This window comes from Chrysemys picta, chromosome 1, assembly GCF_011386835.1.
Source record: "Chrysemys picta bellii isolate R12L10 chromosome 1, ASM1138683v2, whole genome shotgun sequence".
Taxonomy (NCBI): Eukaryota; Metazoa; Chordata; order Testudines; family Emydidae; genus Chrysemys; species Chrysemys picta.
In genome coordinates this window covers 171360574-171432662 of record NC_088791.1, presented here as the reverse complement: position 1 = coordinate 171432662, position 72089 = coordinate 171360574, and the positions used below count along the sequence as shown (strand labels likewise).

The 72089-nt window shown below is 42.5% G+C and overlaps 1 protein-coding gene and 1 long non-coding RNA gene across 6 annotated transcripts; one reads left to right on the top strand and one right to left on the bottom strand.

Moving 5' to 3' along the window:
• Nucleotides 1–14351: 14351 nt before the first annotated feature.
• VGLL3 (vestigial like family member 3) lies at nucleotides 14352–53370 on the bottom strand. Of its 5 annotated transcripts, none has more exons than XM_005304962.5 (4): nucleotides 52879–53370; nucleotides 37822–38077; nucleotides 29809–30309; nucleotides 14352–20627 (listed from the first exon to the last, which is right to left on the bottom strand). In XM_005304962.5, the coding sequence occupies exons 1-4, from the start codon at nucleotides 52993–52995 to the stop codon at nucleotides 20584–20586; spliced, it is 918 nt and encodes a 305-aa protein (XP_005305019.1). In that variant the 5' UTR covers nucleotides 52996–53370; the 3' UTR covers nucleotides 14352–20583. The 5 variants fall into 5 exon arrangements, with proteins under 5 accessions (XP_005305019.1, XP_005305021.1, XP_005305020.1 ...); XM_005304964.4 differs by having other exon boundaries at nucleotides 37822–37939; nucleotides 52879–53325; XM_005304963.5 differs by having other exon boundaries at nucleotides 37822–38074; nucleotides 52879–53323.
• On the top strand, nucleotides 53354–61823 carry LOC122172687 (uncharacterized). The gene is made up of 3 exons (XR_006173214.2): nucleotides 53354–53719; nucleotides 54321–54428; nucleotides 57578–61823. It is a non-coding gene; the product is annotated as an uncharacterized LOC122172687 (long non-coding RNA).
• Nucleotides 61824–72089: the final 10266 nt, after the last annotated feature.

Sequence of the window (72089 nt, the reverse complement as noted above, 5' to 3'; positions counted from 1 at the left end):
CTGAATCAGAATAGTAGCATGTTATACCCTCTTTGTGCAGGGGTAAATCACTACACACAGTGCAAGGCAATAGAGAATCAGCTTGCTACATTCTCTCGCTAAAATTGTGTATAGTGGGACTGGTTCCCCACTGCATATCAAGCAGAAGGATGGCAGATTCTTATTTGCTAAAATTTTACACTTATTTTGTACATTAGTAAATATCTGCTCAAAGGAGTCAGGCAGTGGAGACTTAGGCCTACCAGATTCAGGGCTAAATCCTGCTATTCTTGTTTATGTAGGTAAATCCACTGAGGCCTCATGTGGCTAATGTGAACAGGATTTGAGCTCTATCCTGTAATGATTTAAGTTTCTCAGTCTCCTCAAAGCAGCTGTTATCAGCGTCTTTCTGTTTGGTTCAACCGTCTCTGCCTTTTTGTCATTATTTTTCTTGTTTAACTCCAAAATGCAAGTCTGAAACAGAATGCAGAAAACCGCACAGCAATGGGATTCCTGATTTCCCCTGGTTCAAGCTCAGTGCAGCTCTTTTGACTTAAATGAAAAATAATACTTTTTATTAGTGGGCTATTTCTCAAATTGTTTTTAAGTTGAAGTGTTGCACAACACATTCAGTAACAATATAACACATTGTAATGCACAAACTGTTCATTGCAGGGGTCCAGATGACTTCATAACAGATAATAGTGCATAATTCATAGAATATCAGGGTTGGAAGGGACCTCAGGAGATCATCTAGTCCAACACCCTGCTCAAAGCAGGACCAATCCCCAGCTATTTTTTTTTTTTGCCCCAGATCCCTAAATAGCCCCCTCAAGGATTGAGCTCACAAGCTTGGGCTTAGTAGGCCAATGCTCAAACCACTGAGCTATTCATGAGTGCCAAAGTCTGCCCATTTTCTCTGATAGATGAGTTCAAGCACACCATGCTCTCACTATGAAGAGTCAAATGGATTAGCAAGAAAAACACAAAATGAATAGCAATAAACTTGATAACAATGGCGCTGGCAGACTAAAAGGATCTTTCTGACCACTTACACAACACAGTTTGTAATGTTTTCTTGGGATTATCAGTTCAGAGACTCATGAGCAGAAGGACAAAAACTTTAGCGCCAACTCTAACAAGCTTCAAGAACAGCAGAAACTTAACCCTGAAGTTGTTAAAAATATTAAAATAAAAAAGAGAAGTGCTACATATCAGGAAAAAGAAGAGATGTCATTACAAGAATGCCCACATTGCAATTGAAAGAGAACATTAGAGATTTCTGTTTCCAAATGGAAAGGGGCTGACAACCTACTACCAATAGCTAGACTAATATGCCTCACTTCATATGTTATAACTATACCTGAGTATCAGTCTGACCTGAGAAACTGAGGATAATAGAGGAGGAGAAGACCACCAAGACCAATTGGGATGCTGGCTCTGTGTTTCTCGAAGCCATCCAGAATGCTGCAGGCAGAAGTAACATACACCCACCCAGGCACTGCCAACAAAAACTACCGGAAACAGCCAATACAGGCTCCAGGTGGTAGAGCTGCCCCTCCAACCAAATAGGTTTCTGCAGAAAGGACTGTTGAGAGCACATGAAGTGGTGGCATGATCAGGGAGAGAGATAGTTGTAATTGACGGAGGCAGAATAATTCTTATTTTGATACATTAATGCTTATAGTGATTCAAACGGATGCATGCAATCAGGGTCTGGACTCAGTTGTACTCCAAGAGGGACACCTGATTATATTTGCATCCTGTATACCCACCCCAATGGAAGCAAAGTTCTCCCAAGTTGCTCTAGAGTTCTTGAAGATGATTTTTTGCTATTGTATGCTTCCAGAGATACATAGTGGGAAGACGTATCGCCTTAGAGTCTAATCATTTGCCTATTCTAGGCCTTTCTATCATAAGGCTACTGTGTGTGAGGTTGCAACTGTGGATTAGTCAGTGGCAGCAGTATGACTTTGATTTGGTATATATCACAGGCAGATTTACTTGCTGATACTCTTTCGAGAAATTCTGGGTTGGCACCCTTATATGCAGAAATGGCAGCATCCGCAATATGCTTTTCACTGAAAGATATGGTAGTTGATACCACACGGTAAGATGCTGAACTGTGCCAAGTACTATGTCTTGTATAAGCGGGTTGGATGGCCACAGTCCTTAAGAAAATTTTGTCTACATTTCACAAAATTAGTTCTGATCTCACACTGAAGATAGCTGCTACTCGACGTATCTTATGCAGAGAAGCCCAGGTGACTGTTCCAGCAGCATTGAGCCAAGCACACTTCATGTGGGTCATGAATGACATTTTGGAGTTATGAAGCAGAATTAACTTCTGTGTAGCTATGCTTGGTGGCCAGAGCTGTGCTCAAACATTGAGTGTCATGTGAAGGCACGTTCTGTCTGCACAACATCTAGAACTGCTGTTCCACTGGCCCCTTTTGAAACAGGCAGTCGTAGACAGACCAGGCAGAAAATTGCAGTAGATATTATTGGGCCTGCAAATGCACTGCATGGTTACACACTGTTGACTGTTATAGACTATTACCCTCTTTGCATTCATAATTTCACAAAGCCCCTCAAAGGAGCTCATTTCTTGCCTAACCATTTTATTTGCTATGTTTGGCCTATCAGAAAGCCTTGTTTCACATATTGGAACACCTTTTGTATCAAGAGAGTTGAAGGCTTTCTGACAAATATTGGCACAGTACTTTATAAATCTGTTGTGAACCATTCCCAAGGACATGGGCTAGTGGAGAGACTGCATGGTGTGTAGCTCTCACACTGGAGGAAAAACAGATACACCTTGCCCTATTGCATTGACATGCTTTATATGATATTGAGAGTACATTGCAAGAAAGTATTGGAGAAACCCTGTTCCATGGACTCTTCAACCAATTGATAGAGCAAGTTATCTATACTGACGGAAAAAGTTCATCCCACCCCTTTGCTATCCTCGAAGCTGACTGATGTGACTAGGAAATATGCACATTTCAACAAACGTAGCTATACAAGATTCCAGGCATTCTAACCTGAACAAGCAGTGTATTTTAGGGGAAGGTCTGGAAGTGTTTTTGATACTTGCGACATGATTTTGTAGGTTGCAAGGTACGGATTGTGGTGAGTGTGTTTACCACAGAGAGAACGTGTTGTTAGCCAATGCAATATACTGCCTACTGGAAGAGGAACAGATAGAGAAGAGGACAATTTTTCTGCATATGATGTCATCTGGCCAGTTGAGGAAGTTGTGAATGAGAGGTACATCCTAAGGCCTCAGGATCACCTGCTGCCGCCAGCCAGATACTGCTAAACTTTTGGGGTGAAGGAAAGGAATTTGCCTTCTTGCTTCCTGCGCCCTGTTCCTGTTTTCTTTCATGGGTCCTGCTCCCTACACTCAGTGTTCCGCTTCCTATTTAAGGCTCTGTGTGTGTGTATGTGCATACACGCATGTGCATAGCATTGAGTGTGTGCAGCTACTCATGATCTGCTGCTACATATCTTCTGTTCAGCCTGTTCTCATGTTTTGTTTAGACTGTTGCTGACCTAACCGGTTCATGTTCATTACAAGTTTTAATTGATAACCTACCTATATGTCTTGTTTTGTGGGTTATTTTTTGGTGGCTTGGGATTGCAGTACTGGGGTGCATGAGAGTGTAAAATGGAATCAATGACTGGTGCCCCCTGCCCACCATGTGGTGTGAAAGTTACAAAACAATGCACTTCTTTTTCACCTCAGGTACTTAGAAAGGCTCCCACACTGACAGGGGTCTCATGTAGGCCCAGCAAAAGCAGAACAGATCTGTGAAGAATCCCCATTGGAAAGCCTGTGAGAATTACTCAGTAATAATTTTGTTCACCTCATTTAGCCCCAAATTTTCCAAGTAAGAGCTGGCTATAAGGAGTTCTGCTCCTGTTACACCCAGCCGGGACAGTGTGTCCTGTCTTTGTTTTCAGCCATCAGGCCTGTCTCAAACACACCCTGACAGCTGCAAAAGTTTTCAGTGAAAACAATAATTCTACTTTTCCTTTCCATCTGCCTGCAGATGGTTTAAATCTGACCCATCAAAAGGGGTGGGGGGGGGGAATGAAAAAAGATATTCCAGCTGAGAGGAAATTATAGTGATTGCTGATTTCATATAAAGAAAATGACAGGTTTGTGATTTGCAGAAGAGAACTTGTAATTATGGATTAAGTTGAGCATGGGGGAACTGGAGGTTTTGACACTGCATTGGGCTGGGCTGCCAATATTGCCTTTCAACCATCTTCAAACTGTCAATCAGCTATCTACAAAGTAATCAGAAGTGTTTGGCTTGAACTGCTGTAGGAATGTCATGGATTATGGCTACTAACCCTCTTCTCCTTTCTCCTTTGCTAACAGGCACTGAAATACAGCCCAAACCGTAAGAATGGAGTAATTTATCAGCCATAAGGGTTTAGTTATTAGCTATATGGTACAACTACTGTATTCCTTTCAACTTTCCCACATTTTAGACATATTTATAGCTTCATCCTTCACAAATGTAGTGCTGTTTCCTCTTTATCATCAGTCATTCATGTTACAAATGCTAGTTTGCAAGGGGACACTTAGGGCTTATCAGGGCTGCCCAGAGGATTCTGGGGGGCTGGGGCAAAGCAATTTCGTGGGGCCCCTTCCATAAAAAAAAGTTGCAATACTATAGTAACATGTATTTGGAAATGTAAAAAATAACTAGTGAAATACATTCAAAAATTAATTTGTAATAATTTGAAAATACACTAAATACATTATTTAAAAACATTAAATGCTTTAATGGTATGTATACATTTGCAATTACATAATGGGCTGTTGCTGGGTGATGGTGATGGTTGGTGCCAATGGGCTGTCGCTGCCTGGTGGGGAGCTGGGTTCTGGGTTGGGGGGTGCCCGGTTCACAGGGGCTGGACTCTGGGCTGTGGGGAGATGGGGTCAGGGGGGTGTCCAGCTCAGAGGGGCTGGGCTCGGAGATGGGGGTCAGGGCCGTGCGGGGATGGGGTCAGGGGGGGTCCGGCTCAGAGGGGCTAGGCTTGGAGCTAGGGGTCAGGGCTGTGAGGGGGATGGGGTCAGGGGTGCCCAGCTCAGAGGGGCTGGGCTCAGAGCTGGGGGTCAGGGCTGTGGGGGGATGGGGTCAGGGAGGTGTCCGGCTCAAAGGGGCTGGGCTTGGAGCTGGGGGTCAGGGCTCCCCCCGCCTACATCTTCCCCCATCCCCCAGCGTCTCAGCTGGTAAGGGGGCGGGGCTGCGAGCTGCGGCCAAGCGGCGGGAGTTCAGGCCCCGCTGGAAACACCACGCCACTGCAGGCACGCTGAGGCTCTGGGAGAGGGGGTAAGCTGCATGGTAAGGGGCAGGGGCCAGACACCCCCACGACCCCATCCCCCCACAGCCCTGACCCCCAGCTCCGAGCCCAGCCCCTCTGAGCCAGACACCCCCCCGACCCCATCCCCCCACAGCCCTGACCCCCAGCTCTGAGCCCAGCCCCTCTGAGCCGGACACCCCCCCCCGACCCCATCCCCCACAGCCCTGACCCCCCAGCTCTGAGCCCAGCCCCTCTGAGCCGGGCACCCCCTGACCCCATCCCCCAACTCCCTGAACCCCAGCTCCGAGTCCAGCCCCTCTGAGCCGGGCACTCCCCTGACCCCATCCCCTCCATAGCCCAGCCCCCCAGCTCCAAGCCCAGCCCCTCTGAGCCGGACACCCCTCTGACCCCATCCCCCACAGCCCTGACCCCCAGCTCCGAACCCAGCCCCTGTGAGCCAGACTCCCCCCGACCCCAGCCCCCCCACAGCCCTGACCCCCAGCTCCGAGTCCAGCCCCTCTGAGCTGGACACCCCTCTGACCCCATCTCCCCACAGCCCTGAGTCCAGCCCCTGTGAGCCGGGCACCGCCCAACCCAGAGCCAGCTCCCCACCCAGCCCTGGGCAACAGCAGCACCACTCCCCAGCGACAGCCCATTGGCACCAACCATCACCATCACCCAGCAACAGCCCATTATGTAATTGCAAATGTATACATACCTGTAGTAGGTCCTAGCCGGGGCTCGACCCTTCCGGGCAGGAGGGGAGCCACACCGACTCCCTACTGTGGGAACAAGCAGTCAGTTAGTCCCGAAGCTCCGGCTCTTTGGTGCAGAGTCAGAGCAACCACAGTTAAAGCTCAGGCCCTTGACTGCAGGGGCTGAGCGAGCAAGCAGTTCAGAACCCAGGCCCTGGGTCAGGGCGGGGCAAACACAGTTAGCTCAGGCCCTTGGTTGCAGGGGCTGAGCAAGCAAGCAGTTCAGAGCCCAGGCCCTGGATCAGGGCGGGGCAAACACAGTAGGCTCAGGCCCTTGTTGCAGGGGCTGAGCGAGCAAATAGTTCAAATAAGGTACGCCTAGGCTTTCGGTAGCCGAGCGTTGGGTGAGGGGGAAGCCTGCCACCCGTGCGGAGGGTGGCAGGGGGGAACGCAGGCCCACCCACTCCACTGCGTTCCAGCCCGGGGCCCTAACAGCGGTTGCTGCCGCTGCTGGTCAGTGGGGTATCCAGACCGCAACACACTGACATAGGCTCACACTCAGATGCAGCCGGACCGGGGTCGGCTACCCCCGGGCTACTTCCGTGATCCCCCTCAAAGCCTACCTCGTTCGTAGCGCCGGGATCGGGCCAGTCCACCTGCATGGGCTCCTCTCTGCCCGGGCTCGGCGGCAAGTCTGGTAGCTCTGCTGGGAAGTCCGGCCAATGGTCCTCAGGCGGCTCCTCTGGATAGCAGCAGGGGCGAAGGGGTTCGGGTCCAGTCTCACCCTCAGGGTTAGTGGGGTGCGGTTCCCAGGGATTCTCCCAGTAGCGGGCGTGAACGGGCTCCGGCGGCTCCTCCTCGTAGCGGGCTCGGGCCAGCTAGGGTCCAGGCCTCGGTCTTCTACGGTCTCCTGGCCGGGAGCTCCCGGCCACACGTCTGCTCCCTGTGGTGGCTGGCTGCCGACTGAGCTCTGGCGGCCGGCCTTTATACTTCCTGTCCCGCCCCTTGACTTCCGGGGGGCGGGGACAGGCGGTGGTGGTCCCACCCACTCTGGTGCCTGCACGTGGGCTCCCTCTTCCGGGCAGGAGGGGAGCCACACCGACTCACTACAATACCATTAAAGCATTTAATGTTTTTAAATAATGTATTTAGTGTATTTTCAAATTATTACAAATTAATTTTTGAATGTATTTCACTAGTTATTTTTTACATTTCCAAATACATGTTACTATAGTATTGCAACTTTTTTTTATGGAAGGGGCCCCACGAAATTGCTTTGCCCCAACCCCCCAGAATCCTCTGGGCGGCCCTGATCTGGACCTAAGGTAAATGACACCTTTGCTGGCGGTCTGTGATGAGAGCCCAAAGGTCAAATAGGAGTGAAGATGGAAGTACCCTCTCACCTCTAGATCTTGTCCCTCAAGCTCAGGGTGAAAGCACTTGCAGAGCAGTGTAGAGAAGCTTGGTCACCTAGGACTAATCCTCAAAGGTATTTAGGCACCTAACTTCCATTGATCCTAATACCAATGCCTAAATATCATTGAGGCCTGGGCCCTCCTGCCTGTGCCATATCTGTCCAATACACCTTTCATGCCCTCTTGAGGGCCCTCTGTCTCTAAAGAGCCCTCAAATAGGCTAGCATCTTTTGTAAGCACTAAATTCACACACAGAAAGAAACTATTTCCCTGGCACAGGTAAAGTAAAAAGTTCACCAAGCTGTGTGGGGGCATAACAGTGTCCAAATTCTTCCATAGACTTGGCAGTGGTGTGAAACACCCTTCTGATATATCCAGCCTGGTTGTGGGTGGGGTATTTGTGACATGGGGGAGGAGAGGGTTGGGGGTGTTGTACCTGCTTTTTCTTTTTAATTTTGGGAATATGGTTTAACACCATACTTACATATTAAGGCCCAGATCCTCAAAGGTATTTAGATGCCTAATTTCAATGTGAGTTAGGAGTCTAAATTCCTGAGGATCTGTGCCTAAGGGTTATTCCCATGGTGCAGCTATGTACATTAGGTCATGTGTAAGGACTTCAGGCTGCCATAAGCCCTAGACATGGGAATCTCATATTTATTTATTTACTTATTTCAGATTTTGCTGATTGCAGCAGCTTCATGAGACAAACATGGTTTTCTTTTCTTTTCAGGAAGGACCCAAGGAGATCACAACCTTCAACAGACTTACACCAGCATCCTGCAGTGCCATACAAACCATGTGATGCAAGCCCCTCAATCTAAGATAGCAGCCAATTAAACTCAGCTATCATCAATTTAGGGATCTGCCCTGCACTCACTGTGCTGGCTCTTGGAAGGCAAAATGTCCATACATCTCCTATAGCATGGCCAAGACTTTTCCTGATGTGTAGATGGTGGAAGTGGGGTAATTTTACCTGCTCCATGAAATGGAGATGTAGAGCTGCTCTGGAAGTGGGGAAATGCCCTTCTCCCCAGCCCACCAGGAAGTGGGTAGAGAAGGAGGTGGAAGGGGACTGGGAGCAAGAAGAACCATGCCTCTACCCTCCCTAGCCCCATGTAATGGCCCATGGAACTGACTGGGGCAGGGGACAGCTGCACATTTTTTTCAGGACAGCAGTAATTTACTTCCCTCACCAGAGCAAGAGTCAACTCTCTGAGTGAGTCATTTTGTCTCCCAGGGCCACCTCCTGGCTGGTGCACATTGCCACTTACTTAGGGCTTCTAATGCCCTTACTGCTTCTGAGCAGTACCATATGGAGCGAATAGGCCCAATAAAAAATAACGTGCGTAAGGGTGGCTGACAGCCTGTGCTTGGTCTGCTCTCCTTAGCCCAGTGGTTACTGGGTGAAATCCTGATCTTATGGAAATCAATGGCAAAACTCCCATATCATTCATTGTCATCAATGGGACTATTGAGTGTGGATAAATAAAGAGCTGCAGGCTGCAAGGGCATCAATCCATCCCCTTTCATTAACAGTGAATTCACTTTAGGAAATTAATTGCATACCAGTGGTTAATGCTTTGGTGTCACTTGTTAGTAGGAAACTGAAAACTGCTACAGAAAACATGTGATGTTCTGCCTTCTGTTACTGCTCTTGAAAGGCCAGATTCAATTAAAACCACACTCCTGCTACTTCCGGGGAAAAGTTTGTATTGAACATGGAATTCAAAGTGTCTGCATGTTACATGGAAAGGAAGTTTCACTATGACTTACAAGGCCCTTCACTGAAGCTAAGGCAGTCTGTAGAGCGTCACACACCATTGGACGAGCCCATCCGGCTGCCTCCCGCCTTTTCCATTGGGAATGGCAGCAAAGTGATTCTCTTGGAAAAAACACAGAGGCTCAAAAAAAAAAAAAAGAAGAGGCAATGGAAAAAACCGACCATTACACAAATCCTCCTCACGTGGCCAGAGAGTACACCCCACAGCTGTTAGCTTTGTTTTGCATATTTTACATATTTACAGATACAAAATATTTCCAAACATCCCTGTGTTTATTTTAAAATCCATCACTGAAATGTCTGGCAAAAGAGACCCAGTGGAAATATAGTCACTGGGCAACTTTTGCTCCAATTATTTTTAATATACTCCCATTGCTCCCACTGAAATCAATAACAAAACTCCCACTGGCTTCTAGAGGAGATGGATCAGGCCCCCTATTTCAGTGCCACCCTTCAGCCAACCTGCCTTAAAACAGATGAGGCCTGGATTTCACAAATAAGGACAGTCTCTGCATTTAAGGGAGGTATTTTTGTTTTCCTATAGCAAAATGCTAATACAAGAAATGGGGTGTATGTGTGGTTGGGGTGGAAGCAAATTGTCCAAAACAACCCTGCCAGAAATTGAATAGCCTTTCCCAGCTGATGCGCCACCCAAATGGAGCAGAGATGGGCAGCCGTCTCAAGATCCAGGAGAGCGAAGGGCTTGGGATTTGCTTCCCATCTTAAAAGAACTTCATACTCAAACTAATCCGCCCCTCCCTGCCCAGCGCCCACAGGGTTAGGGTAGATTTTATCATCCCCATTTCAGAAACGGTGGACAGGTGGATTGATGGTCAGCAGGATTCGTTTCATCATATCAGAGAACATAAGGCTGGATGGGCCCACTGGATCAGCCAGTCTGACCTCCTGTATAGCACAGGCTATAAATTTCACCTAATACCTCTCTACTGAACCTGCTAACTTCAATTAGGCTAAACTATTTTAATACTAGCACTCAGAGACTCCTGTGTCCCGATCTAGTGCTTAGACCCATTAATTAGGCCTCTGTTTCCACAGCCTTTACTCGCCCATTCGGGGAAAGCAAGATCCATGCTTACTCCTCTGCTTGGCACAGCTCAGGTTGTAATCCTGTCCATGGGAAGGAGAACAGGGGCTGCTCACCGGAGGAGCATGAGCAAGTGGCCAAGGGCAGGGGAGGGGAAGAAAGGGGCGGGGCTGGAGGAACCCTGCTCCATACCCCCCAACCTACTAGAGTAACCGACCAGACCATGAAGAGGTAGGCAGGGAGTAAGCTGCTTAACAGAAAATTGCACAGTAACTTCCCCCAGCACAAGGTTGGGGTGCAGAGAAAACAAACGCAGCATCATGACTCTTTGTGTCTCCAGACAGAGACAGGTTTCTTCCTGGGGGTGGTGCAAGGTTGCTGTCAAAACGTCTGTAAGCTGATAACACGGCACTTTATCCTCACTGAGCCAGCCAGACATGGAAGAGTTATTTGGCCTGGAAGCTTAGGGATACTTTGGGGGTGGAGAATCCATATGCAATTCTTCAAATGTGTTTTTTACACGAACAACAAGAAAATCAATACATTCAGGACCTGCCCATTTGAAAGAGATTAGGGAGCTTCCAATGGAAGGAGCTGGGTAGCATAAGACTGAATGTTTCTCTTTTATTTCCAGCCACATGAAAAGACCAGCATGTCATGCTTAAAGGGGAACAGCTTTTAAGTATTTGGCTAGATACAGAAACCTTTGTTGCTACATTTGGTTTCCAATGCAATGCTCTCTGCTGCCTGGTTGGCGGTGGGAAACTAGAGCTGGTGTTCTTCATTCTGTCTAAACTAAGTGGGCATGGAAAAAAACAAAACCCTGCTCTCTGAACTTTGATTCTACCATGGGCATTCACAAGACAAATCATTTTCAAAGCCAGAGATACCTCTGTTACATGCATCAAAACTTTATTGCTCAATGTCTTTCTCCCTTGAGTAATAAACCAATTGCAGATGTACAGCTATTGTCAAAGCAAAGACCCTCTGAATTAGGGTTTTTACAATAGTTATCGATTGCTTTTGATGAGGCCAAAAATGCTGTTTCAAAATGTAGGAATTTACTGGATGATTGCAGGTTCCAAAAAAACAAAAAATAAAAATAATTTCAGTGGTAGTTGGTGTCCCTATAGAACACACACTTCAGCTGTGAAGAATTCTCACCAGATGGCTTGGTCTCCACCCTGTCTGTTTTAGACACATACAGACAACCCAACCTTTTGAATTCAGAGGCTTCACAAAGAAGACGATCCCAATCTCAAACATAAGGGCTAATAAAGACCAGAGGTGCAGCTCAGGACATCGTCTGTTACAGGGCATGTGCCAGCCACTGAGAACTGCGGGACGGTGCAATGGCACCTTGCTTTGGTTGCTGCTCCCCTGTGCAGAACATTTTCTTTGGAATGTGTGGCATGTGTTGCCAGCCCAAATGCTGTGTGTAACATCAACAGATCCCCGGTTGTCAGCGAGTGGGATCAAATCTGGGACCTCTGGAGATAAATGCACGAGCCTCTACTGCATGAGCTAAAAGCCACGTGGTTCTTAGCTAAGGTTGTAGAGCAGACTCATTAATCTCTCTCTAAGTGGTATTGGTGCCACTAGAGAGGACAGAGTACCACACCCAGGAGGCATGTGGATTACATATGCACGATGGAAGTAATCTGGCTTGCACTTTGTATGGGGAGAAGCACCTCCCTATGTCCTTAAGCACCAGAATTCAGCCTTAAACTGGTACACATTTAAAATAAACATTTGGAGATTACACCAAGCTTCTCAAGTGGTGTAAAGTAACACTGAGCTCAGTGGAACTATAGTGATTGATATCAGCTGAGGATCTGACCCAGTATGATTAAAATCAACCTATACACTGCTGTTTCTGTAACCCATGCCTGCTTGGTGTGTGCTCTGTGCTCCTCTAGTGGCACCTAGACCACTTACAGTGAGTCTGCTACAGCCTTACCTAAGAGCCACGGGGCTCTTAGCTCATGAAGTAGAGGCTCTTGCATTTAGCTCCACAGGTCCCGGATTTGATCCCGCCTGCTGACGAACGGGATCTCTCAACATCACATTTCCTGAAGTTTATTTCCCGCACTGTCCTTTCTTGATAGTTACAATGGCACATCTATGGCAAGGTGAGATACCTGGGGTATGGGTCCTTGAAAGTTATCCCAGGCTGAGGCCTGGGATAACATAACTGAAGCCTTATTATGGAGAGAATAATAGAAATCAGAGGGAGAAGTAGGAGATCAGTTTGATCCCTTTGATATTCCATGGCTGTCTCAGAGCAATGGGGTGTCCATTTGGGACTACTATGCAGTGTAACAGATCTTTGGAGAAGTATTTTCCTGTTATTCATTCTGAATTTTTCTTGACCCTGATTACTCCTAGCTTATAATAAATTCACTGAACAAATTCTCTCACTTTTTGGTGTTAACCATCAACAAATATATGATCGGTGTGATCATATACCTTCTGCCCCTTTTCATGGATTAGTCAAGCTATACCTATATATATTATATTTCACCATTCCTAGTCCTTCCATGCTCCCTTGCACATTGGCTCCCAGTCCCCAGCCCTCCTCCTCTCAGTTTGCCTACTGCCATTTCCAGGCGCCTTATTCAGCTAGTCTCAGTATTCTGGCTCCCACTCTCATTCTTCTCTCATAGGCTCCTTATCCTATATCGACTGCCCAGCTCTAGTGCTCCCTACATTTCAGGCAGGCTACTCCCTCCTCCTCCTCCTCACTGCCTGGACACCAGCAGAAGAAACACTGAGAATGCAGGAGACAGTTCAGGGAAATTCTTTCCCAGTTCTTATAGCCTTGGGCCGTAGCATGCTCAGTGCAGACAGAATCTTTAGTTCAGTGGGTTTCAACCTTTTTTTCATTTGCGGAAACTTAAAAAAATTCAAATGGAGGTGCAGACCCCTTTGGAAATCTTAGACGTAGTCTGCAGACCCCCAGGGTTCCACAGACCACAGGTTGAAAATCCTGCTTTAGTTTATGTTGCTGCCAAACTCTAATACATCTCTACTGCAAACTGCGTTTTTTCAGAGGCTCAAAACTTGACTACAGTGCAGTTTTGTTTTGTTTTCAAGAGAATAGCAAAGCGCACATCCATGCCACCAGGACATCCCCTCTCCACCCCGCCAAATGTCAAGTCTCCATTCCAAAACATAGAAGCACAAGAGTTTCTCATCAAAATGGTTGTATGTAATTTTTTAACATAAGGCAAAACAACATTTTTTGCTAATCCCATGCTCAGAAATGGCTGAAACATTTTTACTGAAACTTTCTAGAAAAATGCAGTCTGACACAGACACCTAACATGGGAAATTTCAGAGTGAATGATTATAGGTTTATAAGCAATTGAAAACAGGATCGTCCAACTGGAAGGTCAAGTAACCTTAAAAACAGATGGTGCTACCACCTTCATCTATAACAGGGGTCCCCAACCCGGTGCCCGCAGGTGCCATGGCGCCCGCCGGGGTGTCTAAGTGTGCCCGCGTACTGGCCGGCGGATGAGCATCCGATGAAATGCCGCCGACAAGCAGCGTCATCCAGTGGCGTCGCTGCTGAAATGCCACCGATTTTCAATGTCATTTTGGTGGCGACGCCTCTGGATGACACTGCTTGTCGGCAGCATTTCAGCGGCAATGCCTATTGATGTTGCCGCTTGTTGGCGGCATTTCGGCGGATGCTCGTCTGCCGCCACAGTCCTCCATGGCTCGTCGTCTGGCACCTGCCAGATGAAAAAGGTTGGGGACTACTGATCTATAATATAACCTCTACCATGTATTAAAAGACTATACAGTAAAACAACCTTTTTCTAATGCACCTCTAATTACAGTGTTACATCCTGGAAAGGAAAGAAGAAAATTGTTGAAGGCTCCATGTGTCCCAATGAAGTCAACAAAACAAACAATTTAAAACAAATAATCCCAGTTGAGTCAGATGATAATGTATGGAATAAAGAGCAAGTACCTTCAGGGAAGAGTCTCATTTACAATTCCCAACACTTGTTTTGTTTTCTGATGAAAAGCATGTTGTAAATTCCTTTGCTCTAAAAATTAACCTTGTGGGGAAAAAAAATAAAAACCACAGGATGCTGTAATTTACAAAGAGATTTATGAATTCTTTAGTTGCATAAGAATAAAACATGAAAGCATTAGCTAATGGTCAAGAAATACAGACAAAACCAAAAATGCTACATAAAAATATAACAATAAAAAATTCACATTAAGTTATTTATTAAACAATGAAAAAAACCCAACACTTTTCTTTACATCATGTCTCCCATCAATTTTGATGTGGGACACAAAAGAGTTAAATGGAGTTTTGAGGGCAGTAAGGATTGAAAGTGGATGGGAGGGAAGAGGCACCTGATTTGATTGATGGTTTTAAACAACAGCTACAAATCTTGGAAGGGAAAGGGGATTCATTCAGCTCAGCAACGCTTTGCAACTTTGCTAATAAAGCATGTAAACTTCAGTTACTATAAAAATTGCTGTTGCATAAATACTAATGGCCTGATCCAAAGCTCACTGAAATCAATGAAAAGCCTCCCACTGACTTCAGCAGACTATGGATCAGACACCAAGTCAACATTTTGTGCCCACCAACGCTGTGGGATGGAGATCAGGCATTAGAAGCTGGTCCTGCTGACACAGCTGTCATTGAAGTCTTTCCATTGACATCAGTGAAAGCTGGATCAGGTCTTTCATGAGCAGGGAGCCTAGTTTTCCATGATAAATATAAACCAAAATTCTCCAATAAAAAAAAAAATAATAAAAAATCTTCATTTTCCTGTAATTAAAATGAAATACTGAACTTTAGTTTTCCTACCCACAATATAGACAGATATCAGGTGAACACAATGTTTTATTGATATATTTGCAATTTTTAAGATAACAACCCAAGCTCCACCACCCAGGGCTGATGACCTGAGCCCCACCCATTCTCCTAATTATCTGAATTTTTGGTTATTAGCTCGGACAATTAAGTTAGATCGAACAATTAAGGTTCCACTGTATACGTTGTTTTTTTCCCACAAAATATAAAAACTAAAGATCTGTGTAAAAACACAAACTCTGCATTTTTCCACAGCAAATGGGTTTCTAGGATCCCTGCTCAAAAAAATAAAACAAGGGCCTTTATTTAGCTATTCCCTTTCTAGGGCTCCATCTTGCACAGTGGTGGACATGAGGTGGCAGAGCCTGCCAAATGCTGAATGCCTGCTCTGACATTCTAAGCACCCCTCCTCTCCAACCAACTGCAATGTGAACTGAGGATACTCAGCACTTCACAGGAGGCTCTAAGCACCTTACAAGATGCAGCCCCCAGAAGAGCTACTGCAGACTGCTCAGTTCAGTGCTTTTAACAGAAGAAATATTTTTTCTAGTCAGGGGAGGCCAAGAACCTCAGCGTGTGGATTAAGGGGTCAGCAACACTGAATTTCAGGAATAGCTAGTCCCCCTGTTGGGTCATGTTTGCCCGTGTAGAAAGGGGATTGGGTACAGTACTATGCAGGGGCTGTCCAAGCGTCCGCATGACATGCAAGAGGTACTCTTCTCTGCTCCGAGCACGTCAGGATCAAGCTTTGTAAGAAAACTAGCTTGGGCACTCCTGTCACTATTAAAGGGTTTGATCTTGCTCAGGCAAAAGGCCCATTGACTTCAATGAGAGCTTTGCCTGAGTCACAACTGCAAGATGGCGCCCACAGGACTAATACTAAAAGACAATGTTTCCTTAAAAAACAAAAAACAAAAAAATCCCTTCTTGTTGGACCTGGGAGTTCAGTTTAAAAGACATATATGTCAAGTGAACTTTTTTTCCTTTAAAGCCTCTAATAGTAATAGTTCAAACACACTTTAGAAATCTCAAGAGGCTGGAATATTTTTAAAAAAAATCTAAAATCTTTACAAAAAGTATCTGTTTAACAGAAATGTAAATTAATGCTCTATGGCTAAGAAGAAAGAATTGTGCCTGAAGTGAGCAGAATGATCCATCATCAGCAGTTATCACTTGTCCACCACATGAAAACACATTGCACCTCTGTTTATATACACCTGCTGACTGCCTGGTCACATTTGTAGGTACAGCCAACCAGGGTTTATCAAGAGCATTTGAAAGCCTTTTGTACAGACAAAAAAAATTCACACAACCCTGAGGTCATGGAGAACATAATGAAATGCAAATGCCTAAATATTCAGAGTCAGATGGGATTTACCATACAATTCCAATTAATTTCGAGAGGAAGTGAGGGGAGGGGAAGGGGAGAAAAAATCTCCAAAAAATATGGGAAAAGATAGTGTTCTTTATAAAGCATGTTTTGAGGAAGAAACTATGTTTTTTTTAAAAAATGGGGGGAGACAACATCCAAGAAGATTTCCATGCTATAAAACCCTCTCTCTCTTTCTGATTACCTTGCAGAATTATGTTTCTAGTACTGAAAAATCTGAAGAATCAGAACAAAAGTAGGTCTCCTACCAGGAGAAATGTATTCAAAATCTCCAACAACTGTGTCTGCTGTGTAACTAAGGGCCATATTGTACCATCAGTTTTTAAGCTGGAAACGCCCTTATTAAAACTATTGGGGAGTTCTGCTTCAAAACTAATGGACAAAACAGAGTCTCAGGAATGGTTCAATCTGGTTGACAGGTCCTGTTCCTACTGTGAGAGTGGTCTAGTTTACTTCGCAGGCGGTAGGATCAGACCCCAGATAACTCAGTAGGTAGAAACCTCTACAAAAAGAGTTAAGTACTTTATAATAAAAATTTGATTGTTTGTAATCAAAATCATTTCGGCATCTCCTCACGGAAATAGTAACAAAGTATATTATGTTAGTACAGGCCCTCACAAAATAAATCTTCCATTTTCCCGGGAGGGCAGTAGAATTTAACATATATGCAATGAGATGATTCCTTTTGCAGTGTATTAAGACTTGTGGACTGATTGAGCCCTGTTTTTACAGACCTTTTCTCTTATGCCCCGAAAGCAGTCAGTCAGAACCTTTCCCTTTTATTTTCACTGCCATCAGTACTCTCAAACTGAAATGTTGCGAGTACAGAATCTGTTCCTTCAGGAATGGATATCAACCCAACATCTGCTTCTCATAAGCCCTTTTTCTTTTCTTTTTTCTTTTTTTTTTTTGGTGGAGTAAATCTGCTGACTTCAACTGTAAAGGTTTGTCATGTGGAAGATTTGTTCCTGTCCTTCAAGTTTTAGAATATACGAGCAACCACATTACTACAGCTTTGGTTTCATTTTTTTTTTCAGCTAATTTCTTAGCAAAGGTCAGTTTAGTTGCTAGTGAAATCAAATTTAACAGGGAGAAAAATGTAATAAACCTTTAAGTCAATTGATTGGATGCATTAACGGTTACACCAGTAGCGCGTTTTTATTGGCACTCTGTCCACCTGACCCTGCAGAGCAGCAGAAGTACTTTAGACTTATTCTCAGGTTTAGCCAGTGGGAACAGCCCTTATGGTGGAAGCAGGAGATGATAGGATCTTCACTCATTCACATCTCATTTAAAAACAACACTAATTGAGATTTGAACAGAAACTTTGGACCTTGCCATACTGTCTTTTTAGTCATTGGGAGTTCAATGGGAACAGGAACAGGTCCTTCCATGCTCTGTTGTTGCAAAGCAGAGAGCAATCAATTGGCCACTATTACTAGAAACAGGTGAGCCAATTCAGATACAATAAGAACTGACCAAAATTCAAAAAGGAACTTTTTTTTGGTTTGTTTTTAGTTCAAAAGGTTTGGTTAGAACCTTTCCCTTGCAGGCCTAGCCAAATCTACGAAAAACTGTTTTTCACCATTTCCAGCAAAGCCAAACCCAGGACTTTCTGGCACTGTCACAAAGGAGTCTGATCTTGCAGTATTCCTTGAACTACAATTTTCCTATAAGTAGCCAAACTTTTAGAAGCTTATGCTAGCTTCCTATCCTTGAGGTTTTCCCGTTGCTAACTAACCCATTGAGCAACAAAGAAACCAGCTCCCCCAGGAGAGCAGCACTGCTATGAGAATATAGTGGGAGTGAAGTTCAGTATCAGGAAAAAAATGTTAATGATTAAGGGAGATAGTAGGAAGGAGTTAAGGATGTTGTAATTGGGGCTCAGATCTTTAGGCATTGCAATGCCTAACTACCATTAAAAAATTGGGCCTAATGCACCAAATCAGCAAAACGTGTGCTTTAGCACTAAGGGCTTAATTCTGAGATTCTGAGTGCCTCCATTTCCAGCTAGCTTCCATGGGAGTGGAAAATGCTCAGCACCTCAGAGCACCAGGTCCTAAGAGCGTAGAGGAAGGTTATCTCATCAAGATATAGAACTGAACTTCAGAAGGTTGAGCACATACAGCTCCCATTCACTTCACTTGGAGTTGTGGGTCCTCTGCACTTGTAAACCCCACATTTAAGATGTTCACTGCCTGAAGACAAGTCAGCCTCTCTCTCAGTACTGATCACACATAGATTATTTTTGTTCATCTTTTGAATGTTTTGGCTGGAAAGGGTGGTAGCAAAAATAGAATACATGATAGGAATATTTTGAAAAATGAGAGAAAGCTTAAATATATATGGTAAAAACTGAATGGAGCAAAGAGGCAACATTTCCAAACAATTACTACATTACCAACTTCAGCCCTCATCCTGCAGTTAGCACTACACAGGCAGACTCCTGACCCTATAAAAACCCCACTGAAGTCAAGGGAGCTCTGTGCATAGCTCCACCTTTACCAAGCTAATTGCAGGATTGTTTTGTTTTTTTTTAAATATGCAATGCTACAGCCCTTATTTATGGAATTAGTCCTTACTCACACTGGCTTCCAAAGGACATCTCGTGTGGGAGGGGGAGGGGCTTCTGGATCAGGTCCAATCCAGCAATCCTCTTGCAAACTTCTGTGGTTAAAATTATCAAAAAGTTATCTCAGAGTGGATTCTTAAATGGATAGCCCAAGGCTAAAAATTCACAACTGCCCATGAAGTCCATAGGAGCTGCAGGCGATCAGATTCAGTCCCTAACATGTCTCAGGTTGGGCAACCAAACAATGAGGGACCAGAGATCGGAGGCCAACTTTTGAAAACTTCAGCCCAAGTTGAATTCAATAGGAGCTGAAGGCACTCAAGCAACTTATACAAGCTATTCAGCAAATTGCAAGATCTGGCCTTATGAAAACACTTTGTTTCCACGAGTTGTAGCTTTTTGCAAAACCTGTATTTTATCCTTGAATGTTCACGTGAAAAAAAAAAAATCACTCTTCAAATGGCCTAAACTAAAACTCCTGCCTCCCAAAATTATTGGAAATGAAAATACCAATTTGTGGATGGTTATCACAGAAAGAGGGCCTGATCCAGAGTCCATGGATGTCAATGAGAGGCTTTCCATTCACTTCGATGGAAACTGGGTCAGGCCCAGGCTCATTTTCTCCTTTAAGTCCATATAAATATTTGGTCCATTTTGAAAGAATGAATGGGTTGAGAATATAGATCCTATAATAAAGGCAGACTTTGCCCCATGCTAAAGGTTTCACACATTTCTTCTCATAGTCAGCACAGCACAAAGCCATTTTCAGAAGCAAGAAAAAGAAAATATAGACACCATTTCTACAATTAGGCAGGAAAAATATTTAGTAGAAATGTTAAGAGTAAACTATAGCTGTTTAAGCTAGAATAAAGGACAAAAAATGCAAAATCTTGCAAAACGGAAACAATGAAGGATTGGACTAGCAAAGGGTTTGCTCTTTAAAAAAAGACAATTGAGGTAACAAAACAAACACACAAATACAAACATCTAAAAATAAGCATTTTATACATTTTTTGCCAGTGCTTCTCTGAGAGCAAGTTCTTTAAACAGAACTTAACAATTTAACAATTTTTTTTAAAAAAATATGGCATCCTAAAATAGTCCACCAATTCTTACCCAAACTTTCTGTATTTCTACAAAAATAGACACACAAAGAGCTACAAAAACTCTATTCCTGCAAGGATGAGCACTGTAGTCAAGGCACAGTCTTTTCCCTACAATCAAGGCTGTGCACAAAAAAACCCACCAGAATGAACAAAACAAAACACTGTTAAAGGAGCAAAACGGAGTTAGGTTGCACAGCTGCAGCAGGCTCAGATGAGGAAAGAAAGAAAAACAAGGTTTTTTTCTTCTGTGTTCTGGGACCCAGAAGTGGCCTGCCAAAGAAAAGGCTCAATAGCAAAACCAGAATGACTGGCTCTTCATCTTCTCCTTAGCGGTGTGTCCTCTGCCCCCATGCAGAAACAGTCAACAGTTTCAATATCATCATCCCAGTTGTGGGGACACTAGCTGGTGCTAAGATGCATCTGATCTTCAGAACCAAGAAGATTCCTTGCTCTTGTCCTGATGCTGTAGACCTAGTTTTAGGGAAGCAAAAAAAAAAGAATTAAAATTTGATAAAACATTCCCTTCACCCCAAGAAAGTGAGCTGGGGTAAATATATTTATCAAAATCCTGTATTAATAGTCCATCTACACTACAACTGTCTAGGGGGGACCTGTTTAAAACATTGCTGTCCCCCCAGGATAAGTAAGTATCCCTAAACTGCACTAAAACCTTAGACATGCTTGCATACTTCAGTAATGCTGATAGTTTACACTGAGCAAAACTGTATCATGTTTTAACTTCATTGGGAGTTGTAATCAATGTAATCTGACAGTGTTGTATTTGTAGTATAGATGGGCCTTCATGGAGCAGAACCAGTTTTCTCACAGAATTAGATCCTGGTTCTACTAGAACTTTACCTCTTTTCTAGAAAGCCTGATACATTTTAACATTTTAGGATCTCAGAGCTATCTGCAGTTTTTCACCTTGAATAGGGGGTGGCAGGGGTGGGGGGAATTCCCACAGCAGGTGAAAATATCAAGCAATTTTACCTAGAGCACATCAGATTTTTCACCAAGAATTGCTTGTGCTTTCACACAGGGAAAATAAATGACTTTCAGCTTGAGTTTGGTATGAGTTTCTCTGCTATTTTCCTTTATAAACGTCAAGGACCAGCCAATAAATGTGCTGTGCAGGGGCTTTCATGTTATAGCAGTGGAATCTGTGCTGTAATTTGGAATTTATCTAGTCCAGAGGGATTTACTCTTTGCGAGAGTTACATCAGGAGAGAGCTAGCACTTAGAAACAGACAATACAAAGTGTAGAAAAAATACATAAAAAAAAACCATACTTGCTAGTTTAGTTATAGCAAAAAATACAAGCTAAGCACTTTGATGTCCTATTACTTTAAGCAAAGAGAGAGACAAGTTGGGGGAGGTAATATCTTTTACTGGACCAACTTCTGTTGGTGAAAGAGAAAAGCTTTTGAGCTCCACAGAGCTCTTCTTCAGTCTGGGAAAGTGCTCAGAGTGTCACAGATAAATACAAGGTGATACAAATACAAATACAAGATATTAAAAGATCTTTCCCACTATAGCCATAAGATGACAGTTATCACCATGAGAAATATTCAGCAGCATTTCTGCTCTATATTGAGCTATAAATAGTATTGTCTTCCTATTTAGTACATGAATAGTGCCACTAACTCATCTGTTTGACTTATAAATCTTGGGCATGGAACAGTTTATACGCCTTTTCTTCATTATTTCCCCACCTCTTTTACTGGAAGACAATCTGCAGTTCTACCAGCATGCTGTCCCAGTCTAGCCAAGTTTCTGAACAACAGTGCTTTATCTGACAATAGGCTGATTGAGCAAACATTTTTCCTTTTTATAAAAATGTCTTTGCTTCTCTTGCATGACTCAGTATTTCCACATTTGCAGAGAAGAGTCTATCTGCGAAACGCTGGTACTGTGACTAATTACTGCTTGTATTAAAAAATCAGGTCATTTAGAAGAAGTCTAACCCAGCTAGTGAAATTCAAAGACAAAGGGTCAAATTTATGGCAGGTGTAAATGGAGTCAACTCTCCTGAAGACCATAGGCTGTGCTCACTTAAGCATGCATTGAATTTGCCACAGTGGCTTCTATATATTTCCAAAAGGAGGGCTGCATAGGCAGCGGGACAAGGAGACGGAAGACTACATTTGATTTGCTTAAATTGTATCTTATTCATTTGATCCTCACCTTTAATATTGAAATATAGACCTCAAATACTCTAAAATCCTCTGTTACGTAGGTGCAGGAAATCTCTTCTTCTACTCCCAGAACATCTGTACAGCAACAGCGCTTCTAGCACATTCTTAAGGGGTAAATAATCCTGTTCCCATCCCCCCTGGGACTACCAATGGTTCTGGAGGCAGCAGAATGAGTATGGGTCCATTGTACAGGTGGGTGGATGGCCAGGATGAAGGATGCCTACACTCCCTGCGTGCTGTACAGCACTGTTCTGCCACAGGCATGCTATATCCCAGTGCATGGGTGGAGGTGAGGAGTGGATTCTGAGGGTGGGGTTGGTTGGACCACAAGTTCCAGCAGCCATTCCCCAGGACTGGGAAGCAAAGCAGTCACAGCTTACTGCAAAGTTGTGACAGCTGTGGAGCAGCTTTGTAGTCTGAGGGGTAGGGTGGGGATTCCCCCTTATCCTGGGACCATGCCTTAGTGCACAGCCAAGTTGCTGGACCTGCACGTAGACAAAGGGATTTAATCCAAGCAAAAGTCTCAAGGGTGCCCGCTAGGGGTCATGGCCTAATCAATGGCCTCTCTTTACATAGGCAGTGATCTGCAGCAAGTGCTGGCAGGCTATTCTGTTACACCCTGATCTAAAGCTTATTGAAGTCAATGGAACAGAGATTCAGGACCAGTTGCACATAACGCACCGTAACAGTTGCGAGTCAGTTTCCTCCAAATTCTATGTCTTGGGCTCTCGAAACTTCGGTAGGGCACTATTCACCGAAGGCCAGCAGTTTATAATGTATTAAGAGATTTTGATTAAAAAAATTGTTTAAGAAAAAACCCACAGTGCTAAAGTGGAAGTTTATAGGCGTGTTAATTTTCAGCACAACATGTGGGGATTAAACTACATTTAATGGGAGTGAGGTACCTAATGCCCCCCTGCACCCCCCCACATCACACTGAAACTGAATCCATGAAAGTGTAAGAAGATGTGCAAAACAGAGATCAGTACTTTACTGAATCATTGATCATGGAGCTAACAATGTTCTGAATCACAAATTCCCTGGGTGTTGATAATATACAAAGAAATCCCCTCTTCATGACGTTAGTCACTGAAGTTTTTTGGCATCATCTACTTATGAGACCACAGATCTGACTCAGAACAGCAGAATTGCAGCAGTGTTGCTGGTATTGGTAAGACTACAGGCTGGTCTCCTCTGGTGATCGGAACACCCTCATTCAACATAATTCAGCATGAAGAATTTTGCAAAATATTTTTTTATAATCACATGTGACAGCAGCAAAAGAAGTGTGGCCCACAGTAATTATTAGGAAAAGGAGAACTGCCTAAATTGCATGCCTGTAAAATATATGACAAATGATTTTTATATTAATAATTTAAAGCTCATGGGATGTGATACTTGACCACTATAGAGGTAGATGTCCTTCTTTTCACCAAAGAGGTACAAGCAATGACAGCTAGAGTTCAAGTTCTCCTGCCAATATGCCTCTATCCTGTTCTGGATGGACCATCTCTCTGAAAGAGGTTAGTTCATTCTCCACGGCCATTGAGTTCTTTGCCTCTCTGCTGATACTGCCAGCATGTTTGCCAATTAATGCCAAATGTCATTATTCTTACCCTTATCCACTTAGAATCAATTTTCAGGTAGGCCCCTGAACAGTCGCCAATTGATATAAACTTTGTTGCTGCCAGCCTGAGCTAGATGTGAACCACTGATTTAGAAGTGAAAGGCTCCATATGCCATTACTATTCTCCTGGGCAGCCCACTCCCCTTCCCATGCAGAATAAAAAGTAAGGTAGTTATAGTCAACCCACAGCCTTAGAATGACATAGCCTTGGGGCTGTGTATGAGGCTCTGGGGGACTGCATGCACGTGATTAAAGCTCCTTTGCTCTGCTTGATCTCATGCAGAATGCCAGTCACAAGAGCATTCCCCCATTCCACCCAACTCAGGCAAAATGTAATACAACGTTAGACTGAGCCATGAGCCATTACTCTGTGTTGCCCAGCCCTGCCCCCCGACTCCCTGTTTATAAAGGGTTACACACAGTGCTTAATTTGTGCCAGGGCTTGCCAGCGCTCAGCCCTGGAACCTGTAGGCTTGGCAATTCATAGCCCCGGCACCTCTGGGCTTTCTGCATCAGTTATGAAAATAATTAAATAATTGCTTGAGCCCCGGAACCTCTTTCATTACAAATTAAGCACTGGCTATACACCAAACTGGGGACATTCCAGTGAGTTTGCATGATTGTGTTTACAGCACATGACTTTCTGACTAGTAAGAGGTAAGTAAAACATCTGTCAGTTTGAATCCTGATGTTTCTGGCCTGGTTAAACCAGTAAGGAGGTGCCAAGCTCTGTGACCTACGTTGAATAGTTAGCACTCTGTTCTCAAAGAAAAGAGTGAAAGCAATTGGTAGGTTAAAACTACAAGTTTAAAATGAAAATACATAAATAAATAAAAACCAAGTAGTTGGTAAATCAGCTTCCCACCAGTTTGCATTGAACACAAACAAGTCCGGACCTATTGAGTAATCCACACCATGATAAAAAAAGTAGTTTTCCTGATCTAAATAACTCCCTATATCATCCTCAGAAAGTTGAGTCAACTGCCTGACTTCATGACTGTTGGAATTGCTATCATGCTGAATCAGCCCACTAGTCTATCATTGGCAATGGCAATTTGCTGATGCTTCAGAAGGAGGTAAAACCCCCTCATTAATGTAACTTGCCTAAAACCACGTCATATGAGGAGGAAAACATTTGTTCCCAATCCTGGCAGATTATCAGTTTACAATGTGAAACATAATTACCTTTGTATCATCTGCACTGCTGCAGATGTTACTAATGTCCATAAAATTGTCCAGTACTTTAAAGAATCCTGTTATGCTATTTTTCTTAATTTCTTGAGGCAACAAATACATAAGAACGGCCTTACTGGATCAGACCAAAGGTCCATCTAGCCCAGTATCCTGTCTTCTGACTGTGACCAATGCCAGTGCTTCAGAGGGAATGAACAGAACAGGTAACACTGCTCTACAGCCAAAATGCTTCTGAAATAAATGTAGTCAAACTTTACTAATTCTGGGTCACTGAGAACGAAAATGATGCTTAAAATTGTTGATTGGCTCTAGTTTTCAAGATATGCTATTGGCTCAGTATATACGACCCTTGACTTGGGAATGGCGGAGGATAAGTGAGTTATAAAGGGAAGGGATCTCAATTTAAACCAGAAATGACTAAAATACATCTTTGACTGGATCTATGAATAAATCTATGACTGGGTTTGGACAGTACTTGCTTTTTAGGCAAAACAATGAATGATGCAATCTGAAGCTGGTATTGCGTCATCCATGATATGAATTGCATCATGTTATTCCTAGAAGTCATGGATGATGCAATCATAATGAAGCTTACATGACTCTGCTGAACAAATTGCCCTATATCAGCACTAGAAATCATACAGTGTCGTGCTCTCTTATTTGTCAGTGTTGGATTTTGCAAAGGGACACATTTCTGTTTAGCCAAAGTGAACAGAGATGCCTCGTACTTGTATGAACAGTGCAGATAACTTCTGCTATGTTTGTGGTGAAGTGACTTTTGCATCACAAAAGCGCAGTCTAACCACTATGGTTAAGAAAGCCTATCACCTTTATTTTGGCTGCAAAATTGGAGATCAGGACAAGAGGTGGGCCCCGCACATATGCTGCAACACTTGTGCAACAAATCTTCGCCAGTGGTTGAACAGGAAAAGGAAATCTATGCCTTTTGCAGTGCCAATGATTTGGAGAGAGCCAACAGATCATACCAGCAATTGTTACTTCTGCATGTTGCCTCCAGTTGGGAAAGGTGTGTCAAAGAAGAAAAAGTGGACTGTGCATTATCCAAACATTCCATCAGCTATACGTCCAGTACCCACAGAGAAGGACTGCTGGTTTCTGATGCACCAGAATCATTCTCACTTGAGTCAGACGAGGAAGAGGATGAAACTTCTGGTCCTGAACCATCAATGTCACAGCACCCACATTTTCTCCCATCCTCCTCCTCTGAACCACAACTGATAACACAAGGTGAACTGAATGACCTTGTCAGGGATTTGGAACTACCCAAGAGTAAGGCAGAGCTGTTGGGCTCCAGACTACAGCAGTGGAATCTCCTGGCAGGTCATGTTAGGGTTTCCATGTTCCGTGACCGTCAAAAGGATCTTGTCCCATTCTTCTTCATGGAAGGTGATCTTGTAGCCTGCAACAACATCTATGGTGTGATGGCAGCCCTCAACATCGTTCACGATCCAGATGAGTGGAGACTGTTCATTGATTCATCGAAGATGAGTCTTAAAGCTGTTTTACTGCATAATGGCAATGTTTTGCCATCAATTCCAGTTGGTCATGCAGTCCATATGAAGAAAACCTATGACAACATGAAACAACTTTTGAGGTGCATAAACTATGACCAACATCAGCGGCAGCTTTGTGGCGATTTGAAGGTTGTTGCTCTCTTGCTTGGTCTGCAGACTGGATACACAAAGTACTGCTGTTTTCTCTGCGAATGGGATAGTCGTGCAAGAGATTCCCACTACATCAAGAAAGATTGGCCACTCCGACAGTCATTGGAGACTGGGAGGAAAAGTGTTCAGCATCCGCCATTTGTTGAATCAAGGAAGATTTTGTTACCATCGTTACACATCAAGCTGGGTCTGATGAAGAACTTTGTCAAGACCATTGACAAAACACAAGCAGCTTTCAAGTACCTCCGTGGAAAATTTCCAAGGTTAAGTGAAGCTAAGATAAAGGAAGGTGTCTTTGTTGGTCCTCAGATTCGTGAACTTCTTCGAGATGATGCATTTGACCATGCACTGCGTGGCAAGGAAAAGACGGCATGGAAAGCCTTCCAGTTAGTGGCAATAAATTTTCTCGGAAACAACAAGGCAGACAACTACAGGTTGTTGGTGGAAAACCTCCTCAAGGCATACAAAAGCCTTGGTTGCAACATGTCACTAAAGATACTTTTTTTGCACTCTCATCTAGATTTTTTTCTATCGAACTGCAGAGCAGTGAGCGACGAGCACGGCAAGCGATTTCACCAGGACATTGCAACAATGGAGAAATGCTATCAGGGCAAATGGAGCCCATCAGTGCTTGCAGACTATTGCTGGACAGTGACAAGAGATGCTCCATTTCATTAATACAAGAGACAAACAAGAAGCGCTGAGTAGACACTAAATAGGACTAAACTATGTACATTATAGTTTTTTGCCTTTTGTTTCTTAATAAATTTTATTTATATAATCCTTTTGCTGATTTTTAAAGTGTTACATAAACAGGACAGGTGAAATATTATCATGTAAAGCAACCATAAACACATGAAAAGACCTAGGTTTACAATTTATGATTAAAACTCTACTATCTACACAATATACATAGACATAAAATGTAAAAACTTAAATATCTTAGAAACAGTAGCCAATCAGTTGTTTTAATTGTCATATTTGAATTCAGCACATCAAAATACATAATAAATAGCACATTTTATCTCTGAACCAGATGACTTCTCAAAAATTGTAGACCAGTGTAATCATCAAGTGATCCATCTTCTGTTGCCCATTCCCAGCTTCTGGCAAAAAGGGGTTAGGGACACCATCCCTGTCCATCCTGGCTAATAGCCACTGATGGACCTATCCTCCATGAATTTATCTAGTTCTTTTTTTAACCTTGTTATAGTAGTGATGAAGAACAGTTTGACTATATGTTGCATAAAGGAGGGTTCTGGCTGGGGTCTGCTGAGTTGTAACAGTTAATATAGGAGACAGAGAAATGTTAAAGAGATTTTTAGCAGTTGACTTTAGCTTAATTATAATTGGGTTTTGGTTTCATGTTATTTTGACTGAAAAAGATCCGACAGTGTGTTCATCAGGCACAAGTCTTCCCCACCTGTTCTTTTTCCCCCGACACACATTAGACAAAGTAAGAGAGTGGATCATACTCTACCAAATAGATCAATCAACCAGAGGTATGAAAAACCCTCCCTCAGCTGAAATCCAAACAAACATCTCAAGGAAAGGGGAGCTGGAGGAACCTAATATTTCTTCAGTGACATTATTGCATGGAAGGGATTCCAAAAGTAACATATGGTCTGCATTGCTGCTGACAAATAACAGATCAGATAAACACCCATCAAAGAAAGACGAGCATGATAGTATAAATGAGCTCTATGATAGTTATCGGTCATTAGTGCCCTGCACACATGCTCCCATACAGATGCTAACAGTGGTGCTAGACTGCTACTGAAACTGAAGTTCTGCTACAAGAAGGTGTAGCTACACTACAGCCTGTGGGTCAAGTGTGACCTATAGTACAGTAACTCCTCGCTTAACGTTGTAGTTATGTTCCTGAAAAATGCTACTTTAAGCGAAACAATGTTAAGCGAATCCAATTTCCCCATAAGAATTAGTGTAAATGGGGGGGTTAGGATCCAGGGAATTTTTTTTCACCAGACAAAAGACATCATATATATACACAGTATAAATTTTAAACAAACAATTTAATACTGTACACAGCAATGATGATTGTGAAGCTTGGCTGAGGTGGTGAAGTGAGAGGCTGGAGGAGGGTGGGATATGTCCCAGGGAATTCCTTACTGCTAAACGATGAACTAGCACTCGGCTGAGCCCTCAAGAGTTAACACATTGTTGTTAATGTAGCCTCACACTCTACAAGGCAGCATGAATGGAGGAAGGGGAGACAGCATGGCAGAGAGAGACAGAGACACACACTGTATGTGAGAGAGAGAGAGAGACGTGCACTGCCCCTTTAAGTACACTGACCCCACTATAAGTACACTACCTTTTTAAGAGGGGTAGTCCTGTTAGTCTATATCAGCAAAAACAAGGAGGAATCCTTGTGACACCTTCTAAGGTGCCACAAGGATTCCTCCTTGTTTTTGCGTTTTTAAGTAGATCAGCAAGTTGAGACAGCAGCTGCTGCCAGCAAGCTCCCTCCATCCTGAGTGCTGTCATGTCCCCCCCTGCTCTGTGGATGGGGTAAATGAGCGGGGGGCAGGAGCAGGGGGAGGGGGATACCCTGACATTAGCACCCCTCTTCCCCCCCGATGGAGGCTGCAAACTGTTCCATTTTACAGAAGGCAGGTGTGGTAATCAGGCACCCCATGTACAACGAATACATAAACTTCCTGGGCACTTCTTTATGAATTCACTCATTATTTCCTGCAAGATTTTTTTTTTAAACAAAATGCTTCTTGTAAATCATTTGGCTGGGTTGGGCCAAATGCTATGGGCTCAGTTCCTACTGAAAGTCAGTGAGAGCATCAGTAGGAAGAAGTCACAACCAGAAAGTATTTGAAAGATTTGATTAGAGGCTCTGATTTAAGTGCAGGGAATCTATTTAGTCACTGCAAATAACTCCAGTTAGTCAAGCCACAGAAATGAGCAAATCACCTCACCTGTGTCAAACCCGAAGCTTGGCACGATGTCCACTGTTCCGTGAAAGGCTCCAGCCCATGCTGAGGTAGCACTGGTGACAGTAGTAGGATCTGTCTTTGTCATGTCACACTGTGGAGCAGGAATCCTGGCTGCACGTACTGAAGGCATCAATAGGGATCCATACCGTGGGTCAAGGTGAGAGCTCGGATGGTGATGATGCATGTGTGGATGGGGGTGATGGTGATGCATGTACACATCATGCATGTGCGCATATGAAGGGCTAACCTGAGATGCTAAAGGATAATGCCAGGATTCTGATGCAGTAGAGGGAGGAGGTGGGGCAGTCTGATGAAGGCTGTGTCCTGGCCAGCTGCTAGGATCTGCTGTTGGGAAGGTGCCTGGTGCAGTGACTGGGAAGTCAGGATGGACTCCACTCAAGCATGGCGGAGGTGGAGGTTGATAAGAGCTGGTCCAAAATGAAGCTGGGAAACTGCTCCGTTGGCTTGAAATTGTTGAGCTCTCTGGAAAAAAAAAGTATAAATACTGAAAGCAATTGACAGATTAGAACTACCAGTTAAAAACAAAAACACAGCACAAGTAGTGGGTGAAGTAGCTTGCCACCAGTTTGCATTGCCCAGGAACAAGTCAGGACCTGTGGAGTAGTCCACACGATGCTCATCAAATGTCTTTCTGATCTATTCTTCCTTAAGTAACAGGTTAGATTAATATCTCTCAAGGATAGCAGGAACCCTTATTATCGTCTAGTTTGATCTCCTGTACATGACAAGCCATGGAATCTCACCCAATGATTCTTGCTTCAAGCTCATAATTTCTGTCTGAACTAGAACAAATAATTTAGACAGAACCCGGTTTTCATTTAGAGACTTTGAGTGATTGAGAATCCACCACTACTGCTACAGTATAAAGCAGGGGTGGCTAACCTGAGCCTGAGAAGGAGCCAGAATTTACCAATGTACATTGCCAAAGAGCCACAGTAATACATCAGCAGCCCCCACATGAGCTCCCCCCCAACCGCTCTCCGTACCTCCCGCCCACTGGCAGTCCCACCGATCAGCGCCTCCCCCTCCCTCCCCGCACCTCCTGATCAGCTGTTTCATGGCGTGCAAGAGGCTCGGGGGGGCGAGGAGTGAGGGCACGACAGGCTCGGGAGGGGGCGGGAAGGGGTAGAATGGGGGCAGGGCCTGTGGCAGAGCCAGGGGTTGAGCAGTGAGCACCCCCAGCACATTGGAAAGTTGGCACCTGTAGCTCCAGCCCCGGAGTTGGTGCCTATACAAGGAGCCACATATTAAACTTCTGAAGAGCCACATGTGGCTCCGGAGCCACAGGTTGGCCACCCCGGTATAAAGCTTTTCCTAGGCCGGTGAATAGAGATGTCTGAAATAGACATTTGCTACTGGTTCCGTATATGGATAATGGTAGGATAAAAGATCTTGTTAAATTGATTACCTTGTTAAACTGGTGGGGTAGCGCATGCATAATACATCTTATGTTACTTCCTTATAGAATTGCAATTTGGCTCTAAGTCTAGTGTACGATTACTGTTATCCTGCAACTTTACTAAAAACAAGGTATACACCTCAAAAGCTGCATGCAAAATAAATCTGTTTTCATATTCTGAGTCCTCTCTCTGTAAAGTTACCAACAAGAACTTTAGTTTGTTACACACCTTTGGGTGAACTCCAGCTATAAAGTACTTTAATAGGACAAGCCATTTAATTGGAAGTGGATTGAAAAATCTGAAATAAAAGACCTATCTACATTCATAATTGGGGTTCAATTTATGCTTAATGAGAATTCCAATACCATTGTATCATAAAATCACATTTAAAAATTTCCACTTTGTAAGCAGTGGTTAGTGTTTTTGATGCAGTGACTAATACCTCCAAACTACTGGCTTTGTTGTCAAAAACTCATGTTTTTAAATATCACTTAAAAGAATAGTCCCATTTTGAATAGAGGGGGTTTTGGGCCAAAGATTGAAATAGATTAAAATATGGGACTCCACCATGTTATGAAAGAACACAGTCATAAAAATATCCCATGGATGAAAAAAAGTTGGTGAAATTTTATGTTTGACTGATCAGGGAATTCTCTGTGCTCCATATAAAGTTTATAACAATACTTATATTAATTGAGAACTATTCATTTTTTACAAGGATCCCCAAAGAGACTTGGGTGAAGACTTCATTAAAAATGAATAGATGCTTCAAAAACCATTAAACTGCACTCTGCTTACTTTAAACAAAAAACGCCTTAAAAATAAAAACTGTAAAATTGCTTTGTCTGTCTGTCTGCACCATTAAGACATATTTATGGGCTGTTTCAAGGTCCGTTAGAATCCTTCTGTTGACTTCAATGGCTTTGAATCTAGCCACTATTAATAACTTTAGCTTATTGTGTATGAAATAACTTCCATAATTGTTTTTTTTTTGGCAAACACTATATGCACAAAAGCAAAAGTTACCTTCATGCCAAAACTGCTTTGAATGTCACAGGGCTATTTAGTAAAATGCTCCATGTGTCTTTATTTAATACGGCTGCATTCCATTTTTTTTTGTAATCTTCTTCTAAAGCACCTGATATTAGAAGATCATAAAGTGTATCAGAAATATGACTGATGTAAGCCTCACTACACCCCTAAGACATAAGTATTGTCTCCATTTTACAAATGGGCATACTGAGGTAGACAGCTTGAATAACTTGCCTGGAGAGTTGGCAACAGAGTTTAACATTTTCTCCCACCCATATATTCTCCCCTGTGACTGTATTCCTCATTCCCAGAGCTTCATTCTCATTACTAGATAATACACCCTTATTTTATTCAGTTCATTGCCAGTATTTTGAGGAATCCATTTCTGGTTTTGGGTGTGTGTTGGAAATACTGTGGCGCTCATCAATGCTGACAGGCTCCAAATCTGAACAACCCCATAAAAGAAATAAACAAGACAAACACACACACACACACACACACACACACACACACAAATAAATTAATGTTCAACTGCTAGGCATCTGTTGGATAATTCAGGTTACCAACAATGGGGCAAAAACCTTCAACCACTACGTTACCAATCTGGCTGAATTCATGATGGCAAAAAAAAAAAGTTTTAATATAATTGATCTACAACAGGTATAGAGTAGATCAAATATCTGGTTGTTGCAATCCAGTTCCCACTGAACAAGTCCACCAATGGCAGTAGTGCCCTGTTGTCAGTCAACAGTTGGCTCCTGTTGTCAGACTCAGTTGAGAGTCCCAGGGACTGAATGGTCCAGGGAGGTCTCTGGTGGACAAGGCGGTCCCTACCACTCAGGGTGGAAGTCTATCAGTGGAGGAGTTTGTAGTTCTGCTGCCCATGCTGTCACTGCTATGTGGATAAACAGGAGAACTATCAAGCCAGCATTTTTATGAGCACTATGTAAGCAAATGACACTACCAAGAAAAATGTCTATTATACATTCTATGAGCCTTTCAGTTGAGCCACATCCCAAAATAGCACACATGGGAATGTCAGTTTCCACTGTAGTTGAAAGTTGTTCTTTCCCCTCACTTTTCAGAATGAGTGAGCATAACCAATAGTCTTTACAGACACTACAAAGTCAGATACCTATGAAAGAACCTACATCCTAAGGTGGCATTTTAATGGTGAGGCAATCATTTGGGCAGGGGAGGTGTCAATTTGGCCATCTGGTTGATGTCAACCTGACACTGTCCCTATGAAAGAAAAAAAAAATACCAATCATCTTACATTGGCCTCCATAAAAAACAAAACAAAACACAAACCATTTGCCAACAGATATACCACAGTTACCACAGTCATTTCCTTTTCTAAATATGAGGGGAGAGAGGTGCCAAGAGGACTGCAATATCTGAGATACCAGAGTGGTAAACTAATGGAAATTGTTAACTTTTTAATGGTGGTCAGCACGCAGTGCATTGCACTGAAAACATACCAGGCTTGCATGCTAAGAAAGGAGACAATTCTTTTTAGAATTCTCACCAGTACAATATTACTCTTTAGTTACTGCTACCTGAGAAAAACTTTCAGTTATAAAGAATAATGGGAAAAAATACCATTAATCTTAAAAACTTCTTCCAATGTAGTCTATGCCCAAGATTTCAGGGAATTTTGAAGAACCTGTGTTATTCAGATTTCTTAAGGTCAAAAATGTCTGACACTGGTGCTAAATTAATTTTGGTTCAAACTAATAAATGATTTTCTTATAGGTTCATTTGACGTTCAAAAGGATAAGGGTTGTCACTTTGGGAAGGATGCCTTGTATTTTGCACCCTTATCCTTTTGAGTGCAAAACTCAATTCACAACTAGCGCCTCACCCCTATCTTGAAAGCAGGAGCTCTTTAAATATTTCCTGGATCCAATTGTTATGCCTCATTCAGGATTCAGAAGAGATAATGCAGGAAGAATAATGTACAATACACTCCTACCCACTCCCAAATTTTTCTATGTATCTTTCAACAAGGCAATTATAAATGCACTGCTTATTTCTTTTGCTGACCTTTCAAGGAGTTTGTTGACTAAGTAATTGAATGAAACTCCAAACTACCCTTGATTATTATTAATAATGTTAACATCTCCAACCTAACAAAGCATCAACTTCCGCCATACAAACTAATATACATTAGCTAACTAGAGTACATTAACCTTAATGAATGAACTGGAAGATTGAAATATCAGAGTGACTATCTTTTTTCCTTCTTTCAAACTAGTATGCTGAAACATTAGTTTGGGCATGACAAAAATCCCTTTCATCCTAATTTACTTTGAAAAACAAGTATGCTACTTATTTCTCTGACTATAAACTGCAGAATCAAAGAGCTTTTTTCAGCATTCCACTGGGGCATCTTTACTCTAGCTGGGCTGGTGCAAAGGGGCCAGAAGGGATGCATACCCTCCTTTTCCTCCCCCATCCATGGAATACTTTCAGACCAGAAGCATCTTTGCAACAGCACTGATTATATGGGGTATTCTGTGTCACAAGGCAATATTGGATGAGGCATTTTTATGCTGGGCTATTCTGTACCCCTGCAAAGCTCCATAGATACAGCTGATCAAGAATTAGTTTTGAGATTTGAAAAAAAAATCCTATTCTGCACTGGGACAAACTAAGACCTTTCAAAATTTTTATGAACTTCCTCTCCACAGAAAAACCAGACCAAAACACCATAGAATATCCTAGAGCCCAGTAATCAGGGCTTTCACCTGTGAGGTGGGAGGCCCAGAGTCCAGTCTCTGTTCCGTCTGATTTGGAGCACAGACTTGAACCCACAGTCTTCCACATCTCAGATGAGTGCCTTGACCACCAGGATTTTGGCTATTCTGGGGCACATGTGTCTGTCTGTTTCCCTCTCTCATCCCGGACTTGAGAAATCTTCCCAATTAAAGTTTTGTCAAAACTGACCCTTTACCGCAAAAAGGTCCGGTGAATTGGCATTTTTCGACACAAGAAGTTGGAAAATTCCCACCAGCTCTAGTCCTGGAACCACATAGAGGTGCTGGAGAAGGAGTGAAGGGCATATGATGCCATTGATGTGACAGGCTCTTTCCATCCAGCACAGAATGTGTGAGGTCTGCATGCAGACAGTCCCCTCTGTGCTCTGATCTTTGGGAAGTAGTGTGATCACATACTTAAAAGTTTATTGTTGGCTGGGAGGACAAGATGGCTGTTTACAAGTATTTAACTCTTCATCTTTCTTTGTAACTATGGGCTTCACCCTATTCCCATGCAAATCAATGGAAAAACTCCCATTAACTTTAATAGTGTAGGATGAAGTCCTACTTTCTTCCAGCTCCTCAATCATTTTGGCTGTCCTCTGCTGAACTCCTACCCATTTGTTGATGTCTTTCTGGCAAGATTGTCCTTGCGCATCATTTTCCTTTTGCCAGTGGTGTTCAAAAATCCTCTCTTTTATCAATTTCATTTCAGCAATTCCTTCTTCCAGATCATTAATTAAGATGTCAAACACGATCAGGCCCAACACAGATCCCCATGGCATCTCACTCACCCAACTTGATATGTCGCCATTTCTCACCACCCGTGGCTTACAGCCCTTCTGCCAATTTCAATACACATCACAAGATGATTTCAATTATTTTTGTCTTCAATTATATTTGTCTTCATCCACTAATTTTGTAATCCTATCAAAACAAGCAATCTAATTTGTCTGGCAAGATCTGCTCTTTATAAAACTCACACTGCTTGTTTGTTCATCCTTCGACAGACACATACTTATTTAGCGCATGTTACTATCGTATACAAACACCTCACAATCTCCATTGCATTTGTAACCCTTCTGCCAGGTGGAGCCGGCAGCAACCAGGGCTGGGTTCAATATCTAGGGGTTCCTTTTCAACAGCACAACACAGAGCTGGCTCGAGCCCCCACCCAGTAACCTGGGAAAATTACACACCACCCCGATCACCTCTGAGAGGCAATATTTTCCCACTCGGAAGCACAGAGTCTGAGTGTCGAAAAGAAACTTCTAATGAAAGGAGGGAAGTCACCAGAAAATTAGGGAAAATACCACAAGCAGGATTCATAATCATAAAACGGTGAGCAGGATACCCACCCCAGCATGTGTGGGGCAGTGCCTTCTGTTCTTGAGTTCTGCAACCAACAGTTCTTTTTCTGTGCCCCTCCCTGCTCCCCCACCATACCTCACTCCCAGTGGTTGTCCTTGGTCAGTGAGGACCCAGGGTTCAGAGGTGCATCTGTGTGAGTTCACCTCCCACTCGGGGAAGAAGGCACCTTGCTTGCTCCACCATGTGAGCACTTGTTCTGGCTGGCTGCCCTGCCAACCACTCATTCCACTTTCATAGGACTATTGCTTGCTGCTCCGGCTGGCTGACTGCCAGTTACCTTCTGCTGACACCTGCCTCTCTGCTGTGACATCTGCAGGTCAGTCTCTTAGTGATTGTCAGCTCTTAGTGATGTTCAGCTTTTAGCAGGCTGGGCATAAATGCTGTTCCACCACAAGTGATATCAGCTCTCATTTAAGCACTTAAAATAACAAATAGGAGCCTATTTAACTCTATCTTTGAACAGTAGGGAGAAACAGATTAAACCAGACCAAGGAGCCTTAGGAAGAGTCCACACCTCCTGGCTAGGACACCTGTCCCCACCCCTCTTACTTTCACAGGGGTCTGGCATTCAAGCCCTTGGCTTAACAAGGTCCTTTCAGCTGAGGATGACCCCCTCATTTGGGACAGGTTAAGCACAGTTCTGCTCCCATTTATTCATATAATAAAGACAACATTAATAACAGCATTTCACTATCCCTGCATTCAGTACTAAAGTGATTTGTAACCAAACACCACCAAAGTTGATCACTTTGAACAACACTGGATATCTGCTGGATATCTAAGCAGAGTAGGTGTGTTCATGTAACACATGTTTGCTCCTGAAGTCTCTCCTCCTCGCAGCTAGCTATCAGGGAAGAGTTCATTCACACCCTGCTTACATATTTATGATCACAACACAGCAGCATGGAAGCACTGTACTATTATCTCCAATTTACAGGTAGGGAACTGAGACACAGAGAAACCCAATGACCCTGCCCAGGGTCACACAGGAAGTCTGTGGCAGAGCAGGGAATTGAACCTGGGTCTCCTGAGTCCCTGGCTAGTGCCCTTTATCCTCTATGACCACATTTTTCAAACTTTGGGGCTTAAAGTTATGCCTTAGATCTCACAGCAGTTCCTTGTGAAGCCACATTAACTCATTCCTGTTCCTCAAAGCTTTCAATTGCCCCACTGAATGCCCGGAGGAATTTGAAAAGCCTATATCCTGTATCTTTTATTCTTGCTCCCTACCCATCAATTCCAACCATTCACCCCCAAGAAATTCCTTGCTGCTTCCACATACCCTGGAGCAAGGGTGTATTTCCACCGCGACTAAATCAGCAAGATTCCAGCCATAATGCAGCATGTGTTGTTATAAAACAGATTGATTGTGTAAGCTAGACAGCATGTAGTCAAACTATTTCTTCTCTTACCTCTCCACAGAGGGCTTAGCCCTGGCTTGCTTTTTGAAAGGGCAGTTTCTGGGTTGAAGCTGCTGGCTTGGCTCAAAGCTCTTGAGAAGTGTTCGTCCACTACTGACCCAATGTCTCCCTGGAAGTAAGTGAAAAGGACACAGCGAGAGTTAAGGTATTCCATCTCAGTGGGCTGGTCTTTCTCATCCTCCTCTTGTTTGCTGGGAAGGGTCACCTCCAGGGACTCTTGCATCTTGTTGTAAACAGCTAACTTCTTCTGGGATTAAAAACAAAACAAAACAAGAAGACGCATCACTAGTGGCAGTTTATGAAAACACAACACCCAGTTTCCTTAAAGGAAATTACATATATTTAATATACACATTGCATAATGTCTTAAGGGTAAAGCTGGTAGAAAAAAAAGGAACATTTTAATAAACGTGTTCATTAAAAAACTGTCAGTGTTTTTCATAGAAAGTTTTCAAAATTTTTCAACCAGCCCCACTTCAGAGTTTCCCGTTGCTCAAGCACTCATTAAAGTTCCAGTTCTCACAGGTACTGAGCAGCCACCACTCCATTACCTCAGCCCTTCTGAAAAAAACAAACATAACACAGATGATAACAGGTCAATCCTGAAGTCTTTATTCAGCTTCACTGCTATGAACAGGCCACAGAGGCTGTACGTATGCACCCTAACTTTACAGAAGAGTGGGCCACACACTGTATAATTTAAAACATTCACTTTAAATAGGTCACTTTAGAACAGATTTTGGTCATCTCCATTCCCTATTAACACCACCTCACTCGACACATACTAGCACCATGGGATGCAATGGAACCTGTTGTAATAATTGGGCCGACAACCTAACTGCTCAACTGTAAAAAGTATGTAAATGTTCATGATATGTCACAATAACCTATAATAACAAATGTTGATGGGAAAAGGTACGAAAGGAAGACAGATCAACTAAATTAGTCTAAACAAAAAGGCCTACTGATATAACTCAATGACTGTGTTAAGATCATCTTTGATAAACAGGAAAATGTAGGTCCAAAAAAATCAGTGAACCAAAACTAGGCCTAACGGGTGGACAAAATAATAAGGGGATGGTCTTGTCCACCTGACACTCCCTTTTTGGGTCCCTAAAGAAAAAAAACTCAGGGGAGGAGGAGAAGAGGAAAGAACAGACAGAGGCTGCTGGAAAGGGCATCAGCATCATGGCTGCCACCCCATCATTTCCTGGGATCCCGGAACTTTGTCATCCTGATCCGGAGAAATGTCCTATGCAAACTAGGCTGGGGCGAGGGATTCAGATGACATTGCCATCCTTACAAGCTCCAGCTGAACTCCAAATACCACCTGAGATGAAATAGGGTTGGACTTTACAACAGCACCTCCAGCCCATCTCAACTAACTTTTTCTCTTTTCCCAAGAAAGGACAGTTATTATCATCTCTGATATCATCTAAGAAACTGTCAAACAAGGGGTTTTTTTTCTTCTAAAACTCTCATCTAAAGCAAAAAGAAACAAAAAATGTTGTTAAATGAAAAGACTTGCTTAAAATTTTACATTTCAAATGTTTTAACTGTTTTCCCTTCTTTCCTGCATCTTTAATAAAATATTAAAATGGTGAGTTTGCCATGGTAGTAAGCAGGCTGAGGTCTCTGTCTCCCAAACCCCAGAACTTGTTTAACACTCTTTAATGTAAGACAGCGACTGGATTATGCTAACAGTTTTGGCCCATTTATTATATCTAAATTAATACACCATTTTTTGTGCCCAATGTGGGTCTTAAAGGGTTTACATACTCAAAAGCTGGCACCTTGGCAAACAAGCAATTTTATTCAAAGTTTAAAACCAAAGTTTGTTTTAAAATTCTTAAATATGTTGGGCTTCTTTGAGATAAGCATGAAAGCAAACCATTAATGTTTTTGCTTTAAAAAAAAAGAAAAAAGCATTGACAATGGTTTTGAAGTTATTAATTTTTTAAAAAATATATCTTTAAATAAATGCTTTGTTTTTTGTTTTGTTTTGTTTTAAAGTTCATGGTTTCTGTAATTAGTAATCATTTTAAAGGTTTAATGAAAAAGTACATTTTTAAAAGAAGCAAAAAGTGGCAAAAATAAAGTGTTTTAAACTGTTGAAGTTGCTAATGCAGACTTTTACTGAAATAACACTTTCAGTAACCCTCTTGTTAACAAAACGCCAGCTTAGGTCAGGTCTGCTACTGCATTAGTTGTGAATTAAATCTCAAACCACCCTTCAAACAACATCTTAATAAGATGTCAAAACATTTTGGGTGTGCTACACCCTGGCTTGAAGGTTTTGGTTTTCCATTTTAAGCAACCCTAGAGGTTAAAATGTCTGAAACACAATAGTGTTTGATTTTTAAAATATGACAAATGAGTTTAACATAATAGTGCATGTTAAACTATACCATCCTAATGTATGTAAGACCAAGGTTCCTACCTTTAGCTGAAGGTATGCAGTATATCAGTGTCTGATTTATTCTGATTTTGCTACAGAAATGTTAATAGTTATGCCAATATGATTTTTTCCATATTTGATAAAGTAGTGCCAAGCCAATTTAAGTTCATGTAATGTTAAGAAAATTTAAAGTTTCATTTTGTTTATAACTGTGAGTTTATGAGCAAACTTTCAATTACGGGAAGAAATGGTTCATAAAGGAGATGGATTATATTGTTTTAACTGGGCCCACAAATTCACTTTAATTGTGAGTTCAACTATGAAAAGTAAGTGAAAGTTCATAAGATGTCAAAATAACCTATAACTTTGGGAATTAACTATGGAAAATAAGAACATAAGAACGGCCATACTGGTCCATCTTGCCCAGTGGCCAATGCCAACTGCTTCAGAGGGAATGAACAGAACACATAATCAAGTGATCCATCCCCTGTCGCCCATTCCCAGCTTCTGGCAAACAGAGGCAAGGGACACCATCCCTGTCCATCCTAACTAACAGCCATTGATGGACCACGAATCCTCCATGAATTTATCTAGTTCTTTTTTGAATTCTTTTATAGTCTTAGCCTTCACAACATACTCTGGCAAAGAGTTCCAGAGGTTGACTGTGAATTATGCGAAGAAATACTTCCTTTTGTTTGTTTTAAACCTGCTGCCTATTAATTTCATCTGGTGACCCCTAGTTCTTGTGTTATGAGAAAAAGTAAATAACACTTCCTTATTTACTTTCTTCACACCAGTCATGATTTTACAGACTTCTATCATATCCTCCCTTTCCAAGCTGAAAAGTCGCAGTTTTTTTAATCTCTCCTTATATGGAAGCTGTTCCATACCCCTAATCATATTTGTTGCTTGTTGTTAAAATAGGCCAAGTTGTTTTCAATAATGAATGTTATGAACAAGTGCAAGAAAACTAGACAGGGAAACTAAATTAGTCCAAACAAAAAAAAAAGGCCTAATGATAGGGTTCAAGAATTCTGTTGAGGTTGGACTTAATACACAAGATGATACGGGTCCAGAAATTAATGGACCAATATTGTTGTGGCAGATATCAGCTCTAATTGGTGGACAAAAAATGAGGGGATGAATTATACCACCCACTTTTCCCCTTTATGGGTTTCTTAAGAGAGACTTTGCAAAAAAAAAATCTACCTCATCCCATCCCAGCTCACCTTGACCCAACTTGGCTTCCCAACATGTCTCATAGAATCATAGAATATCAGGGTTGGAAGGGACCTCAGGAGGTCATCTAGTCCAACCCCCTGCTCAAAGCAGGACCAATTCCCAACTAAATCATGCCAGCCAGGGCTTTGTCAAGCCTGACCTTAAAAACCTCTAAGGAAGGAGATTCCACCACCTCCCTAGGTAACCCATTCCAGTGCTTCACCACCCTCCTAGCAGGAAAAAGTTTTTACTAATATCCAACCTAAACCTCCCCCACTGCAACTTGAGACCATTACTCCTTGTTCTGTCATCTGCTACCACTGAGAATAGTCTAGATCCATCCTCTTTGGAACCCCCTTTTGGGTAGTTGAAAGCAGCTATCAAATCCCCCCTTATTCTTCTCTTCTGCAGACTAAACAATCCCAGTTCCCTCAGCCTCTCCTCATAAGTCATGTGCTCCAGCCCCCTAATCATTTTTGTTGCCCTCCGCTGGACTCTTTCCTTTTTTTGCACATCCTTCTTGTACTGTGGGGCCTCAAACTGGACACAGTACTCCAGATGAGGCCTCACCAATGTCGAATAGAGGGGAATGATCACGTCCCTTGATCTGCTGGCAATGCCCCTACTTATACAGGCCAAAATGCCATTAGCCTTCTTGGCAACAAGGGCACACTGTTGACTCATATCCAGTTTCTCATCCACTGTAACCCCTAGGTCCTTTTCTGCAGAATCATCCCAACTCATCTCAACTAACCTTCCTCCACCCCAAGACAGAGGGAGCAGACCAGATGGAAGGATTTCCTTCCTAAGAAGTAGGCCATCAGACCTTGCTCTTGTTCAAGGAACTTTGTTTTTCACCTCTGAGTCCTGGGAGTCATCATATATTAATGACATCCAGTTCTCAGTCCATCAGTGAGGATACTGAATTGTCAGGATGAAATCCTGTTCTCTCTCCCTTCCCTTTTGTGGTACTTTCTGCCCCACTGTTTTTTTCCCTCCTACCCTATCTCTCAATCTCTCTGCTTTTCACTGCGTCCTGAAATCAACTACTCTGCATGCATTATCACAGCAAGATGAGACGGCCCAGCCCTGTCTTATCTGAGGAGAAAGGACCCAGCCAGATGACATCCCTGACTGGCATGTGAGCCTGAGTCCAAGCTACAGGTGTCCTGGCTAATCTGAAAGAATAAAGCATCCATTCCGAACTGACCAGCCTCCCAGTGTTTCCGAAACATCAACAAAAAGCATATTTCCCCTATCCATCTCTCTTTCACCTTTGACTGTTAAAAACAGAAGTGAATATCCTTTCACACATCAGAATTGAGAGTAAAATTAACCCTTCCTTTTCATCAAAGAAAGTTGTTAATGAAAATGAGAGATGCTTGCATTTTGCCTCCAAAAGCAGAGATTTTAATAGATTTTGATTAAGTTTGTTTTGCGTAATCACTCAATTTCAGTTTCAATATAAATGTTTGTTTTAATTTTTTTGGGGGGGGGGAGTTGTTTGATCAATAAACTCTCAACTTTAGAATTAATGCTTCTGGGTGTTTGCCAAGAAACGGAGTAAACCAGGACCTCTATAGAAAAACCCTGAACCCTATGTATTACTGTTTTAATGTTCCACAGTGACAGAGTTCATAACTCTTTTGGCCCCTGAGATCAATTCATAGACCATTTACAGAGTGACGTACTACTACACATAAATAAAAGTGGCAGAATCTGACCCTTTTTGAGAAGTTTCATAGCACAAAGTAATGCCACTGATAGTAGGAAAAAAACTGTTTTCCTCCCTCACTTAAGCCTGTGTTGCATTTTTCCTTTTACATAACAATTAGTAAAAAAAAAAAAAGGGGGGGGGGAGGAATGGGGGTAGCAACAACAGTCAAGTCAGAAATAATTAAACATAATTTTGGAAGAAAAAAAACATTGACAAACCCCCAAACCATATATATAGAAACTTTAACGAAAAAAAAAGTCAGAAGCCCGTGAACAACTATGCCCAACTCTTTGCTCCCTCAAATCAAACCAAAATGTCAAAATAAATGTGTGTGAAAATCAATTTTGCATGGAACATATTTTTCAGATGTTCCACTTGACAACAGTTTTCACAAAAAGCAAGCTCACCCCAACCAATAGGCTGCAGCAGCAACAGCTCGCAGCCAGCCAGCCATTTAAACAACCACCTCTACACGCAGACAAGATTCAGCAACACAGACATGACTAAGGTACACATGCATCAGTACTCAGTAGCTTCTTTTAAAAAGTAGAGCTTGACCCGTCTATTATGATTTGCTTGGCAACATTTTAGCGCCATCAATATCTCCTCATGGTTATGGCTCTTACCTTTTCCTACAAATGTATTATTTATATAGCAAATTTTGGTTCCTAGATAGTTTATTAATTTCCTTCTACAGAAGCGCATACTACATTGATTTTAATATTTTATATAATCGGAAACTCTATTGCAATCTGGCAAATTACAGAATCAGTTACAGTTGGGATATTTAAAAAGACAGCGTTTAATTACTGTGAAATGAAGTAGAAACACAAGTATTACTTATAAGTGAGTACTAGAAAATGCATGTTATTTAAATCAATTCACTATAATCATCATAATCCAAATACTGCAAATGGACCTAACAAGTCTATAAGCTTGACGTCCACGATTTTAGTAGAGAGTCAACATACTGCATAACCTAGTCTTGGATTGTACTATTAAGGTAATAGTTTAGTTGACTGAACACTGCAACAATGAAGTAATCATTCGAATTCTGATGATGTTACATGAAATTCTGTGATGGATATAATAACCATAGGTCACTTTATTTTATTTGTGATTCAGACGATCCTAAATGACTTTTGGAAATTCAATTCAAGCTAATAGAGGGCAAGTGTCACTGAGCAATTGCTTTGAGGAATATTGTTTATTTAGACATATGGTTAGAGGAGCTCACATTTTATACCAAGCCCCTTCCACATCCACACAAACTGGGGGAGGAAAGACAAATGTGCAGAGGAGAATAGCAAAACTCTGAATGGTTTCACTTTAAAAGTGCACAGCTTTACTTTAGAAGTGAAAACATAGCTAGCTAGCTGTGTATTAAATTATGTCAGGCAATTTTTTTTGAATGGAGGAGTTTGGGGTGATGAGAACATAGTATATGTTATTAATATGTTTTTAAAAATTGTATTAACATGAAATGTCATAAAATGATGTTCTCCTAATGTCTGATCTTGCAATTCTTACTCAATTCTTCCAATGAAGTTATATTTTTGTCTAAGCAAGCACTGAAGGATCAGGCCTTAATACACTATATGGGGTTATAGAATTTACAATATATAATATATATCTTGTACTTCATATAAGTGAGAGTGCCATAACATTACACATACTCTAGATGTGCAGACAAACCCCAGTTCTCATTAAAAACCAGGCCAGAAGTGTGAGAGTTTTTATTGTTGTTTCTGTTTTAAACCAAAAGAAAAAGTTTTATAGATGTCTAACAAATATTGATATATTAGGGTCTATATCAGACCCTAGGCCAGGAATAGTCAAGAGGGAGACTGCAGGCCAAATCCAGACCACCAGATACTTTTGAACGGACCCCAAAATCTTTTTATTTACTTATTATTATCATCACTATTGAGGGTTTTTTATTATTATTATTTTCTCTGGAGTCTGGACTTCGACTATACCTTGATCACGACATTTGGACTTTGACCAAAAAAAAATTGACTCCCCTGCCCCAGGCCAAATGCCAGACCTTATGTATAGAGCAATGTAGAAGTTGATATATATCATGGATATACCACATATATTTACACTGCAAATGTATGAATACATATGCATGCACACAATTATTTAGACACACACTGTTTAATACAGCCCCTGGATTGACTTAGGTATCCGGAAGGAAGTCTTTCAATGTTCCCATAAAGAGACTGGAGTTCAGGAAATTAAAACTTATCTCTAGAGTTGCTTCTTTGTGCAGGAATGTTCTGCTTACCACAGTCTATGAATCTGATTTATTTTCCATTTCAATCTTCCTCTCTCCCCAACCTCCTCTAATCCACAAGAGGAATTATTAACAGTTATTCTAAGCAGTTGTTTGATTGGTTTTAGAAAACACTGAATCTTTGGTATTTTTCCTCTCTTTTTAAGTCAGTAGTGCTGATTATTGACAAGTGTAAGCTTTTGGGTACAGAATAATGTGAAATGATTGACAGTCACAATTGATGACTCTTGCAAAGATAAGAATAAGAGCTCTATGTTAAAATAAAATTTTCAGGATCTATGAATGGTTCTGTTTACTATTATGGAAAGACTATTGAACAGGTTGTTGTTTTTCAAAAGACATATGCAATTTTATACCACAAGTGGAAAGCTCTGACAACCAAAATGCCAGTTACAGTCAATCCTCTCTTCACTAAATACAGCATTCTATTGAATAAGAATCTCTAATGAGATCACTTAATGGTGACATAATATCTCCCTTCTCAGAGGATATTTCCTTTAACAGAAATCAAGTTGTTCTCTTCCCCTTTAAACTTCTCTACCTGCCTGATAACTGGTGAGCTGCTTCTTTGGATGTGAGTAGAGATCTCTTTGTGAGCATTTATGTTTGCATCTGTGCTATTTGAAATATATACAAGATTCTTGACCATTGGCTGAATTTGTCTACCCGTGTTTTTGCTTGTGTTGGTTCAGCTGCTGATAACCACAATCTGTGCTAACACAGTTTCACTTGCACATTTGTCATACCATCAGTTCTGCCGTGTATTTAAGCAGCTGCAGATTGCACAATATCATCAGTGAAGTCTAACACTGCTAGTCTTCTCTTTTAGATAGAGCCAAAAATATGGCATTGTAAGTGGAGTAATATGTATCAGATCCCATCCCACACAACAACACACTTCCCAATTATGTCCAGGTCTCTGATATGCTCATGTACTAGTCATGACATCCTCCTTTTCATTTCCCTACCACCTCTAGCTTGTAAGCCTTCCTATCGGTTTTGAAGCTTTATAGTCTCTGGAAACCTATGGGCCAGAAGGTAGAATTAAAGCTCAGTTTAGCACACAAGGAACAAGGATGTCCAATAAGGGAATTCAGTCTCTGCGGCAGCCTGCTATTAAGATTAGGTCATAGACAAGGAATCCAGCATGGCATTTAAGGTAGTGGGTCAAATCATGTTCATGTGCCATGGGATCTCTGGACAAGTACAGCCTTACAAAGTAGGCTGAATAAACCAAAAGCCACCATTATTTTTGACATCTGTTCACAAGCAGGCCCATCCTCCAGGGGGAAAAATAGGGTTCTTTATTTTTAGATCCTATTATGCCTAGTTAAAAAAAAAAGTCTATAGCAAATCATTAGGGACAAGTGAGCCTTAAAAGTATGAAGGTTCAGGTTGGATAAGCATTTAGAGTTGTGGATAAATATATACACTGATCAAGAAATCAAACTGAAATGGCTAAACTTTCCACTGGTGTAAATGGATAGAAAATCTTGTGCAACAAGGCTGAGAAAACAGCACATAACCCCCTCGAAAGAAAAAGCCTGTCACTCTAGTAAAAGCCACCAAAAAGGAATTTTAGTAGCAAACTGTGGCATGACTCTGTGTAAAAGAGGTTCCTCTACATAAATTAGAAAGCATTTAACAAAAAAGGAAAAAGAGGACATTCTTAAATAATCAGATGCTAGCTAGCTAGCTAAATTCCTTAATGCAGCTCCAGGCTACAAGTTAGTATTTGCAGGGTACTTTGAAAATATAAAGTGCTAATTGTTATAATTACAAATGAATAACTAAGGACATGAGCATATGCAAAATAGTTCTGCACAGCAAAGTTAGTGTAATTTTTTCACCTGAACCTTTGGATTATCAGTTACAGTGCAGAGGAAAGGGAAACTGAGGATGGCACAGTTAAAATGACCCTTTGTTAAACAGTGTGTTAGGCTGGTGGCCATATAGTTTAATAAACTATTTCCATGGAAAGATGTAGCTACCTGAATTAAACAATATATACTTGGGGTTAATAAAGTTTCCACAGGGACACTGAGTGGGTCAGCAGATTGGTAATGGGATACTGAGCCTCTCTTCTTTAGGTCACTATCTTAAATCTGGTTTGAGATGGAATGAATGGAAGTAGGTATCATCTAACCGTATGTTGGTGGCCCGTGTGAAATGGAGAGGCTACAAATTCAGATCTCTCTCCTGTTCCAATATAAACCAGTCATGGCCCACTCAACTATTGTCCCCCTGGTTGGCAATCTCAGGAAAGCAAGTGGAAGAGAAACAAACCACCACGTCAGAGGATGAGAATAAGAGGGGGCATATATTTGAGAAGTATAATTATTTATACTGAGTAGACTTGGCAAGAAATTCATACTAGCAAGAATAGCAGGAATACAGCATGCCAGCCCATATATACTGATGTTAATGGGATTGCATGGGGTGTAAATTATGGCAGGATTTGGCCAACTATATCTATAATATGAACTTGAAGGATGCTTTTAAAGATGAGCCTTATGGGTTGATCAAAAGCTCAATGAAGTTAATGGAAAGGCTCCCATTGGACTTGAATCAGATCCTGAGGAAGCATTTTGATAAAAATTAGAAGACAGATTTTAATATCTTGAATATTGTGGAATTCTATAAGCATGGGTCCTGACTGCACATCAATAGGAGCAGTATATCCCTAGTATAACACTGTCACACATATACAGGTACAGTGTACTTTTCAACTCTTTAGTACTTTGGCAGGAGGAAAAAAGGAAAACTCAATACGCAGGCAGATGCTTAATCGACGGTTGCGCCTCATTTTCACTTGTCCAACCTGGCACTTTGTGTGTGCTTGTGTGCACACATGCATATCCCATCTATTTTCTTGGACAGATGCCCTGGACTTCAGCATTCCTATAGATCTAGGTGATATAAAAAAATAAAACCCAAGAGTGTTAAGACCCAACTCCCACTGAATGTTAACGGGTGTTGGGTCCTAATCCCCTTAAACTCTTTTTAAAATCCCATGCTAAATTAGTTTGCCATTAAGGGATTTTTTTTTTGGCTACAGAATTGTGAAAAGCCAAGGCTCCAGAAATTCTGCATTGATTTTAGGGTGCGCAGAATTACAGATATAGAAATAAAGGGGCAGAGGGGTTACTCTTAAAGGAGTGATGAATCATTTATTTAAAAAAAAAATCTACCCAAGACTTCACTTCTGCATGCAACAAGTATTTGATATTCCATAATTTTAAATCATGTGATTACTTTAAAAGAAGATGCCATTGCATTCTTATCCCATTTTTAAAAAATTATCTTCAAAATCCTTTCACAGGACTGATGTGATAACAGTTAGTTGCATGCCAAAAATCACACTTGCCAACACACCTATATAGTACCAATAAAAATAAGTGAGGGTTATCTTTCCAAATAGTTATTATGGGCTAGATCTTCAGCTTGTGTAAAACAGATTAGGTCCTCTAGCTGAAGAACCAGCTAGATCTATTAAAAGATGCAACCCAGATAGCAAAAGCAAGCATAGAAACATTTATATCCAACACAAAAAATCCTTCAAGATGCCTAAACTTCAGCGAAAGGAACACACCACCAAATCCCTGTAAAGAATCTGAAACTCCAAGGCCAAAAGGAATCCACTACAGATTAGTCTTCTTTATCATTAAATTTATTTTTTTCCAATTGAGTACCAAAAGACAACAACAGTTGTGTAATGACATTGGAAAAGGTAAGGTCGAGTTCTTGGAAATGTCAAGGATGAGTTCCAACTCATTAGCTCTGATACAAAGATTTGTTTTTAAGATGTTCCATTAATGCACTTTTTGAAAAAAAGACTCTTAATTCTGGTAAAGAAGAAATTCTTTAAAATAGTTCATATCTTTACCAAGCACTTAGAAGAGCATTACATGGTGAACACAAAAAGAGGAATAAAAACCCAGTGATAGTTACATTTATAAAGCATTAAGGAGTGTCAGGCAATCAAATTGCTTGATTGGGTGAATATCCCTGGCAATCTAATTTTGAAGAAACCCGTCTGTTTTGTGCAGTGTGGAATACTGTCTGAACAACAATTTATTCCATTGTGATTGTACAGATGGAAGAGGAACCTATTATTTAGTTTTTGTGTTTTATTTTTAAGTGATGGATTTCAGGGCACTACAACATAAATTTATAAACTGCTCCAAACTTCACAGCTGTTAGAATATCCAAAATTCCCGGTTCAGTGAGCTATAGAACTGCTCTACTTTCTAGTCTTACAGCCTGAATTTCAACAGTTCATAAGGAACCCTCTTATTCCAACAGAAGCAGTGTGAACTATTTAAGATAGCTGGTGCAAATGGGATGAACTGATTAAAAACGAATCTTTGATGTGACTTTTGTAATAACAGCATTTTTTTTATTTGCAGTAACCAATACATTGTATTGGTTCAACTCTATGCTCTCTCATCTTGTATATTTAACACAATCCCTTTTATTGTTAAACAGTAAAATAACTTGACCCAACAACAATTCTCTTTATTAATAAAATAAGTTTACTAGCAACTAAACTAGGGTGACCAGATAGCAGGTGTGAAAAATCGGGACAGAGGGTGGGGGGTAATAGGCACCTATGTAAGAAAAAGCCCCAAATATCTAAACTGTCCCTATAAAATCGGGACATCTGGTCACCCTAAACTAAACTTTCACTGTGGTGCTTCTGGGACATTTTATACTTGGTGGAACTTACAGTGGATGAGCAAACATCATACTCATATTTAAAACCTCGGATATCCTTAAACGCAGAATGAAAGCTCATTTTTCTCTCTATCATGTGAAGACAATCACAATCTAAAGTGTGAAGCAGCAGGAATAGCCACATCAAACTGTAGTTTAGTTAAAGCTAATGACTGTTTAATGTATTTCCTTACAAAAAGTACTGTGTACATTATACCAAAAGCCTAAGAACAATGTAACCAAATCAGACAAAACCTAAAACTTCATTTTCAACCCTAATTTTATGCTTTTAGGTCTTCCAGTCAAATGGAGCATTTTTATTTTCACTATATATTTTTAAAGTTAACAAGCATGCTTATGGACACCAAGAAAAAATTTAAAAACTAAAATTCCCAGACGAATTAGAGCCTTCCATTCTGCAGGCTCTGACCTAGATTTGAAAAATCAATGTGAAAGCATGTTGCAGTGGATAAAAACACCAAACTTTCCTATTGCCCGTGAACAACACGAGCAACCTGGAAAAGTCAGCTTTTGTATCATTTATGCAAAAACTCTCTCTCACGCACACAACAATGAATAAAAAGGAAACAATAACATTCAGTAGGAATTTTAATGTTTTTGTCCATATTTGTGTCTCCCAGGCAAGTTGATATTAGGGGTCACTTCCCATGTACGGAGAAAACAATCTTCATGGATAATAATGATAAAACCTTATGGAATGCAGCAACAACCAAAAAATGTATTCTCAGATGACTACATTAGGGCCAAGTCAATATTAGTCCCACTTCACCCACGCACTGCATAGTCTAAAAATGCTGTCAGCCCGATAAGAATTTCCTGATTCAGATCACCAAGTTCAAGTGTAAAATTGTTTTAGCTGATATTCCAAAAGAACAAGGTTTTGTTCAAAAATTCCCCTTCCCCTCCCCACTAACATTTTATAGACTTTAACATCTACACCAGTTGAAAGTTGCACTGCAAAGTAAAACTAGGTGGGCATACAATTACATGCCTTTTTGTAAGCAAAATACATATTTTGAAAACAGGATGCTTCATATGAAATAGTCTGTCTTATCCCTAAGACATCTTCAGCTATGTATCTGCATAAGGTGGCTGAGTATATATAGTATATGTGGTTGTTGTGATAACAGTGTAGATTTGACAACTATCAAATGCAAGTAGCCATTAACATTAATACACAAAATACTTTATTTAAAACAGCAGACTTTATGTGGGATGGGGGTTACTAGGGTGTGCCTTGAAACGAGAACAGGGGGTAAAGATTGGCTTCCTCCCTTCTTTAAAATGAAACATAACTTTTCAGGCTTAAAAAACCGCCTCACTAGCTCCTAAGAGAGGTCTCTTTGAAACACACCTGCCCAGTGCTTAATTTGTGTCAGGATTTGCCAGGGCTGAGCCCAGACACCTCTGGGCTTGCCCCCTCAGTGATGAAAGTAAAAAGAAAAATTGTTTTGTTTGAGCCCAGGCACCGCTTTCATTACAAATTAAGCGCTGCACCTACTTCGCCCCCCCCCCAAATGTTACACCCGAGATATTGCTTGCTTGTTATGTATATTTCACACGTTGATATCTATGAGTGCCAAGTGCATTCCCCGGGACTGGTGAAAAACTGCCAGCTAACTCACTCCTGCCCTCAAAGCCCGGGCCGCCTGCTGAGATTCTCTCGCCAACCCGGAGCGATTCCCTTTCCTTTCCAGATTGCCCCGATGTGTCCACTATCAGCACAAGGTCTCCGTCCGCAACCCGGCCTCCGTCCCCCCGGACTCAGCCCAAGCCCAAACCCCGGGATCAGAGGGTAACTCACCCCAGGAGCCTGGTCCCTGCCGCTTCCTCTCTCCTGGTTGTCATCGCAGGTTGGCAACTTCCCCTCAGTGAACTGACAGCAGGATGTGGGGAAGCGCCCCCCACTCCCACCCCCCGGGGCTTGGAGAGCTGTCCGCTGCGGGGATGGCAGACCCCGCTCGCTCATCTCTCAGCGCCCATCCCAGAGTCAGCCGAGCCCAGCCGCGCACCCTGGCCGGCTGAGGGGCTGGTCCTTTGCTAGCTGCCCCGCGCTAGCGAAACTAACTCCAGAGGAATAACACAGAGAGTGGGCGCGCACGGGACTGCAGAGACCAGCCTGGCAGCTACGCGGTGCCACTCACGATCTGACCAGCCAGGGCCAGGACACAGGCACACGCGGGGCAGGGAGAACCCCTCCATACACCAGCACCTCGTGCAGGGACACAGCCCCCTGCATGATCTATACACACAGCTGTAGGGGCGCTGCTTTGCCTCGGCCCCTTCAGGCAGGTGGGGCTATGCAAGGACGTCCCGAGTGAGGTGCACTGACAGTGCCCGAGCAGAGAGTGCCCCTCTCAACCTGCCTTTGGTTTAGGGTGACCGGACAGCAAGTGTGGAAAATCGGGAAGGGTGTGGGGGTAATAGACGTCTATATAAGACAAAGCCCCAAATTCAGGGCTGTCCCTATAAAATCAGGACATCTGGCCACCCTACTTCGGTTGCATTCCCCCCAGCGCTGTTGCTCGGACGGAGAGATCCCGCAGCACCCCAGCTCCTGCTTCTCTGGCCGGAGGGAGTCCCACCCGCACCTCGCCTGCGCTTCCCGCCCCACGCCCGGGTGAACGCTCCCCTCCCTTCGCTCGGCCCGAGCCCCCGTGGAGACCGGCGGCTCACCTGCTGGCTGGGCGCAGGAAGGGGGCAATACGCGGCTGCCGCCACCGGGCTTGGCAGATACTGGGGCGCCCCACACGCCGCCTGGGAATGGTGCATCACCACGTCGGAGCAACTCATGGCAGCGGCCGCGGGGGCAGGGGAGCCGCCAGCGCTATGCAGCTACTCCCTGCGCCAATGCCCTGCGCGGCCCCCTGCCGCTGCTGCGGGGCGCTGGGCTGTGCTCTCCCCTGGCAGGCGGCCGGCCAGAAGCGTTGAGCTCTGCAGAGAGGACGGAGGCGGCGGAGCCCTCATCTTCAGGAGCCCCCTGGGTCCCGCTCCAACACTTATATAGGAGCCCGGCGGCGCGGCAGCTGGGGCAGCGGCGGAGCTGGGCGCATAGCGTCGATGGCAGCAGCGGCGCAGCCCCGGGGAGGCGGAGTGGGGCACAGCGCCGCAGCCGCTTATTACCATACACACAATGAGCAGCCCCAGGCTCTGCCAATGGCCAGCGCCCAGAGCAGGAGGGGGAGAAGGAACCAAAGTCCCGAAACTCCGCCCGGCTGCCTCCGGATTGGATCCAAGTTTGCTTCTGGACAGCTGGGCTGGAAGCTGAGTGGACCAGAAAGGGGGCGTGTCGTCGGAGAGTGTGACCGGCCCCCTCTTCAGTTTGTGGTCCTGTTAGATGCTGGGTACTTTTGCAGCCGCGGAAGCCTAAGAGACACCACCAGAGGATGGCAGTGGCATCTGGAGGAGGATTGGAGCTAGCTGAAAGGAGTCCTGCCCACTATCTGCAGAGGGAAGCTAGCAGTGGGGCTGCACCTTGGTAGTCAGGTGCTGGGTGCTGTCTGCCTTTTGCATGAAGGTGATTTCTTAAAGGGAGGTCCAAGGATGTAATATCTTAGCACAGTACTTTTACCGTGACTCCCCTGAAAAGTTTGGGCCCCATCCTGCAATGAGCTCATTTCCCTCTGTTCCCACTGGCAACCAGCTCAGATGAGAGCATTGCTTCTCTCTCTCTTTCTGCAAAAGTGAAGAGAAACCTCATAATTCACCACCTTGGTGGGCCATCAAAAATTGGTTGCCTAGTAGAAGTGGGACAAGCGATCTTTAAATAAGTGAAGCTAAATTGCACTGGAAGCCTTTAGAATACTTCAAAGTAGTGTGAGGCATAAGGTAGCCAGATGAATGTGTCCCTTAGTCTAGATTTCATTGTAGATTATTTGCTTTACTGCATTTTCTTTTTACATTAACCTTTGTTCTAATTGCACTTGTTATTCTTTGGGTTTTTTGGGGGGGGAGCAGAAGAGGGGCAACTTTGAAGGGTTTCTTTTAGTTTCATAGTCATGTGTACCGAGGCTCCTCCAGAAGTGTTGGAATAATTTGTAGTGAGTGATGTTGGGGAGCAGGGGTGGGATTTTTTTAAATGTCTCAGTATAACACACTCTAAAATCCTTTGGGACCAGAGGAGAGACTTTTAAAACCGCCTGAAAATGAATCCAGAATGAGTGAGACTCCCTCCAACTGAACAGGAGTTGTCAGGCCAGAGATGTATCTGCCAGACAGAGAACAAGGTAAGTAGTAACTGAGATGCACTGAGTTATTGTTCTTTGCTGTGCCCATAAATGATAATGTCCCAGATGCTGGAAACCCTTACATATGTGCTTACATTTATGCATGAGTAGTCCCATTCAGTTCTTATCACTTGTCTGCAATGGGACTATTCACATGGACAAAAGTTAGCATGTGCATAAAAGTGTTTTCAGGACTGGGGTCACCATACTCAGATCCTGGTTCATAGGTATCATGGAAATTTTCTCAAATGAGATTTGACTTTTATTTTGGACATCAGTGACCTACAGGCTTGAGGGAGTTATATATATGTTTAAAATACTTAAGAATAGTTCATTTGTTTGTCATAGAACACTTAATTCCCCTCCGCCCCGCCCCCAAGTAGTTTTCACACTTTCTACATTCCATGAAAGGGGTTCTACTGGGTGCTAACCTTGAAGACCAATCAGAAGTTTCAGCTAGGGCAGAATGCAGCTCCCCACCTTTCAGATAAGATGAGAGTGAATAATACCTACCCTCTGTACTCTGCTTAGGCTACCAGTTCATGACTGGGTGAAATTTAAGGTGCTGATTACTATTTACAAATCCCTAAATAATCTAGGCCCCATTAATCTGGAAAAAAAATCTCATGGCCCCTCTATGACAACCGTACTAAGAATGAATGTCTTGGCTATCTGTCCCAACAGTGAAGTTCATGGGATCTAAATGCAATGGATTCTCATTAAGGAGTACCAGCTTTCGAAGTTCAGTGCTGCTGGATATATGCCTGACCCCAGCCTGGACATTTTTGCAGTGAAGTGTAAGATATCTTTGTTCAGGCATTCCACTAACTGCTTAATCTACTGGCACTAAGTCTCCTACCACTTGGGCTACTAGCTGCTATCTACCCTTGCAGATCCTCATAAGGAGGCTGTGTTGGTTACTGCAAAGGGTTATGAAATATTCCCTGCTTTAGGCAACATGTTGTTTAGTACCATTCTATCCTATGTAAAGTGCACTCAGATGCCCTGGTAATGGGGACCTTATATAAAAGCTTATAAAAATAGTACTTATCTACATTCAATCTTAAGTAGGATCACAGTCTTTATACAGTGTCTATAGATTGCTAGGTTTGTGAAGAACATATTCTGGTTCTCGAAGCAGAACTGGACCAAAATAAAAAATATGATATAATTTACTATACCAAAGGAAGATATATTTTAGCTCAGTAATTTAGTGATTTCTATGTCAAGCATGCAGGAGGCTAGAAGAAAGTAAAACACATGTACTATCTTGCAAGATGCCAAAATGCTCAAATATTCAGTTATTGCATATTCAGCATTGTTTTTTGACAGAATCATTTCCGTTCCATTAAATGGTTCTTAGCATTTGCTTTGAGGTGCAAAACAGTGACATGATGCCTCATGTCAAATAGCAGAATGGAACCATTAGCAGGCAGATGTTTGACATGATGAATCATGTCAATCAGCAGCATCAAAACATTAATGAAAATAATTTTGCCATGATACAGTGTATCAAATCTGTGGCATGGGGATATGCACTGGTTTTATACCAGTATTAACTTCTTTAATGTAGAAAAGAATTTAAATGACAGCCCATCTGTGATGTTGATTGATCTTTGTCTTACCTTCTAGTTTTCTAAATTCAACAGGCCAGATTCATTCCCAGTGTAACTTAATTAAAGTCAACTAAGGGCAACCCTAGGAAACACAAACCTGAAAGCCCTGCTTCAGTACCAGATAAACTGGTTGAAACAACATTTAAACATTATAAGACATTATGTGATAAGACAAATCAGCACAGCTTCCATAAAGGAAAATCAGGTCTTTCATCTACTGGAATTCTTTGACTGCTACAAGAAAATAGCAGAAAAATGAGAACCAGTTGGCATAGTTTGTTTGGACTTTCCAAAAGGCTTTGACAAAATCCCTCACAAGAAGCTTTGAAAAGAGTCTCTCCCATTGGGAGGTGTGGGTGCTTAGCATTTCTAAGGACAAGACCACTTATTTAGGTGTCTAAATAACTGTTTGAAGGCAGTTACTAATATTTCATAGGCGTATAATTAAATAAATAGTGTTTGTCTCATTGCAACTATGTTCCTGGGGAGATATAGCACAGTACCATAACAATTCCACAGAAATTAAAAATAACAACATTCACCACCACCATAAAAACAACAACCAAGCATCTCCTCCGCCCCCTTCCTTGGGTTCAGCTTTCCTCTGGCATTCTATAAATACTTAATCATTGGAGATTACACCAACAGTGTTATACTCTGAGTCAAAAATGTAAACAAACAATTATTTTAAAGCATTCTTCATTTTCACTAAATGAGGAGAGCAGATCAGAAGAAATGCAGTGTCAGAAGAAAATGAAAACAAGGAAAGGATAACTGTCCTTACATAAAAGAGGAGGGAAATAGAGGTTCAAATTAATTCACAAAGCCACCACTTTTCATTTACATAGTGCCTTTTATCCCAAAGGAACCCGAAGCACTTTGCCAGCCAGGTACATACATCGAGTTCATGTACCGATCACTGAAGTACTGTCACCTCTGGAATAGAATGCAGCAGTCATTCTGTGGCAACTGCCTCTCATAAGAGCTTTCAGGAGGGGATGTGAAGTTTAACATCTCTGGTTGATGCCCAAAGGAAAATATTTAACTAGCCACAGTTGGAGCTGGTTGAAGTTTTTTTAAAAAAACATTTTTTCATTGAAAAATGCCCTTTTTTTGCCATTTTTTCTTTGCCTAAAGATGCAACTAAACACCTAGTGGGATTTTCAAGGATGCCTAACCTAACACCAATTGAATTCCATTATAGAGTGAGGAAGGATGATTTTGTGATCAAGGCACTGCACCAGGACCCAGACAGATCCAGGTTCAAATCCTATCTCCACTATAAACGTTCCCTGTGTCAATATGCAAGCCACAGGTTAATTTCTCAGTTCTCCATTTTAGGAATGTTTCTCTATCTCACAGGATTGAGGAAAAAAAATGAATTCATTAACATTCGTGAGGCACTCCGCTACTATTACAAAGGAGGAAGAAGGGATATAAGTACCTATGCAAACATTCATTGAATTTAAAGCTTGGGAGTTTAATGCTTGGGATTGATGAATGATCAAAGTCTTCTGTTAATCCACAAAACAGATACATCATAGGCATTGGTGATGGAAGCTTCCTTATGCTGCTCACTACAGTCTGTCAACCCTCACCTCAAGGGACTATGGAAATGATCCAATACAGTGAAATCAACAGGAGCCTTTCCATTGAATTCCATGGGCACTGGATCAAACCCTGTAAGTAGGTGTAAGAGGGTAGCTCATTTCTGTCTCCATTCAATCATTTGTCTCTCTGCTGAGATTACCAATAAGGAGGCCAGTTAGTTCCTGTTGTGATGTAAACAGGAGTCCATTGCAAAACGGCTGGAGACCAAACAGCTAATTCTGTGTAGGCCAAAGAGCCATCAGATGGTAACAATTTATGATTAGTGCTAACTGAAATTACTTTCATGTGCATTGTGTATTCTGGTATTATACAATTTAGTTCAGTTAAAAGGTCCTTCATGTAAAGGCAAGTAATTTTATTTATTCTTTTTTAAATTAGAAATGATAAAAACCTGCAGACAGAGGCTGGCAGGAATTTAGCACCTTTAATAGTGAAGCACATGACATACAGAGAAGCTAATGAAATATTATTTACACTTAATTCCAAAGACAACAAAACATCCAAACTACAGACAGACTGTGGGCTCGATGTTTTGTGGCTCCTATGTTGATACATACCATCTGATGATCTTGCCCACATATGAATCCCCTTTATAGGGTGATTGCTTTTTGTGATACAAGCAAGGCTGCAGTGCTACTTGCAGTAAATAGCTCTCTTTCTTCAAGCCACAAGAAACTGTCACATCTGCCAACCTTCAGCAGACTGAGCAGGGACTGTTATTCATTTTAGTGCCCAACTGCATTATATTTACCCTGGCTATAATATTCTCTATTACCACTGAAAATGTTTGGCTCCCAAAGAAAAAAAGAAGGAATTGTGTCAAAGGTCCAAATTCCTCCCTGAGATGTGAATAATTTTCAGTGACTTTAATGGGAGCTGTGCACATGAATTTCTAGATGGAATCTGACTCCAAAGCCCACCCATTTATACTGGATTTTTTCAGCAGGACTTTTTCATATTAGTTTATTAAACATACTTTAATCTCAATGGGCTGAATCTTTGGGCCCTCTTGCATCTGCTTTGGATGGTGGTGACATGCAAAGGAACTGAAGAACTGCACTAAAGGGGAGGCTGAGAATTTCTTCTGACAGGGGAATCCTCAAGTGGCGCAAACCTGGTGTAGCTGGTTCTATATCTTCTGCTCTCCCCCGCCACATGGGAGCCTGTTGGAGTAGTTTATGGTGTTCCATTAGATCTGCAGCTATCCTAACTCAGAACATCTTCAGGCTGTTCCAAGAAACACTAAGGGTTGTTTTGGTCCCTGACTAGGGTGACCAGATGTCCCATTTTTATATGGACAGTCCTGTTTTTTGGGATCTTTTCTTATATACCCCCCGCCCCCTGTCCCGTTTTTTCACAGTTGCTATCTGGTCACCCTATCCCTGACTGGCCTGGAATCAGGGGTGCAAAAAGGTGACTTATAGCCACCTCTCTTTCAACTCCATGGCTACAGTGAGTGCATGGACATAGACAAAACTCTAGTCCCCTTTTCCACCCCTCTCCCCATCCCCCAAAAATAAAAAAGTTGTCTATGGCTATGGAGTGTGAACTCGGAGCATCTGAGGCATGGATCCAACTGCTGCTACATTGGTTGCTAACATTATTTGATAGTTCAGTTGTGTTGAAAACATGATTGAAAAGCCTGGGAAGATATGGTCTTAAATGTTCTGTGGACTACATTCTGATGCCCTTATAATATTGAGTAACACTTTACCCTGCAATTAGTCCCATTGATTACTATGAAGCTGCTCAGAGAGTAAGATACTACTCAATGTAAATAAGGTATCAGATTCTGGCCCTTTCTGTTTTTGAATATAAGTGGTTCCTGCGTTTCCTTAATTGATGACTAGTGGCTTCACTGATGCTTGCTGCAATCTAGCATTTGCATCTCCCAGTGTGCAGAAAAATAGCAACATTTTTGTGTTCCTACTTCATCTCTAAATCAGTACCACAATCATACAATATCATAGCCAAATGTGGCAGGTGTGGCCTTTCCCAATTAGGTTGCTTTAGAGAATCATTTGTGCAAAAAAGTAATTGCCTGGTTAACATTTAAACAAACATTCATTTTCTTTGTTCTCTTTCTCCACTTGTTGCAAGTTGTTTCTGTATAAATTTAGCTAGAAGTGCTTGTTGTATTTTAGGGGTGTCAATAATGAACATGACAGAACTTTTGCTGAATGGATCAGCTTATATAGATGGGAAGATGGGAAAGTTTCTAGTGACCTAAGGAAAATATTTACTGTTGGTAGCACTGCAGTATTTTGAATATCAAGTACCACTCTCCATTTCTGGGTATACATGCTGCAGGTAAAAGAAAGTTGTTTTGCTTCTGGAAAGTGCAGTTTCATAAATGCACTTAACTACCCATAACAAATGTCCTGTTATTTGTGCTTTCAGCAAAAATATACAGTAGAGTAGTTGGATAATAAATAGCATCGTTTACTGCCACTCTAGATTTCATCACAATAGTCATGATTGTTACCTTTCTTTCAGTTTCTGTGAATACTGTTTGTTGTAATCTCATGAGTTCGGTTTTCTGTTTAACTATTACTTGTTTACTCGTTTTCAGGAGAAGAATTATTCTAACAATCCTTCTTGAGTATTTACCAGCATCTATCTCCTACTATTATTAAGTAAGTTATTAATAAGTAAGAGAAGCTGCACATTATCTACAATACCCTTCCACTGTTAGCCCACACAGAACAGGAGTTGTGTAAAAAGAGATGAACAATACTTAGAACTTAGAGTAATGTATATCTTCAAAATACTATTATGTAAATAACCAACAACACTATGAAATACATACGTTTATGCCCATTTTAGAGATGGAGAAAGGCAGGCTGAAGGGGTTAAGAGACTTCCATAGAATATCAGGGTTGGAAGTCATCTAGTCCAACTCCCTGCTCAAAGCAGGACCAATCCCCAACTAAATCGGAGGTGTCTTGGTTCCAGGCCTGGGCTTAAATCATGCAGGTTGTTTAGCCTCTCATAGGGAGTGAGATCCTTCAATAAGAATTTATCCCAAACACCTTGACTCTCAATTATGCTAAGCCTGAGTACGCCTCTCTGGCAGGAGGCCAGAAACAGATCCCTGAAAATAATCCCTGCACAGAGGGCCTCCCAGCTGGTGTAGAACTGGCACCCAGGCTCCAGCACTGCTTCCAGACCCCAGTGGATGAGATTGGAGTGCACTGCACTATGGCTACTATCTACTTCCAAAGGGATCAAAAGAAGCAGGCCTTGAATGAGAGCAGCTCTAAAGCGTTTCTAACTTAGCACCAGGGCTAAACAGACTCCAGATTGGGGAAGCATATGCTTCTGTCCCTGTCCCAAGTACAGGAACAGAGTAACTGAAAATCAGGCCTGTATCTCCAGCTATGGAATGGATTCTCCAGTGAATGCATATTACTCACACCTACTCCTTATGCACACACACACACTCTATTTACTTTGCTTCTTAAGGAAATATAGCCCTCCACTTCTTCCTTAAACAAATTATACCTCTACCAAAAGCCTCCTGTACCAGTCTGATTGTTTGAGGATATGAATCCTGTGACGTTGTGCAGTCTATATGGTTTTATAAAAACATAAGTGAATATAATGTAACTGGGATAGTTTTAGAAAAATATGGTAAAAAGTGAATATAACGTAACTGGGATATGCTTCATGCAAAAGGTCTCTTGTAAGGTATCATTACAAAGCTTATAATCTACTGAGTGTGATCATCCGATTTGTATAAATGTACCACTCTTGTATCTAAAACTAGAAATATAAAATATAACTCTGAGGGCCTATTGTAATTATGTAAAGTGTGGGCCATTAATGATGGTTTGGAATCTTGATGACTCCCATTGTCTGCAGATGGCTGTGTTTACCTGTGAGTCTTCCTGTATATGTGTGTGCTGGCAAGTGAGTAATGAAGTCTTGCAGTGACATGTGATCATGTCACCTGAACTGGAATCCATCTTTAACCTGGTGCTTTTCTAGTGAGGGGGGGTGGAAACCCAGAGGGACAAAGGGTTCCCGCTTTATGCAAAAGATATATAAAGGGGTGGAAGAGAACAAAGGGGAGAGAGGAGCCATCATGAAGAATCCCCTAGCTATCACCTGAGCTGGAACAAGAGCTGTACCAGGGGAAAGAATTGTGCCCAGGCCTGGAAGGTGTCCAGTCTGAGAAAAACTTACTGAAGCATCTCTGAGGGTGAGATTATCTGTATTTAGCTTGATTAGACATAGATTTGTGCATTTTATTTTATTTTGCTTGGTGACTTACTTTGTTCTGTCTGTTACTACTTGGAACCACTTAAATCCTATTTTCTGTATTTAATAAAATCACTTTTTATTTAGTAATTTACTCAGAGTATGTATTAATACCTGGGGGAGCAAACAGCTGTGCATATCTCTCTATCAGTGTTATAGAGGGCGAACAATTTATGAGTTTGCCCTGCATAAGCTTTATGCAGGGTAAAACGGATTTATTTGGGTTTAGACTCCATTGGGAGTTGGGCATCTGAGTGCTAAAGACAAGCACACTTCAGTGAGCTGTTTTCAGGTAAACTTGCAGCTTGGGGGCAAGTGATTCAGACCCTGGGTCTGTGTTGGAGCAGACAGGAGTGTCTGGCTCAGCAAGACAGGGTGCTGGAGTCCTGAGCTGGCAGGGAAAACAGGAGCAGAGGTAGTCTTTGCACACCTGGTGGCAGCTCCCAAGGGGGCTTCTGTGATCCAACCCATCACAAATCCAAACTAGAATTGCCAGGTGTTCGGTTTTTAGTCGAAAAGGGAACCTGGCAGTGTCTGGTCCGCACTGCTGACTGGACACTAAAAGTCTGGTTACCTGCAGTAACCAGCCTCCACCACCGGGAGGTGGGAAGAGCAGCAGTTGCTGCTGGAGCCTGGAGGAGCAGTGAAGCACTCAGGGACGGTGCTGGTGGAGAGAGGTACTGGCGGCTCCCCATCTTGCCTGAGAGCGTCTCTCCCTCCCCCAGTCACCCCACCCCCACAGTGCAGCTCTCCCTGCCCTGTCCTGCCCCAGTCACCCCCTCTTCCCTTGGAGCACGGCTCTCCCTCCCCTACCCCAATCACCAACCCTACAGCCCGGCTCTGCTGGCAGGGGAAGGGTGGTGGAGAGAACAGTGAGCAACAGTGGGGCGGGGGGGAGAGGAATGGGGGGCAGGGTCTTGAGGGAAAGAGGTGGAGCAAGGGGCGGGGCCTCAGGGGAAGAGGCAGAGCAGGGGGCCGGGGAGGTTCCCAGTTTTCACACAGTTTTCCAGTGAGGCATAGAGAGAGACTCAGTTGGGTCACACGGGAAGCCAGTGTCAGAGCAGTGAATTGAACATAGCCTAGGACTAGGCACTCTATCAGCCTAAGCACTGGACCATCCTTCCTCTCAATTTTCTCTCTCGTGAGACTGAGTAAAGTGAGGCAGAATCTGGCCCAAACCAAGAGGATCTTCTGCCACCCAAAGTATACACAGACATGAAATTAAACGAGGGTATATATATGAAGCACTGCAAATTACAAACATGAGATCCTCAAGTTACTTTTGCAGTCTCTGAATGTGCCAGGTGTTCTTAATTAAGGACCATATTTCGATCCCTTTAATCATGTTAAATAATACTTTATTCTACCTCTGAAATCAGTGGAACTACTTGTGACATGAGTAGTGTCAACTACTGTGTGACCAGAATCTGGCCGTAAATGTGGATAATAATTTTCATTTTATTGCCCAGTATGAAAAATCTGTACTACACATACATGCTCTCCAAAGAAGTGTACACATTCACATTCCAACCAAATGTTAGTCTCCTAAAATTAGCTCTTATTTAGAAGTCATGGAAACAAAAATAAAATACATCTGTTGACAAGCCCAAAAACTAGGAGCAGTGTGTGTAAAAATCCTTTCCCTTGTTTTTCCTTTTACACTGTAAAATACATGAAGAAAGACAAAAAGTCCTTTTAAAATAAATGTTTTTGTAAGGCAGTTGTAATGTTCATTTTAAAATGTACACATGAAAGAGTCATGAGAAAATTAGTCAAGAGTTCTGACAATTTATGTTGATAATAACTTGCTCATTTATCATCTCATATCCCAAAAGGACATTCATAGCTCTTTACAGATTACAATACATAGAGTATGGTGGAACCAAGTGATCATTTGGGCTTTTGTTTTAACATGCATCTGTATGAAAACTAAGGCCTAACAGGCAAAGATTTGCTCTCATCAACCTGAGCATGGAGCCTGAATTAACATCTCATCTCTGCCCTGGAGATCTGAAGCAGATTGATAGGGTGGAGTAAAGAAGCTTGCATAGCCACAACTCATGCTGCAACTCTTACCTGTATAAAGAAAGCACTTAATTCTCCAGGATTGTCAATGCCACAATTTTCATGAGCATTAGATTCACTATCTTCTTTTTCTTTTCTTTTTTAAACACCAATCTTGATTAGCACCCTATTTAGTGCTCAAGTCACAACCCAGCTGGTAGAAGTAGAAAATAAAGGTTGCTCACCTGTGACAGGAGCAGACATGCCAAACCCGTGAAAAAAATGCAGAAATTGGGCTTGTTTTTGGCTTAATTGGCTTGTGAGTTGCTTGTTGGCTAGTTTTTGGCTTGTAGCTTGTAGCACGTTGCTTTTTTTTTTTTTTGATCGACTCCTATCAAGCAGGGGCAAGGCGGGGAGAGAGTCAGGGGTGCACAGCTGGCCCACCACAGTCCCAGACTGCAGGCCAAGGGGATCTAGTCAATGAATAGAACCTCTCTAAATCTGTCAGTCCTATGGCTTAAGTTGGCAGGTACAGTGATGAGGGTCTGGGTGATAAATTTGGGTATTTTGCTGAGACAGCAGGGCTGTGGTCACAGGAAGAGGTTGATATGCTGCCCTGGAAAGATGAAGGCGGTCTAGAAACCATTCTGTCTCACTCGTGCTGGGGCAATCACAGTTATTTTGGCTTCATCTTGCTTTATCTTACATATTACTCTTTGTATGAGAGGAAATGGGGGAAGGTGAAGAGGAGACCTATTCATCAGTTAAGTAGGAAAGCATCCAAAATGGACTGACTGTCTGCTCCTTCTGTCAAGCAGAACTTTGGCCATCTGGCATTGTGCCTTGTTGCAAACAGATCTATTTCTGGATTACACCACAAGCAAAGATCTCATGCATCCCAGAAGTATTTAGAGACCATTCATGTAGTTCTCTCCTATCCTGTTGAGTTGATCTGTTAGGGCAGGGGTCGGCCACGTTTGGCACGCAGCTCGCCAGGGTAAGCAGGAAGCTGTTGGTGCTAATAGTGGCATCTGTGTGAAATACAAAGATGAGGCTGAAGAAGGGTATTGCTGTCTATGACATTAAAGACAGGAGCTTCAAACCTTCTCCTTGAGGGTTGATAAACCCCTAGCGACATAGCTGTTGATCATCTTCTCTAGTACTTCATTCATCCTTGCACTGAACAAATCATTACCTTCAAATGGAAGATTTTCCACATGTGCTCTGGTTTCAGGTGGAAGACCAGAAGATCTAAGCCATGCATGTCTTCTCAGTGTGATGATTGAAGTCAAAGCCCTTGCTGTAGCATCTGATGAATCACGAGAGGCTCTCAATCTGTGATTAGTTAATAGCTGTCCTTCTGCTTTAAAGACTTTTAGTCAATTTCCTTGCTCTTCAGACAGATCCTTAGCAAATAAGGCCATTTTCCCTCAGAGATGGTACTGATACTTAGACATTATGGTTTGGTCATTAGCAACCCTAATGCCTACTGAGGCTGAGGAGAAAACTTTCCTGCCCCAAGTCTCCAAGTTTTTGACCTCTCTGTCACATGGTGTAGAATGCCTTTTGTTCTCTGATCTTCTGCAGTGACCAGCAGTGAACTGGGAACTGGGAGTGTGTGGAAAAAAGAAAATCCTTTGTATCATAACTGATAGAACTTGTCACAGCCTTCTTTGACCTGGCCTGATTAGAGGCAGGGTTTGCCCAAATAGATTTGGCTGGTTGTAACAATCTTTCTAAAACTGGGAATGTGATTTTGCTGTTAGAAGGGGACCCCAAACATCATATGAGAGGTCTCTTCTACTTACACAGATGATATCTTTAAAGATAAAGCCATTCTGAGCACCAGTTTATGGAATTGAATGGCATCTTCTGATGGGGAGAATGCTGAAGCAACCCCTACATTGTCATCAGGAGACATCAGATCATCAGACTCCAGAGCAGTGTCCTGGTATTCAATTCAGCTCTTCCTTTGAGAGTGTATCTAGGATTACCATTGGAGCACTCACTATAGTCAGGTGACATAGTTGGCTCTGGAAGCACTGGGTCTGATGTACAAGGTTTCCTCTGACTTCGAGCAGGGGATGGATCCATGGAAGGACAAGTGTGCTCACTGTCCCCTTTCTTGGGCCAGATGGCCTTACTGGCCCTCACCTACAAAGGAATTGCCAATCCTGTCATTATTCAGTGTCAGGTTCCCTATCACAATACCGACTGGAGTAACGGTATGGTGTGGCACATCTATATAGCACCTGTGTGGCACATCTATATAGCACTTGCTTTGCTACCCTTTTCTTTTCAGGTGATGGGAACTGGAGTGAAATGTTAAACTATCTCTCATGATCTGATTCATGGTCAGATTGTCTGATTCATTGTCCGAGATAAGTAAAAGTGAAAAACTAGTGGCCTTGGCATCCTTAAAGCTGAAATTTGGGTGAGAAACCTCCCTGGCAAAGCTGTAGATACTCTAGGGGATGGGAGTGTAAGGTCGGAAAATTTGAATCTGCTCTGTGATCTTTTGTCTCTTCCCCAATGGGGAAGTGAGAACAGGAAGTTGATGCTTTTATTTTATTCCTTTTATCACTCTGCCCCAGGGATGCAGGGATCTAAGTACCTTCACATCCAATTCTAACCATGGATCTGATTTCTGTACCTTGGCAACTACCATTGTAGTGGATGCTGATGGCACCAAAGAGTCAGAACTAACATTTGGAGCAACTACACTTATTACATTTGGGATAGAAGGGAGATATTATGGATAGTGAGCATCAGCTGTTGTGACCTGCACAGGATGTGCCATGTTTGTCTTTTTCCCAGAGGATAGAAGTGACTTCGTCTGTACGAAATGCAAGCTGGTCTCCATATTGTAGGAGAAGGTTAAAGGACTAGAGACCCAAGTATCAACCCTGCATTGCATCAGAGAAAATGAAGACTTTCTGGATAGAAATCAGCAGGGACAGCATGCTGAAGAATCAGAGAGGGCAGTGCAGAACGGAGAAGAAAATTGGCAGCATGTGACCTCCAGAAGAAGAAAGAGGAGAACCCATGTATCCCCAATGCAGATAGAGGTAATACACTGTTTTCAGGCTCTCTGCACAGGTACTACAGCAGAGAATGGTTTGGAAGAGTCATCTAAGGGAAGGGATCAGAAGGAGACCCCATCTACAGGAAGGCATGAGATGCATTGTCCTAGGGATGGGGATTCCACGACCAGCACTCCCAAAAGAAGGAAATGGGTGGTGGTGGTCGGGGATTCCTGCCTAAGGGGGATGGAATCATCCATCTACCGTCCAGACCGGAGACTTGGGAAGCATGCTGCTTGCCTGGAGCTAGAATTCAGGATGTGACAGAGTGTCTGCCGAGACTGATCAAGCCATCAAACCATTACCCCTTCCTATTTCTCCACGTGGGCACCAATGATACTGCCAAGAATGACCTTGAGCGGGTCACTGCAGACTACGTGGGATACCATGAGGAAACACAAGGAGGAGGGTGCAATAGGGAAGGCCTCCTGATTCATACTGAGGCTACATCTACACTACAGGGGGGGTCGATTTAAGATACGCAAATTCAGCTACGCGAATAGCGTAGCTGAATTCGACGTATCGCAGCCGACTTACCCCGCTGTGAGGACGGCGGCAAAATCGACCTCTGCGGCTTCCCGTCGACGGCGCTTACTCCCACCTCCGCTGGTGGAGTAAGAGCGTCGATTTGGGGACCCCGAGAGGTCGATTTCTACCCGCCGATTCAGGCGGGTAGTGTAGACCCAGCCTGAGAAAGTAGGGCAATCAGCTAGTTATCTTAGGTGCCTGTACACGAACGCAAGAAGCCTGAGAAACAAGCAGTAAGAACGGGAAGTCCTGGCACAGTCAAGGAACTATGATGTGATTGGAATAACAGAGACTTGGTGGGGTAACTCACATGACTGGAGCACTGTCATGGATGGGTATAAACTGTTCAGGAAGGACAAGCAAGGGAGAAAAGGTGGCGGAGTTGCACTGTATGTAAGAGAGCAGTATGACTGCTCAGAGCTCCAGTATGAAACTGGAGAAAAGCCTGTTGAGAGACTTTGGGTTAAGTTTAGAGACGTGAGCAACAAGAGTGATGTTGTGATGGGTGTCTGCTATAGACCACCAGACCAGGAGGATGAGGTAGATGAGGCTTTCTTTGGACAACTAACAGAAGTTTCCAGATCACAGGCCCTGGTTCTCCTGGGGGACTTCAGTCACCCTGACATCTGCTGGGAGTGCAATATAGCTGTACACAGAAAATCCACGAAGTTTTTGTAAAGTGTTGGGGACAACTTACTGGTGCAAGTGCTGGAGAAACCAACTAGGGACCATGCTCCTCTTGACCTGCTGCTCACAAAAAGGGAAGAATTGGTAGGGGAAGTAGAAGTGGGTGGCAACCTGGGCAGCAGTGACCATGAGATGGTTGAGTTCAGGATGCTGACAAAAGGAAGAAAGGAGAGCAGCAGAATATGGACTCTGAACTTCAGAAAAGCAGATTTTGACTCCCTCAGGGAACTGATGGCAGGATCCCCTGGGAGACTAATATGAGGGCGAAAGGAGGCCAGGAGACCTGGTTGTATTTTAAAGAAGGCTTATTGAGGGCACAGGAACAAACCATCACGATGTGCAGAAAGAATAGTAAATATTTCAGGCAATCAGCTTAGCTTAACAGAGAAATCTTCAATGGGCTTAAACACAAAAAGGAAGCTTATAAGGAGTGGAAACTTGGACAGATGACTGGGGAGGAGTATAAAACTATTGCACGAGCATGCGGGGTGTAATCAGGAACGCCAAAGTACAATTGGAGTTGAAGCTAGCAATGGATGTGAAGGGTAACAAGAAGGGTTTTTACGGGTATGTTGGCAACAAGAAGAAGATCAGAGAAAGTGTGGGACCCTTATGAATGGAGGAGATGACAGATGGTATGGAAGAAGCTGAAGTACTCAATGCCTTTTTTGCCTCGGTCTTCACAGACAAGGTCAGCTCCCAGACTGCTGCACTGGTCAGCACAGTACGGGGAAGAGATGAGCAGCCCTCAGTGGTGAAAGAACAGGTTAAGGACTATTTAGAAAAGCTGGACATGCACAAATCCATGGGGCCAGATGCAATGCATCTGAGGCTGCTGAGAGAGTTGACTGATGTGATTGCAGAGCCATTTGCCATTATCTTTGAAAACTCATGGTGATCGGGGGAGGTCCCAGACAATGGTAAAAAGGCAAATATAGTGCCCATCTTTAAAAAAGGGAAGAAGGAGAATCTGGCGAACTACAGACCAGTCAGCTTCACCTCAGTCCCTGGAAAAATCATGGAGCTGATCCTCAAGGAATCCATTTTGAAGCACTTGGAGGAGAGGAAGGTGATCAGGAACAGTCAACATGGATTCACCAAGGGCAAGTCATGCCTGACCAACCTGATTGCCTTCTATGATGAGATAACTGGCTCTGTGGATATGGGGAAAGCAGTGGACGTGATATATCCTGACTTTAGAAAAGCTTTTGATACAGTCTCCCGCAGTATTCTTGCCAGCAAGTTAAAAAAGTATGGATTGGATTACTGGACTATAAGGTGGATAGAAAGCTGGCTAGATCATTGGGCTCAACGGGTAGTGATCAACGGCTCAATATCTAGTTGGCAGCTGGTATCAAGCGGAGTGCCCCAGGGATCAGTCCTAGGGCCAGTTTTGTTCTACATCTTCATTAATGATCTGGATGATGGGATGGATTGCACCCTCAGCAAGTTCACGGATGACACTAAACTGGTGGGAAAGGTGGATGCGCTTGAAGGTAGGGATACGGTCCAGAGGGACCTAGACAAATTGGAGGATTGGGCCAAAAGAAATGTGATGAGATTCAACAAGGACAAGTGCAGAGTCCTGCACTTAGGATGGAAGAATCCCATGCACTGCTACAGGCTGAGGACCAACTGGCAGAAACTGTGGACGAGAAGCTGGATATGAGTCAACAGTGTGCCCTTGTTGCCAAGAAGGCTAACCGCATATTGCTGTTCCATCATTAATTCACCCCATTGTGTCCAAGTATTGGCAGAATTTACATTCTATATCATAAACTGTGATATTCAGGATAATATGAAAGGTGAAGTGGCAGATTGAACTCTTCCTTTCCTATCTTTTGATTCTTTAAATTGCCTGATGTGATTTTAAACACCTGGGAGATTTGATATCTATTTTCTTTGGTTGATGCTGTGTAATATATAGAGACATACATAGATATAGCTACACACATACACCACTACTTAAGGCATAATACCATATTCATTATATTATCAAAACTCATAACATGTTTTATTTTTGGGTGGGGAGGTTGTTTGTTTATGGCTCATGCTTTTTGCTAATCCCTGCAACTAATAGGAGCAAGGAGTAAAAACTGAGCACTGAGGAGTTTCCCAACTATTGTCAAGAATGAAAAGCTGCTTGTGAATCAAATCAGTTCAAGATTTTACGTCTCTTTCTAAATACAATTAAAGAGGGCCACATCACTGCAGGTGACACAGATAGATGCAAGCTATTCATCTCTGAGCCAGCAGGATTGCACACCAGTAAGAGGACTTATCTCCATCAGGTGGTATTTCCACGGCAGTCTCCTTGCCCACGTTATTATTGGGAAAGACAAATTTTGATTTCTACTGGATTCTTGGTCTGCAGCTGGGAGTTTAGCCCACTGTATATGAAAGTTTACATCTGTAAATTTCACCAGAAAAAAATGACAATTTCTTTTAGGTGACAGGAAACTTCTTTAAATATTCATGTAAAATTAAACTGGAAGGCAAAATTGCTCTTTGTCTGACAGGTGGAATTTGATCCCTTTATCTAACTCTTATGCATGTCCATTGGATTTTTACTTATCTTTAACAATTCAGGGATTGATCCTTCAAGCCTGTGGGCTTGATCCTGGATGGTGCTGAGTATTCTGGCCCTGATCCAGCAAAGCACTTAAACAGATTCTCAATTTTAAGCATGCAAGTATTCGCACTGGTTTGTAAAAATCAAAGAGTGTGTGTGTGTGTGTGTGTGTGTGTGTGTGTGTGTGTGTGTGTAAAATGCCACTCAAGTTAATGGGAGTTCCACATACACAGGGAGGGGAAGTTGGGCCTTCAGTTTGTCCATGCATTATAGTTCTCTCAGATACCCAAAGAAAATTACCAACCCCAAGGTTTCCCCATGTGTACTCTGGTGATAAATTCATGAGCAGGAAACTGACTAAAGGCCAAATTTTGCCTCTATCTGAACTTGAGAAAAATCCCACTAACTTCAGTGGGGTTGCATGGATGAAACTGAGGTGCAAGGGCAGAATGTGTCTCTCAAGGCACATTAAAGGAAAGTATAGCATCAGAGGAAAACCTCCATCATGCTTCAAGAATTCCAGAATAACTTAATCTTCAGTTAAAAACAAACAAATTCTTCATTTTAAAAAAATACTCAACATAAAACAAAGTTTGCAGTGTTGTTGTAGCCATATTGGTTCCAGGGTATTAGAGGGACATGGTGGGTGAGGTAATATCTTTTATTGGGCCAACTTCTGTTGGTGAGAGAGACAAACTTTTGAGCTACACAGCGCTTTTCTTCAGGAAGCCTTCTTCTGGAAGAAGAGCTCTGTGTAGCTCAAAAGCTTATCTCTCTCATTACCTCGCCCACCATGTCCCTCTAATAAAATGTAATGAATGTTTTTGCTGTTGTGATGCAGTGTTATGTCCACTAGATGGACCTCAATTTCATAAAGTTAAATGGGTTTTCCTCTGTATTCAGCTCTTCCGTTCATATGTTTCTATAGTAATAATACTCAGCATTCTTCTTTTTGTGGGTAAATGTAATATTGCTTGCATTGTGACTTGCATATATTAAAACAATTTTCTGATTACATCTTTTTACATACCTGTTTTGCAATTCTCTTTATATTAGAAAAAGCAAGTACTGATTGTGAGCATTCCTCTCAGGTTACCCAGTGATCACAATACAAAAATTGTCAGATGTTTTCCCTAACTGTGATAAACCTATTATCTGAAAGCAGTACTGCCAACTTCAAGTGATCAAAGTTCACGAGTTAGCCCTCCCCCCAAAAAACTATGAGATTTAAAACTTTGGGGGTTCTTATTTGCCTTCTGACTTTTAAGTCTTTGGGGTACACTCTGGTAATGTTTTC

What these genes read in the sequence shown, in the direction of transcription:
- VGLL3 (XM_005304965.3), bottom strand. Translation starts at nt 52,171, where the DNA reads ATGAGCGAGCGGGGTCTGCCATCCCCGCAGCGGACAGCTCTCCAAGCC. An exon ending in GCTAAGCCCTCTGTGGAGAG is followed by an intron (nt 30,310 to 37,821) that starts GTAAGAGAAGAA and finishes TTTTTTTTCCAG; the next exon opens with AGAGCTCAACAATTTCAAGC. An exon ending in AAGCTTCGGGTTTGACACAG is followed by an intron (nt 20,628 to 29,808) that starts GTGAGGTGATTT and finishes CCCTAAAACTAG; the next exon opens with GTCTACAGCATCAGGACAAG.